This window comes from Lactuca virosa, chromosome 3 (assembly GCF_052849685.1).
Source record: "Lactuca virosa cultivar CGN04683 chromosome 3, Lactuca_virosa_CGN04683_v6, whole genome shotgun sequence".
NCBI lineage: Eukaryota > Viridiplantae > Streptophyta > Magnoliopsida > Asterales > Asteraceae > Lactuca > Lactuca virosa.
In genome coordinates, this window is record NC_136428.1 from 212,341,748 (window position 1) to 212,413,836 (window position 72,089).

Sequence of the window (72,089 nt, forward strand, 5' to 3'; positions counted from 1 at the left end):
CCTTGATTAGTGGAGGGTCGTTAGCCGAACGGGTTTGATAGGACAATCAATTCTCATTAATAAGAATAATGAAATTAATAAAGTAACTAAATGTTTTCAATAAATTCCCAATCTTAGTTACTTTAGGAAAAATGTGAATTTGATGCTAATACATGAAATTGCACATTGCACTTTATATAAGTCGTTAGTGGAGCGTGTGTGGTTAACCAGCACACTAATATGGACTAATAAAGGGTGGCAATGGGTGTCTCATAAATTATCATTGATTAATGGAGCGTGTGTGGCTAACCGGCACATTGATTAAATGATAAATGAAATTGAGAGTACCAAGCTAATTTGCATGGTTATTCAAATCTTGTTTGTGATCCTCGGTATCCCAACCACAAATGGAAGAGCATAATCGAGATTAAACATGCCATTGAATAGTTCAATGAATCTCAAAAGATCTAGGAATTTCATTTAAAATCTAATTCGTTCAAATTTCTTTTTTCGTGGTGAAATTGGTAAATCGTCATTTACCTACCTTTAAATAATTTACAATTAGATTACGACATCGCTTTTTTGATTTGTGAATTATTTAGTTGGATCCTAGCCTTAATATTTCATTTGGGTGTTATATTAAGGATTATTTTTATCTAATCAAAACTTGCCCTTTTTTTCAGATGTCAACTTCCAACAATGCTTCTGGTTCCTCCTCCAACAACAACTCCTCCAACAACTTCTCACTCTTGAGCATCTGCTCGAAAGTCACCTTTGATGGAACCAATTATAATGATTGGATGCGAAACATCACGATGGATCTACGCTTCGAGGACAAGGAGTATGTGCTCGAAAAATAAATAGTCGAGATTGATGAAACAAAAGCTACTCCTGAACAACTAGTTGAGTATAGGAGACATTGCAATGATGCTACCAGAGTGGCATGCATCATGGTGGCTACTATGACTCCTGAGCTACAAAGGTTCTATGAGGATTACTGGCCATATGAGATGAACAAGGACTTGATGGAAAAGTACCATCAACGAGCTCATCAAGAAAAATATGAGGTAGTAAAGTCCCTCATTACCAACAAGATGAAGGACGGAGAGTCTGTTACGAGCCATTTGAAACGTATGCAACGATATGTGGAACGCTTGCTGAAGCTCAATGTGAACTTCGATGAGGAATTGGCTATTGACATAGTCTTGCACTCATTATCCAGTTGTTATGATCAGTTCATCATGGCTTATCATTTGAACAACCAAGAGACCACATTGGATCAAACTTGCTGAGAACTGCTGAAAATGGGATGAAGGGAAAGAGTGTTTCCTCCACTCCTGCTGCTGATCCTGTCTTGGCTATTGGGAAAGGAAAGGGGAAGAAGAGTAAAGCTCCTCCAAAACAAAATTGGAAGGGAAAGTCCCAAGCAGTGTCCTCAAGCAATAGACCCAAAGGAAAGACCAGATCTGATGCTCCTCCTGCCTCTGATCCTAAGGAGGCTACTTGCTTTTACTGCCATGATATGGGGCATTAGAAACGAAGCTTCCCCAAATACTTTCAAGACATAAAGGATGGCAAAGTGAAGCCAACCTCGACAAGTATTTACACTATCTTATCCAAAAATTCATCATATTCTCATTCTTGGGTCCTTGATACAGGATGTGGTTTTCACATTTGTTCTGACTTGTAGGGGCTAAGAAGAAGTAAGGATGTGGAGCATAGGAGAATGAACTTGATCATGGGCAATAGGAGATTGTCACATGTTACCAAGATTGGTGTTTATAATTTAGTGCTTAGTAGTGGGTTATGTTTGGATTTAAACAATTGTTGCTATTCATCATAAATGACGAGAAACATCATTTCATTTCATGGTTTATATAGACAAGGTTGTAGATATTCTTTTAATATTGATAATGGTTCTATTTATGCTTATAAAAATGGTGTATTTTATTTTGAAGCATTACCTTGTGATGGCGTGTATGAAACTGTGATCGTTGTAGAAAAATTATGTATTAGTGTTTTGCAAATTGATTTACTCTAATGGTTTAGACAAAGCATGCTTGTGGCATTTTCGTCTTGGACATGTCAACAAGAAACGCATTGCCCAACTTCAAAAGGATGGAGTGTTGGAATCATTTAAATTAAGGTTGGATGATACATGCGAGTATTGTTTACTTGGAAAGATGACGAAATCACGTTTCACGGGTTCTTGTGAGAGAGGTGAAGGATTATTGGATCTCATACACACAGATGTGTGTGGGCCCTTCAGATCCACCACATGGGATGCAAATCGATTCTATGTGACTTTTACTGATGATTATAGCAGATATGGCTATATCTACTTAATCAAGCATAAGTCAGAAACCTTTGAAAAGTTCAAAGAGTTTAAACAAGAAGTCGAGAATCAATTGGAAGATAAAGATGCTCAGATCTGATAGAGGTGGTGAGTATCTTAGTATCGAGTTCCATGACTACCTAAAGGAATGTGGAATTGTTTTACAATTAACACCTCCTAGGACACCACAACTTAGTGGTGTGGCTGAGAGGCGTAATCGAACCTTGTTGGACATGGTTCGTTCCATGATGAGTTGAGCTTCACTCCCAATCTCATTCTGGGGGTATGCCTTAGAGACTTTCTCCCACATTCTTAATCTTGTCCCAACAAAGAAGGTTACCAAAACACCTCACGAGATGTGGACAGGGAAGGTTCCCTTATTGGCACATATCAAGGTTTGGGGTTGTGAAGCTTTCGTTAGACGAGAGACTCACGACAAGCTTAAACCTCAAAGTGAGATATGTGTTTTCATCAGCTACCCACAAAAGTCCTTTGGATATTTGTTCTACAGACCTAGTGAAAACGTGGTCTTTGTAGCACGAAAGGGAGTCTTTCGCGAGAGAGAGCTCATATGCAAAGAGGACAGTGGGAGTACTATTGATCTTGAAGAAATTCAAGAGTCAAACGATGAAGGAACCTCTAACACTAGCACTCAACCCGAGGAAGAAATTTTGATTGAACCTATTGACGAGTCGTTACCTCTTAAACGTTCCAGCAAATTTAGAATGGCACCAAAGTTTTATGGTTTCCATATTACTACAGATGGTGATACGTCTATCAGTGATAATACACTGATAAATTTGGATGAGCCTTCTAACTACAAGGAATACATGGTGGGCCCTGAGTCTAACAAGTGGAAAGAGGCAATGGACAACGAGATCAAGTCCATGTATGACAACCAAGTTTGGAATTTGGTTGACAATGTACCAGGTTGTACGACAGTTGGGTGCAAATGGATCTTCAACAAGAAGACCGACATGGATGGAAAGGTAGACACTTTTAAAGCTCGACTGGTTGCGAAGGGCTTTACTCAAACCCCAGGGGTTGACTATGATGAGACCTTCTCACCAGTAGCTAAGATTAAATCTATTAGGGTAATGATGGACATAGCTACGTTTCATGACTATGAAATTTTGAAAATGGATGTCAAAACTGCTTTCCTTAATGAGAAGTTGGCTGAGGATGTAAAGCCATGAGTCAGCCATAGGTTTTTGTGGATGCTAAGTACCCCAATAGAGTTTGTAAGCTTGAGAAATCAATTGATGGATTGAAACAAGCTTCTCACAGATGGAATCTTTTCTTTGACAAGAAAGTTAAAGAGTTTGGCTTCTCTAGAAGCGAAGATGAATCTTGTATATATGTCAAAGCTAGTGGGAGTATAGTCACCTTCCTGGTATTCTATGTTGATGACATACTTCTTATAGGAAACAACATTCCAACTTTGCAAGAGGTTAAGTCTTGGCTTGGAAAGTGTTTCGCTATAAAGCATCTGGGAGAGGCTGCTTATATTATGGGAATAAGGATTTTGAGACACAAGAGTAAAACTCTAATTGGACTTATCAAAGTACGTAGTTGGATAAGGTGCTAAAGAGTTTTAGCATGGAAGACTCCAAGAAAGGAGATTTTCCTATCTAGAGTAATACCAAACTGAGCTAGACTCATAGTCCGAGTACTGATGCAGAGATAGAAGAAATGAGTCGAGTTCCATATGCTTCCGCCATAGGATCGATCATGTATGCTATGACATGTATCGCCTGACGTGGCTTTTGCTTTGAGCATTGTTAGTCGATATCAGGGAAATCCAAGTAGAGCTCATTGGACAGCGGTCAAAAATATTCTTAAGTATTTGCGAAGAACTAAGAACTGGGTCCTTGTGCTTGGTGGAAATGATGACTTAAGAGTTACTGGGTATAGTGACGCCTACTTTCAGACAGATAGAGACAACTTCCGTTCTTAATCTGGATGGGTGTTTACCCTTAATGGAGGAGCGGTAACTTGGAAAAGTTCCAAGTAGGAAACGGTGGTTGATTCTACCTATGAATCAGAGTACATTGCAGCAAGCGAAGCATCAAAGGAGGCTATATGGTTGAAGAACTTCATCGGAGACCTTGGAGTTGTGCCAACCATAAAGGAGCCAATGGAGATTTTTTGCAATAAAGAAGGAGTGGTTTCCTTGACAAAGGAACCAAGAGATCATGGTAGATCTAGACATATCGAGAAAAATACCACTTTATCATACATAAAGTAGAAGAAGGACACCTACTCGTGAAGAGGGTATCATCTGAAGAGAATCCTGCAAATCCCCTCACAAAGGGTCTGAGTAGGGTTAAGCACGTTCAAAATGCAAGGAGCATTGGTCTGAAGGATGATGATGTGTGTAAAATGTTCTAGTTTTAATCCTACTACTTCAACACAAATAAACACACGAAAGGCAGTGTACCTATCGATTAGCAATATAGTTCAAGCAAGCAGGGTATCGAACACAGGGAACGGTAATAATTAAACTAACTACTAGAATTATCTAAATAAAAACAAGTAATAAAAAGAAGGGTTTTCTCTAGTTTTGCAAGACTAGAAACTTAAGCAATTAACTAACACTCAAACTAAGACAATTAACAAGTAAAGCAAATAAGAAGTAACTAGATTCAATAATGAAAGAGACTTCTGTTCAGGTTCGACTCACTTGTTCCTATGGTTGATTTTATGGAAAGTGCAATGGATTAATTTATCATTGGCTACCGATTAATGTGATTAGATTCATGTTCACTATTACTAATCCTTAGAAAACAAATTAATTCAAACAGTGGTCAATTGATTAAACCAACAAGTTTCCTAGTATTTTGGTTTGGGTTAAGTAAGACTTGTAATATTAGCTAATTAAATTTATCAATTCAATCAACATCTTGTATGGCTGTTCATCACACAAGCTTACACATTAACTTACTTATTTTCTAGTTAATCCTAGGTTCATATTCTCTAATACTAGGCATATAATATCGTTTTCATAAAAATCATATGAAACAAGTAATTAAGAAGATGTTCATGCAACTTAATAGACTTGATAATTAATAGAAAACAATTATTGTAAATACATAAGGATCTTTAACAAGCTTAACAAAACAATTTCACCAAATCAATTAATCCATACCATAAAATCAAACCATATTTGCAAGTTAATCTCCCCTAAACAGAAGTGATGAGTTTTTAGCTCATATCTATAGCAACTAACATCTCAAAAACAAAATCCAATGAAAAAAACATAATGTAAGCAATAGATTAAGAAAAGAGAATGTGTTTTGCCTTTCGATCTCTTCCAAATTGGTCTCTAGGATGAAATCTCAAATTCCAGAGCTCCAACAATACTTCAAATCGCAAATTAGTCGCAATTAATCCTCCAAAAAACTTCTGGTCTCGGGAAATAATTTCCTTTATTTAGTTTTCTAAAAACAGGGGCAACTCGTCGAGTCCATAGACCGACTCGACGAGTCCATCACTTAAATCCCGTGTGCGGTAAGGCACGTGATGGTTCACGAATCTTCTCATCAACTCGTCGAGTTGAGGACCTACTCGCCGAGTTCTTCACCTTTTTAGCTTAATTTCTTCTAACTTTAATTCCCGAACTTCCGATCACTAGTCCCACTTCCGTTTTAACTCGAGCACGTCTTTTAGGCTGAAATTATAATTTTAAGATAATTAAGTATCGTTTGTTAAATATTTGAGACAAAATAGCCAAAAATTATTAAGATATTAGACAAAATATTTGACGAAGTATGCACATATCAAAATATCCCACACTTGACTTTTGCTTGACCCCCAAGCAAAACTAAATTTTAGTACACCAGCATCACATAAGGCAATCCTAATCAAACCCAACCATTATGCCAAGACCGCAATGCATGCATTTGTGTTTAACATTTTTCCTAAAGACCCCCCTCATCCTAAATACTTACAGTCCTCATAAACACCCGCCCACTTCTTTTGAATAATACTCATTTTATGCATCCCTCCGAATCCATCCATGGAAAAATTTCTTAACCTCAAGTCATTTTTAGTTAAACAACCAAGCATACATAAATTCTAGAAAAATTACATCCTTGATTCCACAATGGAGCTCTTGAATTCTTCACTTATTTGATCTTTGATCTTTTTGAATTCACCACCTTCTTTGTTTGTTTTTTGGTATCTTCAACTTTTGAATTTTGATCTTTGTATTTTATACTTTAACTGCTCCAAAATTCTTTAACTTTTTGGTAATTTCTCTCTTTTTTTACATGTTCCTCATTTTTTTTTCACTCAAACCCTACATGCTTAATCAAGGAGCTTAACTTCATCCTTTATTGGTTAAGGTATTAGTCTTATGTGCAATGACTACTTAAGTTTTCCTGGATACATTTCTGGTACACGATGCTAAACATATTGCATGCCTCAAGCTAAGCGAGGTTATGTTTTTGTCCCATGATTTCACTAGGATAAAGGAGGCCACAAATGCATTAGAACGTGTATAGACTCAACTAAACATTTAGGTCTTCAAAGAATCATCAAACACAATACTAGCATGAATCCTAATTGCTTTTACCAAAATTTCCTAAATTAAGTCCTAGCAATTTTATGATTGTTTTAAAAAAAAATAACTAAAATTATGATTCTAATTTCACTAATATAACCAACCCCTACTCCAAACTTAATTCATACAATGTCCCCATTGCATGTTATGCATGATAAAGAAAACATAAAAGTAAAGAAGGAATTGGAACAAACTCCCCTGGGATAGTAGTTGCGAGGTTGTTATTCTTCATTTAAAGCTCCATCTTCAATTGACTTTTAGGCATGGGAACAACTCATCCATGCCTTGGGTGTCAAATCTTGTGTGGTACAGCTCCAAATATTTAGGAAAAAGCTCTCGGAAATGCTCGAAAAATAATCTTCAAAAATACAGCCAATTGCCCGCATTAAATGAAATCAAATCATCAATTTGAAGGTAAGAGAAACATCAAATCGTCGAGTTCATGTGGGGACTCGCCGAGTTGAAGCGTGATGCTGGCAAAATGTCGCGATTTTTCTTCGTCGAGTTGTATGTATGCACTCGACGAGTCATCGCTGTATGGACAAAAATGATTTCTGCTTCAAGTCCGTTTCTGGTGTTTAAGGAGAGTATTAAAGCAATATTCCTCCTTGTTTTTCTTTAGTAAAATACACTCTTTAACCGCTCTAATTGTCGAACTCGATACCGGACTCAATTCTCCTATCTTCTTGTTTAGACTTGACTTCTCTCATTATTCCCTTACGCTCTATTCTTGCACTTATTTCCTCACCTCTAAACTGAAAAAGATCAAAAACACAAAACACGTAATAAACGGAAAACAAATAAAAAGTTCTAAATATTCCATAATTAACTACAAGTTTCAAAACACCAACCAACCAACAAGAAAAATATAAACAAACAAAAAAAATGTCTCAAACAACCACACAAATTAAAAATGAAACAAAAAGGATAATCATTCTTCATCCTCTCCATCATCTCCTCCAAGTCCGCTCCCTCCGGCTCCACTTCTCCTTGAACTCAACCTTTCATCCCAACTTCTAACATATGGATATTCGTGCCCATCCATCCTTGGTATGTGCAAATGGCTCATCATGTGCGTGAGTGCCATGTTGTTGTAGTTCATACTCCGCCCAAGATCATCTTGGTATGCCCTTGATTCTACACTATACCAGTCCATTGGAAGCTCTTCATTCACCGGGATTACCGGTGGGTCTTCATGTGCATGATCGTGCCTCGGCCTCACCCTCCTACCTGGTTGTTCGGGTGCCACCACTTCATCATCTTCCGGAATGGAAAAGATACCACCACCATAATCCTCCACTATTTTCGCCCTCCTAAAAAGAATATGATTGAATGGAGGTGTGGGAATCATGGTTAGAACACTCGCAGACCCCCTTTCAAGAAAACCATATGACCTTGCTAACCTTGTTACAAACATTCCCCCATTAATTTTTGAAGTTTTTCTCTACTTCACCGCCCCTTCACCCAAATACTTCGCCAAACAGTAGGGAATATTGTTGAAAGTGTTTGGCATAATTATGCACCATAAATAGAAAACATCAAGGCATGGAACCTTGTCGTCATCTTTCCTCATGTTAATTGTGCTTGCAATGAGGCGGTGAATTGGGGACCGGATGATCCCTTCGTGGGCCGCGGAAGTTATGTAAACGTTGTTTGCTATCGTGTTCCACCAATTTCCCAAATTTTTCCCTTCTGGAAAAACTCTATGTCAACAATCCAAGAATGTATCAAATGCCTCCGACATGACCAAAGATTGGTCATATAGACTCATTCTCCATCCCAAGTCCGCCATACTACATTCCCGGTATTCACCACCGAGGCAAAAGGTCAAGGCCTGCGGGTTATAATAATCGTCTCCTCTGCGGAATGTCACACTAGAAAAGAACTCTAAACAAAGCTCCCTGTATACCGGTTCTTACATCCAGAATAATTTCTCCCACCTATTACACGTAATTTAAACTCTACCTTGCATGAAGACTTTAGTTAAGTACGACCTTAAAGAATCCGCCAAACCCACTTGCTCAATCCATGTCCAATTGAGTTCATTTGTGTGACAACCGTCAAAAATTCGAGTCGGTTCTAGATTTGACAAGACTTAGTTGCACATATAGGCACTACACATACTAGACTTAGTAACTAGAAGCTACGTTATAACCTACTAGAAACTTGGAAACAATTAGAATCAATGGATAGTGTACTTAGATTTCACATTGATATGTGAATTCTACATCTACTGAGCTGTAGTGACTATCCATATTTCGGTCACTCTTTGACTCGAACAACATTTCATAAATCATATACACACATCATGCAATTGACCTAGAAGTAGAAGTTAGGTCAAAGTCTCATAGAAACTTAAGTCAAATTTGAAGACTGGGACTAGTATACTTGATTCCTCAATTTCGCTTGAATCTCGGAATCACTACATAGAATGCCAATAAACCGATAAAAATAAATTACAAACATTATTTATAACTATAAAAGAGTTATAATACCATAAGATAATTTAAAGTCTCAATATTCTATTTATTTTGATATTCAAAGTTTATTAAACTCCAAAACCCTAAAAGCCCTAAAAACTCATATTTATAAACTTTAACCTTAAAAATCCTATAAAAACAATTATGAACCTTATAATATTATCTTATCATAATAATTATTATGAAATAAAATTCAATGAAAAATAAAGATTTAGTTATTAACATTTACCCTTGATTTATAAGTCAAAAATCAAGAGTTTTATGCATAAAAACTAGGTTAAGGTGCACATTTTATTAAAAGTTGGATATTTTTATAAAAGATTTGAATTTTTATAAAAGAAACAAGAGAGAGAGAGCCTCTCCTCCCCTAAAATCGGATCCCTCTCTCCCCATATCTCTCTCACACTCTCATTCTCCAACACACACACATCTCTCTTCTTTCTCTCTCTAGAAAACTCTCTCTACCTTCTCTCTACTTTTTCTCTCCAAACACCACTCCATTCTCTCTTCCTCCCTCTAAGAACCAAGAAATTTTCCAGAAAACAAACCCAAGAACACTCCTCAAACTCGAAATCTTCATCATCTTGTGGTATTCTTGAAGGTAAAATCGATTTCTACTTCACTTTTCCTTCAAGATTTGCTCTTTTTCTTACACTTTCTCCTTCTTCATCTTCTTCAAACTTGTTTTATTTTTGTTAAAATGGTTTTTACAACATGATGGATGTGTTTTAACACCATGCATGTATGATAAACAAGGTTGCATGTTCATGATCTTAGTGCAAAAATCGATTTTAAGGATTAAAATCATCAAACTCAAGTTAAGAGTTTTTGAGAAACAAAATTTTGTTCATAAATGCATGTATACATTTTGATAAGTTTTAATCTTTTGATCTCTGGAAACATGACTAAAATATGAGTTTATCATGATATATTTAAAATACTTGAAAAGATTTACTCAAGGAAATGATGAAAACCCACTTTTCTAACCAATCACCATGCATGCAATCTGCCAGATTTCTTTACCTGACTTTAAACTGTCATATCTCACTCATTTCTTAGCCAAAATTCGTGATTCTTTTTCTGAAATATAATATTTTGAGTTAGCTTTCAAACCCATCTGACCTCACTGGAAAATTCCAATATTTCGATTTTTACCAATTTTTACAAAACTGTTGCTCAAACAGCATTTTCCTTATGAACATTTGTTTTGTGTTGCATGTTCAAAGGACTTATTCATCACTAAAAATCATTCAAAAATTATTTTATACTCTTAATATCATGTATTAATAGGAACAAAAAGATCTTGATTCAAAAGTCTTTGTAACATGTTGCAAAAATTGTCAAAGTAACATCAATAATCTTTACATAAATCACAAGAACCAAGTTTTCTCTATACATTTTATTGAGCCTTTAGGCATGGTTTTCAACATCAAAAATAAGGAAACAATTTTTCATTGTTGTTAAATTTTATGAAGATGCATTCTGGAAATTTTTAGCTCAATATATATTTTCTTTATATTTATATGAAAATAATAAGAAAATAGAGTGTTAAATCATATAAAATACTTACACTTGTAAATAAATTCTGGAAAAATTCTTGGATGATTCTTTAAGTTAATAAACATCTCCCATGAAGTTTCAATGACTTTTGTTACTGTTTAATATGGTTTTGAATTTTCTTTTTGTTTAGCCCCAATAAATCATAAAAGCACTTTAGACAATTTGAAAAGGATGTATAACAATTTTCGCAGCTTCTACCAGAGGTATAAGACTTAGAAAACTATTTTCAGAATTTGTCATAATGTATTCCTATTTTTCTCCGATTTTTGTATTTATAATGGACTAAAAATAGAAAAAATAGTTCTGCTCATCCAAAATTCATGCAAATTTACCAGAACACCTTGTAGTACATTAGGAGGTTACATAAAAATTTTGATGATTTTTCTCTTCTGTATACTATTTTTCTCCTATTTTCTAAGATTAAATACACTTAAATACACAAAATCGGATTTCAGTATATAAAAACCACATTTGGTATTTTTCCCAGATTATTTACTTTGAAAATGAAGCGTACAAAAATTTTGGTAATTTACTTTAACTGTTTAATAATTATTCTCCAATTAATGATTATTTAAGAGGATAAAACAAAGAAAAATCGAAAGACTAATTGAAAAATAACTTTTATATTTTTCACAGCTTCTAAATGTATAATAAAAGTGTTACAAAAATTTTGGGCAATTTTGGAAACTGTTTTCTATTTATTTCACTTTTTATTAGAATAAATGCTCAAAAATCATAAAATTGGGTTAAACAGTTTAGAAATCAATTTTTATATTTTTCCCAGCTTAATAATGTTTAATAACAGTAATACAAAAAGTTTGGGTAATTTTGGAAACTGATTTCTATTTTTCATGAATTTGTATCTATTTAGAGAATTAAACATATGAAAAATGGTTATACATATTCATACTCCATGAAAATTTATCTAGAAGTCTTTTAGTACATTTAGAACCAAAATCTGAAGTTTGGTAATTTTTATTAACAATTTAGTATTTTTCAAGATTTTATGGTTATTCAAGCAACTAAAATCGTGAAAAATAGTCAGACAAATCAAAAATTCAAGAAAATTTATCTTGAGGTCTTTCACTTCAATTAAAACTGAAATGCAAACTTTGGGAAATTTTAGAACTAAATTAATTTAGTTTTTGAATATTTAATCATTGGAACACGTCTTAAATTGTTAAATATTAGCATTTCAATAATGGGAAATTTCCACTTAAATTGTTATATAACAATTGATTCATTGAAATTTAATTTTCACAGAAAAATGTTTGTAACTTATCAATATTAAATTTTGACACAATATTGGCATAATTCTATTGTAGTAGTAAGTATACTAGTGTTAGATTTCGATTAGAGACTCACTAGCGAATACCATTATTGTAGGAATCGATAGTGGTACAAGTGGAACTTAGCTCAAGGCATCATTTGCATCATCTCAATGCATATTGTGAGTATTCACGCACTCCCCTATTTTCAGTTTTTATGTTTTGGGGTGGAAAAGCATGTCCCGAAAAACTATTATTTGAATGTTGTATTTAAATTGATTTGTATCAAACATGATTGCTATTTTATTGCTATGTCTCTCTATGTATGTCTATGCAACACGGAACATGAGAACTTATCGTACTAAGGCCCTTCCCTTATCTCTAACCATTAACTCTTTGAGCCAATGGTCATTATGGATAGCGCTATTAGGAATTGACAACTCCTCACTCGCCCTATTGCTGGAGTGCATGATACCATATTCATCTATGGAACGATAAGCATAGATCTTGATAGGGCTTCAGTCATAGGTTTGGTTGAGACTCATTGTTTGCTCATACACATACAAACTCGTTTCTCGTTATAGCAATAAACTTGTTATTAATTATAGCAATGAACTTTGTTTCTCATTACAACAACGAACTTTTATTACTGAAAACTTATATACATGTTTTAGCAATGAAATTGTTTGCTCCTTGTAGCAACGAAATTGATTGCTCATTTTAGCAATGAAACTTGTTTACTCGTTTGAGTAACGAACTTATTCTTCTATGAGAATATGAATGTTGCATCTTATTTGGGCAACATACCTTATCTCTCATGATGACAAAGAACTTTGTTTTTACAAACTTATTTACTCATTTTAACAATATACTTTTATTATTGGAAACTTTTATCAAAACTTTGATTTCAATTCATGGAACCAGTATTATTTTGTTTATCTGTGAGTACTCACCAACTATTTTTATAGTTGACGCTCGTTTTACATGCTTTTTCAGGAATCATCGAGTAAGTGGCACTTAGGGACACTTCACTTTTAGGAGCATTCGCATGTGTTGTATTTCAATTTACATTGTAATTTCTTTTAAAAGTTGTTCAAACCCATTGTGAATTTGTAATGATTTTTAATACTATGGTTGGTGTTGTCTTTTAACTTTTGCGATGAAACCCTTTGTACTGCCACGCCCTGTGTTTCCGCTTTAGCGGGGTGTGACAATTTGGTACATAGAATTCCTTTTTCTTGAGTGTTTCAAGTTTCTTTTTCCATCTAGTCAAAGTAGCTTTGGATCCAACTTCTGGAAAGTTAAACCAAGGAAAGTACCCTTGGTCTATTCTTAAGCTCTGACCCCTGCTTCTGAACATTTTCTGCAAATCAAACACAAGGCAAACAAACAAACAAACCACAAAACTTGTTAAAAGAACAAAAGTCTGGAAACTGAAACATGGACTCGTCGAGTCCAATGAACAAGTCGCGTGCATGCTTCTGATTCGAACCAAATCTGTCATGTAAATCCAAAATTCGTTCTAGGGGTTTGTTCAGGGTGAAAATCCAAGTACTAATTCACCAAAAATTTCAGTCCAAACACTCTAATCTAACCAAAATCAAAACCCTAAAATTTATGCAAAACCAAAAATCGGGTTTTTAACAAATTCCAACTCCTAAACTACTAAAGATCAAAACTTTAACAAGATTATGGCAGAAAAATGTTACCTTTTGAGCAAATTGGAAGGAGAAGTCACGAAAATTGGAAATCTTTGCTTAAGAGAATTGCTTGGTTGAATGGGGGAGGGTGACGGCTGTGAAATTGAATGTTTTACTTTTTAGGGTAAAAACCCTAATTTACATAGTAATTTTTTTTAGTTAACAAAACCTACTCGTCGTGTCGGGGGTCCCCGAATCGTTGAGTAGAGATGTACATTATGTCGTGTATTTCTAGATGGACTCGTCGAGTCATGTCGACTGGACTCGACGAGTTGTATCCTCTGTTCGAAAAAATTTTGTTCTCTTAAAAAATTAAGTTTCACCACACCCCACACTCAAACTTTGCTTGTCCTCAAGCAAACATTTTAAGTTTAAAAGAAGATTTAGACTAAAAATCCTTTAGAACACACAAAATAAAGAAAATGAAACTAAAAACCAAAACGAAAAGAAAAAGGTAAAAAGAAAGCAAACTCAAATAGCGGGTTGCTTCCCGTAAGCGCTTCTTTTTGAGGAGTCTTTAGCTGGACTCCTTCCTGCTCTACGTTGCAGCGGCTTTCTCCAAGTCCATTCCTTCGTCAAGTAATTCTTCATTTAGTATGCCTTCTTCATATTTCGTGACGCTATGCCCATTCACTTTAAATCTTGACCCATCTTTGATCCACAACTCAATTACCCCATACGGATACACATGTTTGATTGTAAAAGGCCCGGACCAACTAGTGCGTATTTTTCCTGGAAATAATTTGAGTCTTGAATTATACAAGAGAACCTTTTGATTAGCTTCAAAGTCCTTATTACCCTTCAACCTTGCATCATGCCATCTTTTGGTCTTGTCTTTGTAGATCAATGAGTTAATGTAGGACTCGTTCCTCAATTCTTCCAAAACAGTCATTTGCAAAAGTCGATTGACACGCAACTCATTTGGCTCAAAATTGCATGTTTTTAAAGCCCAATAGGCTTTATGTTCAAGCTCCACGGGTAAATGACAATTTTTACCATAAACCAATCTATAGGGAGTGGTTCCAATGGGTGTTATGAATGCGGTCCTAAATGCCCAAAGTGCATCATCCAATTTGTCCGCCCAATCTTTTCTATTGCTACCCACCGATCTTTCCAATATTCTTTTGAGTGCCCTATTTGTGACCTCGGTTTTCCCATTTGTTTGTGGATGGTACGGTGTTGAAAATCTATGGCGTACACCATATTTTTGCAAAACTTTTGCTAGTTGGTCATTAGAAAAGTGGGTTCCTCTATCAATAATTAACGCCTTGGGTACTCCAATTCTAGAAAATAGTTTTTTTAGGAACTTCACCACAACCCTTGCATCATTGGTTGGCAGTGCTTGCGCTTCTGCCCATTTTGACACATAATCCACCGCCACAAGTATGTATTTATTGCGTTTGGATGAAGGAAATGGTCCCATGAAATCCACACCCCATACATCAAATATTTCGCACACTTGGATGTTCCTTTGAGGCATTTCATTTCTTGCAGAAATATTACTCGTTCTTTGGCAAGCATCGCACTCTCTCACATAGGTGGCAACATTTTTGAAAATTGTAGCCCAATAGAACCCCGCATCAAATACTTTCTTAGCAGTGAATTGTACCCCATGATGTCCTCCTGCCGGTCGATTGTGACAATGCTCTAATATGTCTCGGATTTCCTTGCCAAAACGCATCTTCTTATTATCCCATCCGCACAACTCCTAAAAAGATATGGCTCATCCCAGAAATAATATTTAATTTTTGAAAAGAGCTTCTTCTTTTGTTGATGAGTGAGTCCTTTGGGAAGAAATTCGCCAACCAAGGAATTTGCAATATCTACATACCATGGTGCTTCCCCAATAATCACCATCAAGTACTCTTTCGGGAAGCTATCTTCAATGCCGTTGTCATCCGTCTCGTCCCTTGCTGGATTTTCTAATCTAGAAAGATGGTCAACAGCTACATTTTCCATTCCTTTCTTGTCCTTGATCTCGATATCAAATTCTTGAAGTAAAAGCACCCATCGGATCAACCTTGGCTTTGCATCCTGCTTGGCAAACAAATACTTAATAGCAGAGTGGTCAATAAAAATAGTAGTTTTGGACAAAATTAAGTAGGGACAAAATTTGTTAAAGGCATACACCACAGCTAATAACTCTTTTTCCGTTGTGGTGTAGTTTTCTTGGGTTAGATTTAGGGTCTTTCTTTCATAGTAAATGGGTTGAAAGTGCTTGTCAACCCTTTGGCCAAGTACAGCTCCAAAAGTATAATCGCTTGCATCGCACATTATCTCAAATGGTAAGTTCCAATTCGGGGCTATAATGATCGGGGCGTTAGTTAATTTTTCTTTCAAAATTTCGAAAGAGGCTAAACATCCTTTAGAAAAATTAAAAGGTGCATCTTTCAAAAGTAATTGAGTTAAAGGTCTAGTTATTTTGGAAAAATCTTTAATAAAGCGGCGGTAAAAACCCGCGTGACCTAGGAAACTCCTAACGTCCTTCACATTAGTTGGTGGGGATAATTTAGCAATGGTGTCAATTTTTGCCCGATCCACCTCTATCCCCGCTTTGGATACTTTATGGCCTAAAACAATGCCCTCCTTGACCATGAAATGACATTTTCCCAATTAAGAACTAAATTAGTCTTCTCACACCTAGCAAGCATCAAATCAAGGTTAGCAAGACGATCATGAAAAGAAGAGCCAAAAAAAGAAAAATCATCCATGAATACTTCCATGAATTTTTCCACCATGTCGTGGAATATCGCCGTCATGCATCGTTGAAAGGTTGCCAGTGCATTGCATAACCCAAAAGGCATGAGTCCATAGGCAAATGTTTGCAAGTGGCATCAATTGGGTCAATAGGTATTTGAAAATAACCTGAAAACCCATCTAAAAAACAATAATAGCTATGGCCTGATAATCTCTCAAGCATTTGATCAATAAAAGGGAGAGGGAAGTGGTCTTTGCAAGTGACATCGTTTAGCTTTCGGTAATCGATGCACACCCGCTAACCAGTTACCGTTCGTGTGGGTATGAGCTCGTTCTTCTCGTTCGCTACGGCGGTCATTCCTCCTTTACTGGGCACTACTTGGACGGGACTAACCCATGGACTCTCGAAAATTGGATATATAATCCCGACATCTAAGAGCTTGACAAACTCCTTCTTGACCACCTCTTGCATGTTCGGGTTGAACCGCCTTTGGTGTTGCACTACCGACTTTGCGCCTTCTTCAAGGTTGATATTGTGAGAGCAGTAAGAAGGGCTTATTCCTTTAATATCGGTAATTTTCCACGCGATGGAATTTTTCCTTTTCTTCAAAACTTGGACTAACTCTTCTTTTTCAGATTTGGTGAGGTTAGAAGATATAATTATAGGTTTTTGGTTACCCTCTTCCAAAAATGCATATTCTAGATGTGTTGGCAAAGTTTTCTGCTCTAAATCTGAGTTCTGAACACTGAACACGTCGAGTCCAGAGAGGGGACTCATCGAATTGTGCCTAGTTTTAACCTCTGATCGCAAATTTTCAAGCGGACTCGTCGAGTTGAATTTTCTGAACTTTTTATGATTTCTTCGTATTCACTTTCTTCAAGCATTCTTTCAATCTCCTTCAGGTCACTTTCAGCATCAAAATCATCTTCAAGGGTATAAGTGAATTCGCTTGACTTGTCTTCTTTCCATCTTTCCATTAGCTCTTCCAAGACGTCTACCTAAAAGGCCGTGTAATCACTATACTTAGAATGCTTCATGGCCTTATCAAATCCAAAAGTGACTGACTCGTCTCCCACTCGAAGGGTATGTTTGGATTCTCTCATGTCTACTATGGCACTCGCGGTGTTTAGGGAAGGTCTTCCAAGAATGATTGGCACTTGGTGGTCCTCTTCCATGTCTAGCACTATGAAATCCGCAGGGAATACAAATTTATCAACTTTTACCAATAAGTCCTCACATATCCCTCTTAGAAATGTCACCATCTTATTTGCTAGATGAATTGCCATACAAATCGGTTTCGGTTCTGGAACGTTCAACTTTTTAAAGAAAGAGTATGGCATGAGATTAACACTCGCCGCTGAATCCGCCAATGCATAACTAGTGGCTAGGTTCCCGAATTGGCATGGTAAAGTAAACATCCCTGGGTCACCCATTTTATTTGGCAATTTTTTCAACATTGCGGCTGAATAATTTTCATTAAGCACCACCTTGGACACCTCTTCTAGCTTCTTCCTAGTTGTGAGTAGTTCCTTCAAGAATTTTGCGTACTTAGGCATTTGTGCAACCGCTTCTATGAAAGGAATGTTGATTTGGAGGGCTTTGATGTGTTCCAGGAACTTTTGATAATCTTCATTCTGCTTCTCTTGTCTAGCTCGACCTTGAAATGGCAAGGGAGGTTGATACAGTTTTAAAGGAGGGGTAATTTTTTGTTCAGTATGTTGACTCGTCGAGTCCAAGTCTGGGACTCGACGAGTTGCATCGACTATTTGTGAATTCGGGTCTTTTTGTTGTTCCTCTTGCACCTCTTTTGGATCTTCATTCATGATAGGGATCAGAGGGGTAATTATATTTCCACTTCTAGTCGTCACGATGTTGATTTGAGCGCCTCTCGGATTTTTCTCGGTATTACTTGGAAGTTCACCCGGTGATCTTTGATTGATTTGTAGTGCAAGTTGGCCTAGCTGTTTTTCTATGTTAAGGATAGAGGCTTGATGATTTCTCATCAATGCTTGTTGCTCTTTCATCATGGGTTGTTGTTGTCTTATTGCAACATCGGTTTCGTTGTGCCTTTTCTCGGATGCGGCTGTAAATCTTGTGAGCATATCTTCAAATTTTCTTGCACCGACTCCTCCTTTTGATAGAACCCTCTTGTCTTCATCCTATATTCTCCTCCTTTGCCTTCTTGTACTCGTCGTATGGTAGCCACTCTTTTTTCGGTTTTCGCCAATCTTCATCATATCTATCGCCACTAGAGTAACATACTTGCACTTTCCGGTTCCCATGCTCGTCTAGATCACAATCTTTTGTAAGGTGAGGCCCGCTACAATTCTCACATCCCACCCGGATGGCATGGATGGATTGATCCATCTTTGTCTTTCTTCGGTCCAAACTATCTAATTTAGCCATTACTGCCGCCATATTATCGGAAACTGAGTTCACTGCCCCTCGAGTCAAGTCATTCCTTGAGTTATGATAAAAAATGGAGACTTCTTGCTGAATGTTTAAATCTTTGTGGGGGCAGTTCCTCAACAAGCCTTTGTATCTCTCCCACGCCTTATAGAGGGACTCTCCTGGTTGTTGCTCGAAATTGGCAATGGCTTTCTTCAACTTTGCTATTTTTGAGGGAGGGCAAAATTGATCAATAAATACTTCATGCATTTTAGCCCATGTGGTGATGGAACATGGAGGGAGTGATTTCAGCCAATCTTTCGCAGCCCCCTTAAATGTAACTGGTAGCATACGAAGCAAAACAGTCTCGCGAGGCACATTAGGGATGTTGAAGTAGTCGGCTATGTCGTTGACCTCGTCGATATGCTTGTATGCGTCTTCGTGATCTTTCCTGTAGAATGGGATGTCCTTGAGTTGGGAGAGTATGTGACATTTTAGCTCGAAGGTAGCAGTTGCTGGAATCACGGGTTGCACGAGTCCCGGCCCGGTATCGTCACACATCCTTTTCTTGTAGTTGCCCATGGTGATATTTGCAATGTTAGCCATGGTGTTATCGGGTTCGCTTCCTAGATCGCTTTCTTCTTCGGATTCTGTGTCGTAGTCGGTCTCTTTTGGATTAGGATTGTGTTCAAAACTCTCTATCTTACTTTCTGCACTCTTTCAACTACTAGACTCACCCACGTTCTTTCCTTTCTTCTTTCCAAAGACCGATATAAGGTCCTTGAAAGGTTACTTCTTTGGCGGGTTAGTTTCTTCGACGGTTTTATCCTTGTTCTTCCTTAAAGCTGATTCCGGGTCTTCAAGAGGTGGGACCAAAGATGTATTTGATCCACGGGTCATAAAGTACCTGAAAGAAAACAGAAAAACACGTGTAAAAAGAACAAAACAAAGTAAAAAATGAAAATAAAAACGCGATGGACTCGTCGAGTTGCTTCGACTGGACTCGACGAGTTCACGGCTAAAACAGAAAGCTAAAAACGAAATTTTTTTAAAACAAACTAGAACTTAAACTAGATAACTAATTAACGAAATTGGTAACTTTGTGCAAGATAAATCCTATACAAAGGATCGATAACACTAGCAATTAAAATAACTATTTAAAACCGTTCCCCGACAACGGCACCAAAAACTTGATGTGTTTAAAATGCACTAGTTTTAATCCTACTACTTCAAACACAAATAAACACACCAAAGGCAGTGTACTTATCGATTAGCAATATAGTTCAAGCAAGCAGGGTATCGAACATAGGGAACGGTAATAATGAAACTAACTACTAGAATTATCTAAAGAAAAACAAGTAATAAAAAGAAGAGTTTTCTCTAGTTTTGCAAGAGTAGAAACTTAAGTAATTAACTAACACTCAAACTAAGATAATTAACAATGAAAGCAAATAAGAAGTAACTAGATTCAAGAATGAAAGACAATTCTGTTCAGGTTCGACTCACTTGTTCCTGTGGTTGTTTTTATGGCAAGTGCAATGGATTAATTTATCATTGGCTACCGATTAATGTGATTAGATTCATCTTCACTATTACTAATCCTTAGAAAACAAATTAATTCAAACAGTGGCCAATTGATTAAACTAACAAGTTTCCTCGTATTTTGGTTCGGGTTAAGTAAGACTTGTAATATTAGCTAATTAAATTTATCAATTCAATCAACATCTTGTATGGTTGTTCATCACACAAGCTTACACATTAACTTACTTATTTTCTAGTTAATCCTAGGTTCATATTCTCTAATACTAGGCATATAATATCGTTTTCATAAAAATCATATTAAACAAGCAATTAAGAAGATGTTCATGTAACTTAATAGACTTGATAATTAATAGAAAACAATTATTGTGAACACATAAGGATCTTTAACAAGCTTAACAAAACAATTTCACCAAATCAATTAATCCATACCAACAAATCAAACCATATTTGCAAGTTAATCTCCCCTAAACAGAAGTGATGAGTTTTTAGCTCATATCTATAGCAACTAACATCTCAAAAATAAAATCCAATGAAAAAAACATAATATAAGCAATAGATTAAGAAAAGAGAATGCGTTTTGCCTTTCGATCTCTTCCAAATTGGTCTCTAGGATGAAATCTCGAATTCCAGAGCTCCAACAATACTTCAAATCGCAAATTAGTCGCAATTAATCCTCCAAAAAACTTGTGGTCTCGGGCAATAATGTCCTTTATATAGTTTTCTAAAAACAAGGGCAACTCGTCGAGTCCATAGACCGACTCGACGAGTCCATCACTTAAATCTCGTGTGCGGTAAGGCACGTGATGGTTCGCGAATCTTCTCATCAACTCGTCGAGTTGAGGATCTACTCACCAAGTTCTTCAACTTTTTAGCTTAATTTCTTCTAACTTTAATTCCCGAACTTCGGATCACTAGTCCTGCTTCCTTTTTAACTCGAGCACGTCTTTTAGGCTGAAAATATAATTTTAAGATAATTAAGTATCTTTTGTTCAATATTTGAGACAAAATAGCCAAAAAGTATTAAGATATTAAACAAAATATATGACTAAGTATGCACATATCAAATGATATTAGAGTTAGTGATTAGATAAATATTTAGAAACTTGTAACAATGTAAATGTAATTGACATTTGATGATTGAATAATGAAGATTTATTTATGAGTATTGTTTACTATCTTTTGTCAATTGTTTATTATTGTGTTTCATTTTGCATCGTTTACTTCCTGAATAATTAGATTATTCAAATATCCACAGTGGATCATAGTTTGGAAGTAAGTAGTAAATTAAGACTGTCATGAATTGGGTTGTAGATTGTCTAATGCTTTAGACATAGCAATGGTTTGCTGCAACATTAATGAGTACTTTTAAAATGGGGAATTTGAGTATTGGATTAACCCACGCTTAGAGAATTACTTCATAGAATTTATCACGAGTAATTCTGAGACGATAATATCGTATGATCTTTAAACAGAGATATATGAGTTGTTGTTTACGAGTTGGTTGTGCATTGATAATGCGTAAACGCATCAGTAACCTGATGTTATAAAACGTATTGTTGTGTATGATTTGATGAGTAAACAGTTCAAGCATATAAGTTAAAGTTTATATGTTCCTTTTTCCCTAACGGGGAAAGAGATATCTTGGGCCCCTCGATGATTTGGAGTTGATATATAGTGCCGGGCCCGACCAGGACTAAATTGATGTGTTCGATTAGTAGTTCTTTGTCATTACAAATCGGAAATCGGGAAACAAAGTATTGGACAATCAGATTGATTCTGTTCCATGTCGTTTGTCCACATGATATCTTGCAGAACGAAGGATTATTTGATCACTTATCTTAGGACACATAACTGATTAGGTTAGAGTTCGACAACAACTTTGAGAGCTATAATTTGCTAGTAAAATTTTGAAGTTATACTTGCAAGTATAGTTATTTGACTTATCCAAGTGGGAGACTGTTGGATTAGGTGTCTAAGCCCATAACTATAATTGGTATGTACTTGAATTAATAGTAGCACAGTCCTTTTGTGTTGCCTTCATACTGGCAACTAGACAGGATGACCTATTGATAAAGAGGAAAAATTTATTATTTGATTAATAAATTATAATGAATAATTTATTAATATATTATGGAAATAATATATTAATTAGAAGTCATATTATTTAATTAATATTTAATCAGAAATTAATTTGGAATTAATTTTGGGATTAAATGAATTAATTAAAAGTGCATGGCTATTTAGCAATTTATTGATAGTTGTGGATTTGGGTTCTTGGACCACCCTAGAAGGGTTGGACGAAAACTTCTAGGGAGGCCCTAGAATTTTCGTTCAAAGCCTTGGATGGGGAGTCCATGGGTTGCTTAGGCCCTAAGCTAAGGAATTAGGGTTTCCTCCAGCAAACCCTAGCTTTGGCTCTAAGCTACCTTTGCTATATAAGGAGCTACAACCCCTCTTGATTTCGGCCACTCCAACTCTAAGAAGAATAACCAAAATTTGAAGCTTCATCCTCCTCTCTTATATATCATCTTGCTAAGTGTGTTTGTGAGCCATTAGAGGTGTTACACTTGTGACACTAGTTATCAAACTTCTACAACAACAGGGAATTGTTTGTTATTACTACATAACATTCAAAGGTTAGTTTACTATCTCTTGTTATGAATTTCGAAATTACTAGATACCTCCTAGGGTTTTTCCTTTTGTATTAAATACTTGTATGTTCAATTAGAGAAAATATAGATCTAATAATTAGGGTTGCATGCACACATAGGGATTGTTTATTATACTCAAAACCCATCAGTTTCATCATTATCTTCGTTGTCAGTGAAATTTGCCTCTTGTAATTTTTGGATTCGTTCGGGACATTGAGATGCAAAATGTCCTAGTTTGTCACATCTATAACAAATGATTTTGGAACGATCTTTATTTTGTTTATGTTTTCTCATCGTGTCATTAGAAGAACGAGAATCTTTGACATTAGAAGACCTTCCGTTTTGATTGCCCTTTCCTTCACCATTTGTTCCCTTTCATCTTCCCTTACTGTTATCTTGATTCTTCCGATTTTGTTGATCCTTTTTAGTGAACAACAATTTTGATTGATTGTTATCTTCGGAATCATCATCATTCACTCGTTCTTCATAGGCTTTTAGTCTTCCAACCACATCTTCAAATTCCGTGGCATTGAGATCTAACACTTGTTCAAGTGATGCGACAATATGTATGAACTTGGATTGAGGTAAGGTTTTAAGAAATTTCTTTACAAGCTTGGATTCTTCAATCGTTTCTCATAGTTCTGCTGCTTTTGATGCTATTCCGGACAATTTTCCAGCATAATCATCTATCGATTCGGTCTCTAAAATTTGGAACCAATCGAAATCTGACATGAGAGTTTGCAAGCGGGTTTCTTGGTTGTATCTTGATCACCTATTTGGATGATCAAGCTCTCAGGAATTGATTGGTATAGCAAACCCATGGAAAAGTCGTTTTTCTCAACGTTTGCGGTGGTTCCCAGGTCCATTACTTCCCAAGCTTTGTGAATCCTTAGCACTACCTTTATCCTCATAGCCCAAACTGTGTAGTTTGTAGCTGTCAACATTGGGCAGTGAACGGAGGTTGCTCCGATTTCATTTGATGGTGCTGAATTCGAGGACTCACCCGACATGGTGATCACTCAAATTGTAAAAGAAGAATGCGTAATCAGAGAAGGTTAATAGAAACCAAGATTAATTTTTATATTAATTAAGGTAAAAGTAAAACAACCAGGAAGCAATTGTTTTCTGTTTAATTAAACAAAAAAGAAACAATGAAACATATTGATCCCTTGTTTGGTTACTGTTAACGTTTTGAACACTGTTCACGATTGAGGCTAAAAGAAATACGAAAACGATCAAATGCCTTTTTTTGACAGAACCAACCTCCAAGCAATCGATGAATTCAAGGATTCACTTCAATCGATTACCCCTTTAATCAGAAACGTGAATACATAATCAATCAAACAGTGATTGATCGATTAAGAAATCAATGATCGATCAAACTTGAATTCAATTCAATCGATTCTCAATATATCGATTTGAACTACCAATTGAAATCAGATACGATGATTGACAGAAACCAAAAGCAATTCAAATCAGAATCGATCAATCAGTGAGATTGGAAACTTGAATTGATCGATAATGATTGATCAAATCGATAAAGGATTTTTGTCGATCCCTTCCTTCCTTGTTTCTGTCGCATGATTTCTTTCTATTAAGCTCTGATACCAATTGTTAGGATCGCTACTAGTCCAACCATGCAACATAGAAGAACAATGAGGTTCCATTTTCTAAAACTAATTGGTGATAGAAGGGATTACCCATTGCCTTATATGCTAGCATATAGTTTCTCTTTTACCAATGTGAGATTAGGTTTGCATCCCAACAATATATATATATATATATATATATATATATATATATATATATATATATATATATATGATTTTGATATTTTTGGGGTAGGAGTGTTACCATTTTTAATCTTTCCAATTCTTTTATGATGTCTCACATGATTAGATTTTCATCATCTTTTAAACTTTGGGTCTTCCAACATCATTTCTTTAACTTTACAGTATTGTATATCATAAAAAATAACTAAGTCATTATTCAAATAAAAGTATGCTAATAAAAGGGTATTTGTTTATCCTCACAAATTCATTATCTTAAGAACTACTTGGATGTAAAGTCTTGCATCGTTGATGCATATGCATGCAGTTTTCATTTTTTCTTTTTTCAATAATACTTTGCATTGGAGATTGGAGACACCACCTATGAGACCAAAGCAGCTTAAATGTTTGATATAGACCCTTGATATAGGATCTTTAGCAATTTCAATATACACTAGACATGAAAACTTATCTTCTTCTTGACTATATCCAACCGATCAGATAGACATTTTTGTTAAATAATTTAGATATTAAAAGTATGATTCTATAATTGTCTCACCTCTCTAGAAAAAAATGGGTTCGGGTTGCTTTCATACAACCAATATATGTTACAAATGAATATGTTAAGATAAATAAATCATCAGTTTGAAAATATTTTGTAGACCAATAGTGGAACTTTTTTCAAATCGATATTTGAGATCACCAACTACAAATGATATTGCAAGGCTTCTAATTGTTAATGATCAAAATTCAAAATAGGTTAGGGAAATCTTCAAAAAAGTCCCAAACTTTTGGGAAAAGTTACACTTTTGTCCCAACGTTTTTTTTGAACAAAAAAACCCAGGAAACCGGGTAAATCAAACATTTTGACCCTATTTTACCGGCAACCCTCATTTATCCGGTTAAAATTGCTTATGTGGCCAGGAGTGATTACGTAGGTTTAATCGATCTCAATTACACAAACACATACACAATACAACTTACTTCTCTCATTTCACATTCTCCCTCCCCCTCAGTAAACTAGGGTTTTTACCCCCGTGCAGTTGAAATCATGGACGACATTCATGATTTTGATACAATAGATGTGGAGTTGGATGCGTACTTCATAAAGAAACAAGCTTCCCGATGCAAAGACGAATTTCTCAATATTCTATGTGAAGAAGACGATTACGAGGCAGTAGATGATGCTTAAACTGAAAATCATGCTCAAACTGAAAACGATGCTCAAACTAGAAACGATGCTCAAAATGGAATCACTAAAGAAGAATCAGATGAAGATTATCTAGAACGTAGTAACGAGGAAGATAGTGATGAGGAATTTGAGTATTCCACCCACAATCCAATTGTGAAATGGAACAAAATGAGACCAACGATTGGTGAAAGGTATGAATCCCCACATGAACTGAAATTGTGTTTAACCAACTATGTTGTTAGTAAGGGTTTTCAAATCCGTTTCAAAAAATGTGATAGTATTAGACTAGTGGCAATATGTGGAAGTGATCCAGAGAAGTGTCCATTTGTGGTTAGGGCTTCTTGGATGAGTACTGAAAGGTCTTTCCAAGTCAAAAAGATGATAGACATTCATAAATGTGTTAGGAATTTTAATAATTCAAGGCTTATTGATCCTACCTGGTTAGCTAGGAAATTTATGAAGGAGTCGATTAGGAAACCTAATTTAAAATGCAAAGAGATGCAGCTAATTATACAAAGTAAATTTCATTGCAAAATTTCATGGTCAAAGTGTTATAGATTAAGGATGAGGGCACTGTCATTAATTCATGGGAAATTAAGTGACCACTATGCAAGAGTTTGGGATTATGGGCATGAGCTACTGAGATCCAATCCAGACAGCACAGTTAGGATTACAGTTACTGTAAACCCTGATAATATTACAACATTTCATAGATTCTACATTTGCTTTAAAGCAATAAGAGAGGGGTGGAAAAGGGGATGTCGTAGGGTAATAGGATTGGATGGTTCTTTTTTGAAGGGACAGTGTAAGGGTGAACTGTTAACTGCAATAGGTAGGGATGCCAATAATCAGGTGTATCCTATAGCCTGGGCAGTTGTTGATGTAGAGAACAAGAACAACTGGAAATGGTTCCTGGATTTGGTTGATGATGATCTTGGATTGCAGGGTGGAAAGGGTGTATGTGTAATCAGTGACCAACACAAGGTAAAGTAACTATCTATTTATTTTTCATTATTTACAATAGTGTATGGTGTTGCTAATTAACTTTTTTTTTTCATTTTATAGGGTCTTGTTGAAGCTAGTAAGGATATTCTACCGTATTTTGAGCAGATGCAATGTGCAAGGCATATCTATGCCAATTTCAAAAAAGTGTATAGTGGAGTGCAGTTCAGAAACATGTTTTGGGCAGCTGCAAAATCTACCACAGAAGGAGATTTCAATTTTAATATGGAAAGGATTAGGGCAATAAGTTCTGCTGCTTATGATCATCTCATGGCAAGGGAACCAACTTCATGGTGCATGGATTATTTCTCTACTGGCTTGGCTTGTGAGGCTGTAGAGAATGGGATTGCTGAGTGTTTTAATGCAATCATTGTAGACGCAAGAAAGAAACCTTTACTGACTATGCTTGAAGATATTAGGCTTTACATGATGGAAAGGGCTTTCAATCTGAAACAAGAGGCTAGAAAATGGGTTGGTGAAGTTTGTCCTTCCGCGATAACAAAGATGGAAGAATTTGGAGAAGACATTAAGTAAGTATTCTCAATTGTTTTGTTTTTACATGTTCTATCTTATGTGTTTGCATCTTATGTTCTATCTTATATGTTTGCAGAAGTTGGTATGCAGTTCCAAGTGGAGTGAATGAATATGAAGTAAGGAATGGGTTTCAAAACTATGGAGTTAACTTGAAGGAAAAACGTTGTGCTTGTAGATTATGGGAATTTTCAGGAATACCTTGTGTGCATGCACAAGTGGCAATATTGTACACCAATCAAGATCCAGTTAACTTTATAAGTAGTTGGTTCAGCAAGAATAATTACAAGGCAACTTATGATCAGAATATACACCCAGTTAATGGAAGTATCTTATGGGAAGAAACAAGTTACACTAAGCCCCTTCCACCTATTGAAAGGAGGATGCCAGGAAGGCCTAATGTTAAAAGAAGAAGACATGTTTTAGAAAATCAAGACAAGTACTCTCAAGTGTCAAGCAAGGGTAGAACTGTCCAGTGTAAAAATTATCTACAAAGGGGACACAATAAAACATCATGCAAGAATCCTACAGTGGTTCCATAATCTCAACAAAAAAAATGGGCAGGCCTAGGTTGGAACCTGATTTGCTTAATTGGTCAGGAACTAAAAGAGGATCTAGAGGTGGTGGAAGGGCTGGTGGAGGAAGGAGTAGAGGTGGTGGTAGGGGATCTAGTGGAAGAGGCAATAGAGGTGGTGGTAGGGGATCTAGTGAAGGAATCCAAACAGAATATGGGGAGGGTACTTCTGAGTTTCCTAAATGTGAGCCTGAACATGTTGCCATTCCAAATGTTGAGACTGAAAATGATGCAAGTCCAGATTTTCACAATCATATAAGTTTAACAATTGACAACCTAAGGAAATCTTTATACACTTCAGAAGAGATCATGGACTGTCTTGGACTCAGTGAAGCATAATTACAACAAATTGAAGGTCTTGGATTGAGTGAAGCAGAAGTACAACAAATTGAAGATGTGGATGTTGCTATGTCACAAGTATCCTTTCTCATTATTCATTTTGTGATGTTAAATCTTGCTAACTGGCCTTTTTGTTATGCTTGTTACAGGATGTTGGAATTGCTAGCCAAATAACAGTTGAAGAACTCCCTACAACTCAAGCACTTGGAGATGAGGAAAGGATGAATGAGGAGGATGACATAGATGAGCCAGGGATGGGTGAGGTAATGATGAATGAGGAAAGGATGGATGGTGAGAGAGAAATACCTATCACACAAGAATTGAATCAAGTCAGAAGGAGGACTACAAAGAGGAGCAAAGTGCATCAAGTCAGAAGAAGGAAGCCTTCGGAAAGGATAACAGAGATCAAGTTGCAAAAGGTGGTAGCTGTCAAGAATGGAAAGGGGATGAGTTCATCCAACCCCCTTAGTCTAGATTAGGGTGTTTCTAATCCCCACTTTTGTTAAGAACATGTATAAAACTTTTGGGTTTGGGAAAATGTTGATAGCCGTTTTTGTTGATAGCCCCTTTTTTTTACATCCATATAAACTATAGGCTTTGGGGCCCTTGATCATGTTTTTGGGCATTTACACAACTTGCCATAAAACATGTTTGGCTTTGGTTAATATTACTACATGTTCTATAATTAACAATGTTTATGTTCCCTTTGGTTATATTGATTCCTTGTTTTATAGATTCCAGTCATGCATACATTACTTGTGCTTACAATGTTTGCTTATATAGATACTAGTTATGCATGATTCCGGTCATGCATGATTCCGGTCATGCATGATTCCAGTTACGCATGATTCCGGTCATGCATGATTGACTCCATTATGTATTGATTCGTTTTATTTAATGACTCATTATGTATTGAGTCCTTTGTGTATCAAGTCCATTATTAACTTATTACAGTCATATTTTGATTCCATTCATTGATTAAAATCAACACATTTAAAGTTCATACATAAACTAGTTACTTCATTCATAATCAGATGAGTCACAAGATACTACATTCATAGTAAACTAACAACCCTTAGTTATAACCAAAACAAACACAACCAAAATACATTAAAACAACTTTCTATCTTACCAATCCATCAACATAACCAACAAAAACACAAAAGAAACCACAGAGACATAAAGCAATGATTTCCATCTTCCTCCTTCCACTGTTTGTTGTGCAACTGGTTGTTGTGCCATTGGTTGTTCCACAACGTCTCCAAAAAAGTTCCCAGCTGGTTGTTCTTGCCCAAACTCCCCAAATATTCGATGGTTCTCCAAATTGACATTGTTGTGTAATACTAATAACATATCTGCATACCACTGGCTTGGTAGAGGAGGATCCACCCAACGAAAGTACTTGCAATCTTTGAGTCCATTATGGTAATTTGGGCATCCTATAAACCTTCTTCCTGGGTTTAATGGAGTCCATGAAGTCCATCTTCCTACAAGATCACCACAGTAGCACCTCTTTCTGAGACGATTCATTGAAGATGAAGAAGACGAAGAAGACATTTGTCTTGGTCCTCCACTGCTCCTGCTTCAATCGTTGTCTGCTAGGACACGAATGAAGTTTTCCACTATATTTAGACTTTAATACAAGGTCATTAAATGACTCACCAACCACCTCAGCATGTCCTTGCCATATAAGCCAATTTAACCGGCTAAATCAAGGTCCCCGGTAACATAGGGCCGAAATGTTCAATTTATTCGGTTTTCTGGGTTTTTTTGTTCAAAAAAAATATTGGGACAAAAGTGTAACTTTTCCCAAAAGTTTGGGACTTTTTTCCAAGAATGTTGGAATTTTTTTACTTCATGCACTAGAATAGAAAATTGTCCTACTGAATGTGTTGGACAGTATAATGCTGATAGTGGGTTAGCAAATATTATTCTTTCGTAATTGAAGGGTGAAAGCGGGGAAAAAAACGACGAAAACCTTGAAGTTGTCGTAGATTACAATATTTTGATATGACATCCAAAATGGCCCACTATAGTACAAATGGACAAATTGTCCATGAACCAAGAGGTCAAAAACAACGTATTTTGTTACGTAACAAGAAACACACCGAAAGGGTGTTGAGCGTGCTTTCAAAGTTCTCTAATCGTGTTTTTGAATTGCTGAATGATCATCTAATTTATTTTTCTATTATTTTTATGTGTGGAAAAAGAGGTACTACATGACCTAGTGACTACACGTATTATTTTACATAACCTGATATCGATGATGAACGTGATCGTAATGCATCTATTGTAAACTTGCTAAAAAAGTGTCACTGATAATAAAAACTGAAACGACAATGTATGTATACAGTCGATTTCAACAATTTCTTGTTAGGTATAAACGTATCAAAGATAAACGAACTCATTTCAGTCAATTTCTTTTTTTGAAAGGACATATCTAATCTACTATTAAATTAATCATAATTTCATCTATGTCTCGTTAGTCGATCGTTTACAGAAAGTATATTCCAACCCATAATGTGTATTAGTTTTCAAATTTATATATATAACATTTGTATAAATATATGTGTAATAATTATTTAAAAGTATGTTATGAATATAACTTTTTTATTTTAATGCACATTGTTTTAATAAAATAATAATTAATTTGAGTTAATAATATAAAAATAAATTATTTTGTTATTATTTTATGATAATATAATATTATAAAGTTATTATCATAAAAAATATATAATACATCTTTATAAAAATATAATCAGTAGAACTAGTAGTTTTAAGAATCTATATAAATTAAAAAGAAAAATTCTTTGATCTACAAAAATTATTTGATAGATTAGAGATTAATTTTATTTCCATATTCATTACATAAGTTGTCTATAGAATAAAAAGCAATGGCCCACTTAATAGTATATTTTTGGAATTTTGTATTTTTATCAATTTTAATAAATTTAGTTGTTGCAATAAAATTTTTATATTTTGATAGATTTAGTCTCTGTAATTTTTTAATTTTTCCACAAATTTTTTATGTTTTGGTAGATTTAATAATTGCAAAAAAGTTTTTATATTTAGTCTTTGCAAAACTTTTTATAGATTTAGTCATACAACAAAGGTTTTACAGTTTCATAGATTTAGTCTCTATAATTTTTAAATTTAAAGAAAAGATCCTGTAAAGTTTCTTTTTTTTTTTTTTTTAATTTTTTTTACAAAAACAGTCCATATGTCTAAGTTTTTGTATGTTGGCAGGTTTGACAAAATTTGTTCCTATAATTTTTAGAAAATGTCCTTGTGTATTTTTTTTACAGAAATAGTTCATATGTTTAAAAAAATTACAAAAATTGTTCCCGTAATTTACAGAAAATGTCATTGTGAAATTTTTTTATGTACAATGCCTTTTGAACATCGTATGTTACGTTTTGAATATCGTATGTTACTTCATCTAAAAAAAAGGATGAACCTGCCTGCGTCCCCCGCAACGCGGGGACCGACAACTTCAAGTTTAAATATAAAAGTTATGTTATGAATCGGACCGTCAACTTTGTTTCCCATTCTTAATCCTTGTTATCATTTTGGACCCGCTTTATTTTTACTTGAACTTGGGGACAAACTTTTTTATCGAAAAACCGAACTGGACTAAACCAGAACCAGTTGGTAACGAATCCGAATTAGTTTACCTGACCCGGTTATTATTTCTTACTATTTCTCAAATTCGGTTTTTGGTTATACTGTTTTTCGAACTAACAGGTATAGGGTAAACCTGTTCCAAAAATTGGAATCGGAAGTATAAAAGACTTTTTCTTTTACCCATGATCACATACGACATGAACGGTTTCATTAAACAAAAAAAGAACAACACCCTCGATTGCATATTGTGTTAGATCACTTTTCGTGATATTTTGTGTTGCATTCCACTCGGATTCTTGTTCCAAATCCATTTTGATTCCCACCTACAAAACAAACCATCGTGACCATGACCAGGTAGCATATGAATTTGACTAACAAAAAGCTTGAATATGGACTGAACTAAATATGAAGATATATAATTCTCCCCTAAGTAACAAACACCAAAAGAAACAATGATCTTTGATTAGGATGATTCCGAGTTACATTAACTATATTTCTAATACTTAGGATGAAATTTTGAAAAGAATGATATAAAAACAACGTTAAATAGAACAAGGATGAGTTATTAATAAAACTGTCTTATAGTTACTAATTAATGCAAAAAGTGTTACTCAGATATTATTAAAGCATTATCGAGCTGATTTGTACATAAAAAAATTTCTCCGTATACAACAAATTGTGTTTTAAAATATTGTATTGTACAAATCAATAAAACACAAATTTTTATGTATGGAAAAAATTGTTGTGTACGAATCATTCAAATGAAAAGTAGAATAATTATTAAAAATTAAACCAAAACATTAGATATTAGAGCGGTAAGTGTCGTACCACACATTATCATATTTTTAAAATGTCATGTAAGCACTACATTATTTTTCCATCAATCTCCTCTCATGCTACAAAACTAATAGAAAATGGTACCATACTTTATCATATATTTTTATTTTTATATTAAATAAAATCTAATCATACATATTAATAAAAAAAAACTATTTCATTAATTAAAAAAAATACATACTAAAAAAGACATAAATAAAAAAAACATATTAGAAACATAGTAGAATAGTACGTCATGCACTCACGCCTAATCATCGTCGGTCATAACGCTATCGTAATCCTCGTCCGAATCCTGTACAAAAATATCTGATTCGTCATCTGTATCGTCAAATATATATATATATATATATATATATATATATATATATATATATATATATATATATATATATATATATATATATATTAATTTCTTTTTTCACGATTCATATTTGACGATTATGTAAACACCACCATGGTTGATTTTGTGAGTGTTTTATCCCTCTTTTTGTACATGTGGGTAGGGTTTGTATTTTTCTTATTAAAGAATTGTACTTTAAAAGTATAATGCTGTAACATGGTATACTTTGAAAATAAACACCCACATATAGCATTCTACTTTCGAAGTACAATTGTTTAACAACAAAAAATTTAAATTAAGTTATAGAAATTAAAATTAAAGTAAAATTAAAAATAAAATAAAATTGTAGCATTTTCTTTCGAAGTACTATGGTTTAATAAGAAAAGACTAAAATAAAATAAACTAAATTAGGAAAAAGAAAATGAAAGAAAGATGATATATCATTCCAACAGAACAATGCTACTATGATTCCAATGCTATAATACGCATACACACATACACTATTTCTTACATTATAACACTATACTTTCAAATTACAATGTTCAAATAAGAAAAACGTTAAGCTATTTCATAGTTCTACATTATTTTTTGAATTGCAAGAATTGCAAATACTTCCTTGATTTGTTTATCATAGCATTTTACTTTTATTAATTTGTTTATTCTGGATTCTATACCATATTATAGGAATGTCATTCAAAGTTAAAGAAATTTTTGTTGCTATAATTGAAAAGTGAAACTAATGTGGTTCTAAAGTTAATTGCTCTACCTCACAATTTGTATGTTGAGGTGGCAACATGTTAAAAGCTCAAAGGTTAATTATAAATTGAAGTTTCAATTACAGTGATGGCTACAAAAACAGGGCGATTTCACTGAGGTCACCTGCAACAAGATCTGTCATTGCTGAATTTTGTAAAGCACTTGCCAAAAAGAACATAATTTATAGAATTTTAGTTGTAAACAATGGAATGACAGCTATGAAATTTATAACAAGTGTAAGAACACAGAGTTATGGAACATTTAGTTTAGAACAAACAATTCTATTGGTAAGACATAATAATAAAGACAAAGCATATTAGAATTCCAGATCAATTTGTTGAAGTCCATGGTGGTACAACTAATGAAAATCATGCTAATGCGAAACTTATTGTAGAGGTATGTAGTTTTTATATAATATTTTGTCATCAATAACAATTTCAAATGGTGAATTAATGTTTGACATGGGTGGGGATCATGTAATGCATATGAACTATTGGATTCTTTAGAGGCAATGTTATAGCATCCTACTTTCATTTATTACTACTACATGGTTGTGCTTTTAAACATCAACTCAACCTAATTACAACAATTTCAATTCCAATCCAAAGCATATATATATATATATATATATATATATATATATATATATATATATATATATATACCATCTTATGAAGGGTATATAATTGAAGGTCCCACCATTTTTAAGAAAATGTCTTAAAAAACAAGGGGATAAGATATTGACCCTCCATTATCAATCCAATGGTTTAAATTACATCCCACACACTCACACAGATTGACCTCATGACTCTAATTAGGCGATCAATTCAAATTTTTTTGAAATCAGAATGAAACCAAAAGGCGTCTCTCAGTCTCTCTTCATTCAACACTAGTTCTCCTCCCAATAAGAAATCTTTAATCGTTCTCAAGAAACTCATCTCGAGATGTTAGGAAAAGGCATCCCACTCCCATGAACTTCCAGATCCTTCACCTCCAAATGCTCTCCAAATCTACGTGATCTTTTTGTTGTTAAAATTTCAATCTTATATCTTTAGTTAATTCTTCGATGTTGAGTTTTTGTTGTAACAGCAGATGAGTTTTTGAGGAAGAAACAAACATTAGCTTTATTTTTCCTTTCTTAAACTAATTTTTTACTTCAAAAAATTTGATGAGATGAAGACGTTGTATAAAATTTACATTACAGGTTTGCGTGAGATGGAAGATGAAGATAGAGGTATAGATCGACTTTTTGATTTTTGTTTTTTTTCTGGTTATTTTGTTAGTTGATTTTAAACCTTTCTTTTCTCTCCCAAACCCTAATCTCAGCACCAACAACCGCATCTAAGAGATACTGCTATGGAATGTCTGTACAAACACATACGCAACAAGGGGGATCAAACTCGAAAGGAGAAAAAAGATAGAAAGTTTAAGCAGAGGCCAAATTGGGTGATTTTGAATTTGATGAGAAGTTCTAGGAAGAAGATTTTCCCTCAAATGATACCTTCATCGATCTGTAAACCCCCAAACATCTTCAATCTGAAAAATCAAAATGAGTACCACCAAGGTCTCTCTCTGAACCTTCACTATCTATGCATCTGTTTTTAACTATGTATGTGTATCGATTTCATGGATTTGAATCTAAATCTGGACACCAAAAACATCAATTTTATCTCTATTTGATTTAGTTTTTATTTGGATTTATAGGTACGGTTTGGACAACTTAGGGATGGCCGTTTTGGTCAACAAAGGAATTACGAGTAAGTTGTAGAAGGAGGAGGAAAAACCATTGATGCAGTAAAAGTAGGGATTTTTTTTGTTTTGCATAATTCTCTGTTTTACGGGTATGGGTGTCTGTTTTTCGTTTTTGTATGTTTCTTAAGAGAAAAAGGCCTTAATCATGTGTATTTTTTTTATTCTAGCACAACGGGTGTTTGTTGAAATGCCTACGTGAATCTATATGTCAAGAATGAAGATGCTGCAGCTAACCCATTGTAAAATCTTTGATGTCGATTCAGGTTGTCCCATTCTACCTGATGTTTTTTATTTGTCAATTTCCAGGGTCAGAGAAGTGTTTTTCGGTTTTCAGGGGTGAAGAAGTGTTTGTTGTTTAAGAATCATGAACCTATGGTTTTTGTTTAGGCATTATAAGGTAAATGTTTTTATAAGCAACATCAATTCCATGTTCTTTTTTTTTCAGATTTGTTTTAGGATTGAAATCAGTAGAGTATGTATATTGTAATATTGTCGATAAGTGAAGTTGTTTGAGTGTTTGAAGGTTAACAAGTTACAAAGGGTTAGTGATGTTTTTTTATTCCATTGCTTCATTTCAATTCGGTTTCACTTATTTTTTTTTCTGAATCATTTTTCCTTCATGAGTTTTTATTATTTCTAATTTTTCCAGGTCAGTGTGGTGAACAAGTGACATAAAAATTTATGTTGACTGAAAGTAGACGGGAAGATCATCTGATTAATGTTGCCAATCAACAGGACTAAAGTGATTTTCAGGATACACAGGGTACCTGAAGATTTTTGCATCGATGATGATGATTAGCACGTTTTTGGAAGAAAGTCGTCGACTGTTTTGTATTTTGTGTTATAAATTTATGTGATGTTATTGTTGAACATTTGCTAGCTTTCTTTGTTTTCTAATTTTGAATCCATGAAATTTTTGTTTATGTTTTGTATATTTATTACTTGTAAATAATGGTTTTCCTAAGCTGTAATTTCTTAATTTTGAGATGATAAATTGGTCTTGATATCATTTTTAAATTAATCAGGGTTGGTCTGTTAAATGAGGGAAGAGTTGTAGACTTTGTTGGATGACTTGGGAAGAGTTGTAGACTTTGTTGGATGACTTATTTTCGGCAGTATGAAATGTGTAAGGAAGTATCGTAAAGAAATGGAAGGAATGGGAAACAAGTATCTGATCGAATATTATTCTGGTTTTCTTTTTAAATTGAGGGCATCTGTTGATGTTTAGTTTGTTGCCAAAGTGAAAGGAGGAGATAAATTGTATGAGATTGTTTATAGAAAACTAATAAATTTGAAAGATGACTTAAAGGTTGAAAAGAATCAAATGGCATAATGAATTAAATGACCTTGAGTTCCTCGAAGATGACATTTTAAATAGATTGGTGATTCAAAAGTTATGTATGGGTTACAGGGAGTTATAAATCTAAATAACACATCAAAAGATAAGGTTTACTTATTTTAAGGCCATATAGAGTGATTTATTTCAAAGTATAATTATCAAAAGATCAGTAATAGGTAAAATACTAAGTTTTATTTTGTTTTCATTTTTTTGGCTTATATTTATATGTATCGTTTTATTTGATGTTTTGATGTGCTTAGTCATTATTGTAAAAAGTATCTTATTAAAATAAATTATTCATCAAAATAAAATAATTTGTTACTAGCCTAAAGGACAGAATGAAATGTGTTTTGAGGGTTGAGAACGACTAACACATGCATTATTTTTTTTCTTAGTCGAATGAAATTGATAGCTTTCATTTGGTGAAAACATAGATGATCGTTTAATGGGTTGGAGAGTTTGGAATCTAGGTCATTTTCTTTGTTTATAATTTTTCTTGCGTTTTCTTTTACTGTTTTGTACTTCTTCACTTGCATCGTCTTCATGTGAGGTTTTTTTTAAATATATTTGTCGTTTAAAAAAAATGACCTTATTAATCTCAGTTGTACATAGATGAGCATCAACTTTAGAAATTAATACTTAAATCTGTAGGTGAGATAGAATGGTATCACCAACAAACATAAAATAGAATGGTATCACCAACAAACATAAAATAGAATGGTATCACTAACAAACATGCATTTAACTTAAGTTTAAATATATATTTTTGCTAGAAAACATATTACCTCAAAGAGAAATTAAATATCCTCTTATATTTTGTTCCTACTGATCTTCCTACCATATCAAATGTTGACAAGTGGATTAAATTAGTATTAATTTTATTAAACATGTCATTAAATATGACACATGTCAACAATTGATATGATAGGAGGATAAGTAGGAACAAAACGTAGGAGGATATTTAATTTCTCTACCTCAAATGATGTCGTATGAGATGAGTATTTTTTTCTTTATATTTATCTATTAATATTGGATATTAAATTCTATCATAATAATTATTATTAGTATTTAATTAATATATTTTTAAACCATACATTTTGTTTCAAACATGCCTTGAACAGTAAACTTTTAGTTAAGATATTTTTCCGTCAACAACTAATATCATAGATACTACAGTTGGATACAACCCCTTTGATAGAAATTAATTAACTTAAACAAAAAAGATATCATTCCAATTAGGGATACTCGGTCCGGAACCAATCTGATTCGAACCAAAACTGGATAAACCGAAAACGAATAAGCCTCAAACTAAGAAGCGAATACAGTGGTATTCGACAGACACGTTTAATAAGTTCCTCAATTAACCCATAACATACATCAATCATATTGACGTTGATGGTGATTTAGATCATTTGTTAAAATAAGCACAAAAGAGTCTCGTTGTAGGTCATACAAAACAAAGAACGAAAAACTATTCGCTGACTATCATATTGACGTTGATGGTGATTTATATATATTACTTAAACTTCTGCCGCAACGTGCGGGCTTAAAACTCTCGTTAATAATATGATTGAAACAATCATTTAGTAAATGAAAAAGTATTTAAAACGAAAATATAACTATAAAATGAAATATGATTAAAGGACCAGAGGTTAAATGTATAAGACATAAAATAAGCACAAAAGAGTCTCGTTGTAGGTCATACAAAACAAAGAACGAAAAACTATTCGCTGACTATCATATTGACGTTGATGGTGATTTATATATATTACTTAAACTTCTGCCGCAACGTGCGGGCTTAAAACTCTCGTTAATAATATGATTGAAACAATAATTTAGTAAATGAAAAAGTATTTAAAACGAAAATATAACTATAAAATGAAATATGATTAAAGGACCAGAGGTTAAATGTATAAGACATAAAAAAATATATTGACCACTCAATATATATTGATATATTGAGTGGTCAATAAAAAAATCAAGTTACGTGCTCTAATGAGATTGAATGGTCAATAAAAAAAATTAATAGTAAAAAGCTTTTAAAAAATCTAGAATGGAGATGCTCTTAATGACCACCCAAATCGCTAAACAAAGCTCGCCAATTCGTGATGTTACATTTTTTTGACACAAAATTGTGAATTTTATCTATAAATTAGCGAATACACCCGAATTCGCAAACCTTGATTAATATATATTCTCCAAGTAAAAATGAAAATACGGATTTTAGAAAAAATCGCGAGTAAATTAGAAACTCGAAATTTTAAATTATGGTGGAGATACATTTCAGAAAACATAAACACATACAAGCTCTAGTTGAAATGGGCTATCTATTGTGCATGTCTTGCAAAATGGAGGTCATGATTTAAAATTTTATTGAAAACATAAGCAAGAGAGTAAGGCAATGAGACCTTTATCAATTTTTTTTATAGTTGCTATGGATGATTTAGGCTATGTTTGACGTACTAGCTGAAAAGTTAGTTGCCAGCTGAAAGACTAGCTGTTAAATAAATAGCTAGCTGATGGCTAAAAGGCTAGCTGATAAAAAATAGCGTTTGGTAAAACTAGCTGAAATATATAAAATTACATAAAAAGACATGTAAGAGTATGTGTTTCTATTGGGGCACAAACTGAGATTCCTAGGCAAAATCCAAATCATGTTTATTTGTAATTGTCATATTTACATATGCAATGTAAATAAAACCAAGGAAAGTGTATACCCGTTTCAATTTTGTCCTCAAAAGTTGAATTTTGAACCTGAAACCTGCTCACTTGCACCCCAAGCTTAATGGTTGTTCATAGGTGCCAAAATGCAAGATTATTTCAATAACAGAGAGTTCCCGACTTAATTCTTGCTAAAACTCGGCGGTGGCTCATGGTGGGTCAAAAATTCCGGCGAATTTTTCGGTGAGATTTTTCAGTTTCAGTCGCTAGGATTTAAATCTTGTAACAAAAGAAACACTTCAGTGGTGTTAGAATCGCGATAAGTGGCCGGAGTTGGCCATAAAATAGCCGAAAAGTGGCGAAAAAGGGGTGGCGGCATCCACAGCTCCGATCACGGATCTGAGAAAATTTTTAGTGGGGTTTATAGAAAAGTAGTTGAGGCATTACACAATGCAAATGACATTCTACAGTATGCAAAAGTTTTGTATGGACATGTACATTTTATCTTTTATTGGTCTTCCAGTGCTACCGAGATTTGGTGAAAACTGGAATACCCGTCTAGACAACAATAATGAGATTTCCCAGCCAACCTTTCTAACATTAGATTAATGAAAGGCAATGGGAAATGGTCTTTTCTCATGCTTGCATTAAGCTTTCAGTAGTCAATACATACTCTCCACCCGTTTTGCATACAGGTGAGGACCATAATACCTTGGTTGTTGTCGACCACCTTGATTCCCGTCTTCTTTGGTACCACTTGCACCGGGCTCACCCACTTGCTATCCGATATTTGATAGATCATTCCCGCATCAAGAAGCTTTAATATCTCTTTCTTCACAACTTCCATCATTGGCAGATTCATCTTTCTTTGCGCATCTCAACTTGGCTTGCACTCATCCTCTATCAAAATATTATGCATACAAGTGGAGGGGCTTAACCCTTTTAATATCCGTAGTCTTCCAAGCCATGGATTACTTGTTCTCTTTCATCATCTTGATGAGTTCTCTTCTTCAAAATGCGTTCAAGTGAGTAGATATGATAACTAGAAGATTCTCATTCTTTCCCAAGTACGCGTACTTCAAGTGTTGAGGTAAAACCTTTAGCTCCATTTCTTGTGGTTGAACAATAGAAGGTGGTAACTTTGTGTGAGTTGGAGGTAACTCAACTTACTTTACATCAACCCTTGTGGATTTCTTCACATTTAAATTATTAACCAATCTTTTGACCTCCATGTCCAAATTATACAACTTCAACTTCTAAGAGAGCTTTTCACAATCAAACCCCTTGCTTAAGATCATCTTTAGCATGTCACCATTTGTCAACTTTAACAACTCTTGGGTTAGTGGTTCACTAACACCAACAACATACAAATATGTAACGCTTGTTCCAGGTAAAATTTATTTTTCAAGTTTTTAGGGTTTTGCATTGGGACTCGACGTGTTGGGGAGCCCAACTCAACGGCTAGAGATCTATTTGGACGCGGGACTTAGGCTCTACTCGACGAGTTGGAAGGCCCCAACTGGATGAGTAGACACTGTAAGGAAAACCCTAATTTTCAGGGGTTTGTACCCTATTTAAGGAACTTATGGGTTATTTGTGGCCTCCCTCATCGTCCTAGCTGTCCAAAAAGAAACCCTAGTCGTGCTTTAGTGCCTTCTTGAGTGTGTGTGAGCTTTGGAGAGTGAATCTTGTGCTTTTTGGAAGGAAACTTACAGATAGAATAGATTGAAATAAGGAGGGGGATTTAGATCTGACAGCTACCTGGTGTTAGCATTCATTTGGAGGTAAAAAGTTGCTACCTTGATCTCTATTTCCTTAGATCTAATCTTATGGAAGCATATGGTCACTTTTGGTGCAAAATGGTGTCATACTCGGATTTGGACTTGCAATGAGGATATGGTTCTAGATCTAGACACCTCTAGGTCTTCATGGACATAAAGTTGCTCACTTTATCTAGTCTAGGCCATTCTTTATGCCCTAAACCTTGTATGAACCTTAGTTTTGAGTGTTTCAGCCTCTTAAGGCCTTGCATGCACGTAAATTTGGCAACTTTACGTGGTAACTACACCCTAGGGGGCTGGATCTGTAGTTTGGAGCCTTGGATTCAACTAGAAAGGATTGAACTTAAAAAGAGCTGAAGGAACTCGACGAGTTTCTTAGCCAACTCGACGAGTCGGGCAGGGTTTACCCGTTTTTGGGATTATGAGTGATCTCGGTGAGCTGATTAGAGTTTTCGGTCTCCTAAACACTAGAGAACTTGATGAGTTACTCAGGTAACTCGGCGAGTTGACTTGAGATTTTGGTTTTATGGACTCTGAAGGGACTCGACGAGTTGCTAGATGCACTCGACGAGTTGGGGTCAACATGGACTGTTGACCTTGACTGTTGACTTTGAATCTGACCAGGGTGGACTAAGTTTGACTTTTAGGGTATTTTTGGTATTTTGGGATTTTGACAAGTTAATCACATGGTGGTTGTAGACAGTTGAGTTGGAGCTACGAGTTGGGACTTATCTTACCAGTTCAGCATTTCTTGAGAGGTGAGTCTCCTCACCATACCAATGGGTCGAAGGCACCAAGGCCGGCCCATTAATTGTTATGAGACATGCTAGTTGGTTAAGAGATATGTGGTATGATAGTGGTAATTGTGGTACTTGCATGAAAGACCTACGGGGGTTCCCGAGGCACTTGGGTGTAAGACCTTGGAGGGTTTCCATGGCATCCTTAGTAAAGACCTCGGGGGGTTCCCGAGGCACTTGGGTGTAAGACCTTGGAGGGTTTCCATGGAATCCATAGTAAAGACCTCGGCAGGGTTCCCGATGCACTTGGATGTAAGACCTTGGAGGGTTTCCATGGCATCCTTGGGCTAAGACCATGTGGGGGTTCCCATGACACCCGGAGTAAGACCGTGGAGGGTTTCCAGGGCATCCCTATATGTTGTATGCATAGCTTATGTGGTTTATGTAGCTATATTTTAGCTAATCTGGATTATGTGATTATGTGGATTGTGTGGGGTAGGCTCTGGGGAACTCACTAAGCATTAACTTACAGTTTGTTGATTGTTTGAGGTACTTTTGAGACTAAGGGTAAGGGCAAGGCTTGATGGCGCGACACACACTCTCTCACACATTTTAATGGGGACACTCTAATATTTGAAATAAAATGTTGATGTTATGAATTTAAAAACAATTGTCATTGAGATTTTATGGTTTATGGAAATGCTTTGATTGTTTTAAAAATGAAAATTTTATTTGGAATAATTGGGTCGTTACAAGTTGGTATCAGAGCCTTGGTTTGAGGGATTCGGGCACACTCTCAGGTGTCTCAGACACAAACTAAGGAAATGGTAAAATTGTTTTCAAAAATCAAAAATCAAAAACTTCTTCAAATGAGAGTGCAATGCGCGTGATCGGCCGAGCTCAAGTAAGTTGTTCCCTTATATGTTAGCCATGTTATACTGATATTTGGATTATGATAGTCGGGTGGATTTTGCTATGTGTATTGTAACACCCATAAAATTCAAGCCAATTTAAAATTTTTCAAAACCTTTAAAACCAATAGTTATTACAAATTTGTTTTCAAAATAGTCTAATATCAGAGTTCATCCTAGGAACATAAATAAAACATGAGGAGCTGTACGATCACGCCTTCACCTTGCCGCGATCCCTCGATGTACCTGAAACGATAAACTGAAACTGTAAGCCCGAGGCTTAGTGAGTTACCCCCAAAATACCAACCTCATAACCATAATCATATCATATAAACAAACAGAGGAGAACTTGCATGATGAGCCTTCAGTCTGACTAGACCACCTCGCAGGCCTTCAATCTATCTGGACCGCTCTCCAAGCCTTCGGCAAGTCTGGACCGCCTCGTAGGGCCTTCAGCCTGTCCGGACCGCTCACCGGGCCTTCAGTGTGGCTATCATACCCTCCTGGGTCTGTAGTCTATCCGGACCGCCCTGGGTATGTTGGCCTTCAGCACAAAGCAGGACAACCTCAACCCAAACCCCAAATCAAACAAACATGTGCACATACATATCATACGCTAACATATATAACAGTCAACCGATCTAATAGATCAAAAAGCATAATCATACGGATATATAGATAATCATACAGATCTAACAGATCACATAGCATAGCAACATCATATAACCAGGATGCAATCATAAAGGGTCGGCCTTGGTGCCGTAGACTGTGTCGATATAGTGAGGAGAACTCTCCTCGTTCTGTCGACTCGAAGATAAACTCAAGCTCTTGGATTGCCGGTACTACTCCACCACCTAAATGCACCATAGAACCATGCTTGTAAATTTCCAATTTCACAAAATGTATCAGAAGTCCAAAAGTCAATCCTTGGTCAAGGTCCAAGTCAACTGTCAAAGTCAACAGTCCATGCTGACCTCAACTCGTCAAGTACAACTAGTCACTCGCTGAGTTCCTTTCATGCTTACAAACTCGCCGAGTCACTTGAATGACTCGTCGAGTTCCTAGTGTCAGTGGCCGTAACTCCTCGGCCAACTTGGCGAGTTTTCCCCTTACAACTCGCCGCGTTCATACGAGTCCAAAGGTTGGGAAAACCCTAGCCGACTCGCCGAGTCTCTCATCTGACTCGCCGAGCCCACGACAATCTTCATCGGACTCGCCGATTTGTTTTTCCAACTCGTCGAGTTCGATGACCATCTTCATATGACTCGCCGAGTCGACCTTGCGACTTGCCGAGTCCCTTCAGTCCTTCATCCATGCAGATGCTTTTTAAGCCATGCAAAACCTCCAAACTGCACATCTAAGCTCCCAGGGCATGTTTATCACGTAAAGTTGCAAACTTTACGTGCATGCAAGATGATAATGGCCCAAAACAAGATAAAGGAGCGGCTTAGCGCAAGGGAAAGGCCATAGCTCAACAAAGACTGGAACTTTATGATAAAGAGGGGCTGAAGGAGTTCAGATATGAGGTTGCAACCTCAGATCTTGACCCAAATCGGAGTACCACTACAAAAGCCCTAAAATCCCAACCCAAAAATGAAGAGATCTAACTAAGAGAAAAACCAAGGTAACAACTTGTTACCTCCAAAATGATGCAAAGACAAAGAAGAATCCGGATCGACAACATCCCCTTGCTCTAAAATTCTTGAACTCCAAGCTTTTACTCCAAGGATCCCTCTTCCAAGCTAAAGAGCACACAATTTATAGAGAGCAACCACTAATTAGGGTTTCTGAACTCAAGGGAGTCAGTAAGAGAGGCTAAGGGAAATAAGTGGTCCTTAAATAGGGTGCAAATCCCCGAAATTTAGGGTTTCATCTGCCAGCTCCTACTCGTCGAGTCCCTTCTTGGACTCGGCGAGAAGGTCACTAAAACACGCGAGTCCCTTCTTGGACTCGGCGAGTAGGGTAACCAAATCGTCGAGTAAGCCTTAAAAAAAGAAAATTCTTATAAAATCGGTACATGAGAGTAGGGGCGTTACAATTCCCCCCACTTGAACTAGACTTCGTCCTCGAACTCTGTCGCGGTGAAAAGCTCCGGATAGTGCTCCCGCATCTCTATCTCTGGCTCCCATGTCCACTCGGACCCCCTCCGATGCTCCCACTGTACCTTCACCAAAGGTATCTCCTTATTTTGCAGAAATTTCATCTTCCTTTCCAGTATGGCCACATGCCTCTCCACATAATTCAGGCGCTCATCGACCTGAATATCGTCCAATGACACCACTGCCTCCTGATCCATAATGCACTTCCGCAACTGCAACACGTGGAAAGTGCTGTGGATCCGACTAAGCTCTTCCGGTAGTTCTAGCGTGTAAGCCACCTTGCCGACTCTGGCAATGATCTTGAATGAACCGATGTAACGGGGACCCAATTTCCCCCTCTTCCTGAAGCGAATCACACCCTTCCAGGGTGAGACCTTCAGGAGTACCATATCACCCACCTGAAATTCTAACTCAGATCGTCGTCTGTCGACATAACTCTTCTGCCGACTCTGAGCGGTCTGCAATCGCTGCCTAATCTGCTGAATTTTCTCGGTAGTCTGCAAGACTACTTCCGTCCGCCCCATCACCCTGTGTCCGACCTCACCCCAACAAACCGAGGTGCGACATCTCCGCCCATACAACATTTCGAAGGGCGGGGTGCCAATGCTGGAATGATGGCTATTGTTGTAGGCGAACTCCGAAAGTGGTAGGTGGGAATCCCAAATCCCACCGAAGTCAATGACACACGCCCTCAACATATCCTCGAGGGTCTGAATGGTCCGCTCGCTCTGACCGTCGGTCTGCAGGTGGAATGTTGTGCTAAAATGAAATCGTGTGCCCAGTTCCTCCTGGAACTTTTACCAGAAACGGGAGGTAAACCTAACATCTCGGTCGGAGACAATTGAGATCGGAACCCCATAGCGAGAGATGATCTCGCAGACGAACATGTCGGCCAACCTCTCGGCCGACGAACTCTCTCGAATCGCCAAGAAATGGACACTCTTGGTCAATCGATCTACGATGACCCATACAACATCAAATCCCTTCGTCGTCCTCGGAAACTTGGTAATGAAGTCGATCGTGATCTGTTCCCATTTCCACTCCATCATGATCTGTTCCCATTTCCACATGGGAATCTCCAGGGGCTGCAGCTTGCCATGCGGCCTCTGATGCTCGGCCTTGACCATCCTACTGGTCAAGCACCTCTCGACGTACCAAGCGATTTCTTGCTTCATGCACGGCCACCAGTAGCTTAAACTCAAATCTCGGTACATCTTGGTGGCCCCCGGGTGAATAGAGAAGTGAGACTTATGAGCCTCCTCCAAGACTGTCTGTCTGACCCAACCAGACATCGGAACCCAAACCCGACCGCACCGGGTCAATAGTCCTCGGCTATCCTGCACAAACCGGGTGTTCTCACCCTTGATCCTCTCCAACTTCCAGTTCTCCGGTCGCATGCCCTCAACCTGGACATCTCTGATCAAACTCACAAGCGGAGAATCCACCTCTATCCTCATACATACCACCGAGGTAGAAGACCCAGATGACTTGCGGCTCAAAGCGTCCGCAACCACATTCTCTTTACCGTGGTGGTAAAGGATCTCGCAGTCGTAGTCTTTGACTACATCCAGCCACCTGCGCTACCTCATGTTCAGGTTTGGCTGATCCATGATGTGTCTCAAACTCTTGTGATCCATATATATGGTACAACGAACCCCATATAAGTAATGTCTCCATATCTTGAGAGCGAACACCACCGCTCTCAGATATAGATCATGAGTAGGATATCTCGTCTCATGTGGCTTTAGCTGCAGCGACGCGTAGGCGATCACCCGACCTCTCTGCATAAGGACCGCTCCCAAACATGTGATGGATGCATCACAGAATACCAAAAAATCCTCAACTCCCTCCGGGAGTGTTAGGACTGGAGCCTCGCATAAGCGCTGACGGAGGGTCTCGAACGCCCTTTGCTACTAAGGGCCCCACCAGAAATCTACCCCCTTCCTCGTCAGATGAGTGAGGGGTACTGTAATCTTGGAGAAATCTCGAATAAATCTCCGGTAATACCCGGCTAAACCTAGAAATCTCCTGATATCCGAAGGAGATCTCGGTACCTCCCACTGCATGACTGCCTCGATCTTGGCCGGGTCGACCAAAATCCCCTCCTGATTAACGAGATGTCCCAAAAACTGGACCTCTCGTAACCAAAACTCGCACTTCGAGAACTTAGCATACAACCGTTCTCTTCTCAGAACTTCCAACAACTCCCTGAGGTGCTCCTCATGCTGCTCACGGGTCTTGGAATACACCAAGATATCATCTATGAACACAATGATCGAGCGATCAAGCATCGGTCTGCAGACCCGATTCATCAGGTCCATGAATACGGCTGGCGCGTTGGTGAGCCCAAATGGCATCACCACGAACTCGTAATGACCATAACGAGTCCGAAACGTGGTATTCTCCACGTCCTCCTCTCTGACCCGGACCTGATGATACCCCGACCTCAAATCAATCTTGGAGAACCAAGATGCACCCTGCAACTGATCGAAAAGATCATGTATCCTTTCGGAGTGGATAACGGTTCTTCACCGTCAACTTGTTCAACTCCCTATAATCGATGTACATCCGGTGCGAACCGTCCTTTTTCCTGACGAAAAGGATCGGTGCTCCCCATGGAGAATTGCTAGGTCGAATGAACTGCTTACCCATCAGTTCTTGTAGCTGTGATGACAGCTCCTGCATCTCGGGTGGTGCCAATCGGTACGACGCCTTGGCGATAGGGGCCGCACCAGGCACCAGGTCGATCCGAAACTCGACCTGCCTCTCTGGAGGTATCCCTGACAACTCCTCCGGAAACACGTCAGCAAACTCTCTAACCACTGGAACCTGCGAAACTGGAGTCTGATCCCTGACTCGCGTATCCGCCACATACGCTAGATAACCCGCACACCCGTGCTGAATATACTGTCGAGCCCTGGCAGCTGAACAAAACCCTGATCCCACCCTGGTGCCTTCGCCATATACAATCAGTTCTCCCCCACTTGGGGTTCGAACTACTACTCGCTGACCCTCGCAATCAATCAGGGCACTGAATCGACTAAGCCAGTCCATTCCCATAATCACGCATACATCCCTCATGGGAATCAGAATCAAGTCTATCAGGAAGGACACCCCGAAGATCTCTAACTCACATCCTCGATAAACCAAAGAAGCGGAAATCCCGTGTTCGTTGGCGATAGAAACTCGCAACGGACACTCTAGCTCGCCTACTGGCATACTGAACTCCCTACTATAAGTCTGTGATACAAATGAATGACTCGCCCTAGAGTAAAAAAAAACCAATGAAGGAAAGGAGTTCACTAAAAACATACCTAATCATAGGTACAACAGATAAGTATAACACAAATAATAAATGAGGTAACGAATAGAAACATACCAGCAACCACATCTGGCGCCGCCTTGGCCTCCTCGGCCATAAGCTGAAAGGCACGTCCCTGAGCCTTCGGAGGCTCCGCCCTAACTGGCCTCCCATCTGTAATCCTCAATGTAGCCGGTGCTGGAGCCTGCGCCGGCTTGGCCGCGAGCTGTGGACAGTTGCTCTTCACGTGACCAACCTGATGACAATGATAGCATATCCTCATATCCGAGGCAGGGGCGGACTGACGACAGTCCCTAGAAAAATGCCCCTCCTTGCCACACCTGTGGCACCCGCTACTAGCTCGACAAGCCCCAGTATGACCCTTGCCGCACTTTCCACAAGTGCGGCTCTGCTGACCCCCGATCCTAGAATCAGCGGCCTTAGACCGCTTCGGCGCCGACTGCGACTGTCCCGGGGCCGGCCGCTGCTCCCTTAATTGCAGCTCAATCTCCAACTCACGCCTCCTAGCGGCCTTCTGTAACTCCAGCAGAGAATCTCAGTCTTGAGCATGCTTAGATAACGTGTCATCTGGGCTTGCTCAGACGCAAACTCCGGGCAGAACATCGCCCTCTCAGTGAACATACGGGTGATCTCCGTCACCGACTCCCCATCCTGTCTCAGACTCAAAAACTCATGTGCCAAGTGTTACCGCTCGAACCGCGGAATGTAACGCGCGCGGAGCATGTTCCGGAACTGCTCCCAAGTAACAGCAGCTCTCTGCTCATCAGTGTGTGACCCCGTCGTCAGCCTCCACCAGTCTTTGGCCCCGAGCCTCAGCATGTTCAGGGCGCATCTGACCTTCAGGTTAGTAAGACATGAACATGTGAAGAAACAACCCTCTAAGTCAGATAACCACCTCATGGCTCGAATAGCATCCTGAGTACCATCACATGTCGGGGGCTTCGTGTTATCGAAGTCCCGGTACTGGAAGCCCCTACTGACTCCTCCCCATGCTGCGGTTACAGCTGATGTAGCTGCTGCGGCAGCTCACTCTGCAAGAGCTGTGTAGCGCTCATCAAAGTACTCAACCGTGGAAGTCATAATCGATCCAAACATCTACGACAGCTATGCCCGGAACATAGCGGCAACCTCATCATGCAGGATCTCTCGAATCCTGGCATCCAACTCGTCCGTACCCATCTGCACTACAGTCTCAGGTGTTGTTGGCCCCTCCCGGCCTCCGTCTCCTGATCTTGATCCTGAACTAGATCCAGTCGCAAAGCGTCTCGTGACCAACATTCTGGAAACATACCAAGAAGATATTAGATAACCACATAATAACAGGGAACCAACTCCCAACTAAACCCTAGGGGTTGTGACTTCCTTGCTACGCGTATGGGTCCTGTGCTTTCAGTAGTACGTGCCCATACTACCTTCCACACCTACCCATATTTGTCTCAAGTATCATCACAACGCCCTAACAATATACATAATCATAGCGAGCGCTCAATCCTTACTCCTAGAGGAATGCTAAATATCACATAACTGACCTCCCGACCTCACACAACCCACCCCTCCATGAAACTTCCACCAACCCTGGACCACTAGTGTATGCTAGCCATACATAACGCTGGACCCTATAGACTTTCGAATATCCAATTCTACCCTAAGCTCCCAATCAAACAAGAACAGAACATAAGGCCAAATCAAACAATCTCAGGCTATAAGATCTTAATTATGTATAACCGTGATGCATACACTAAGCAACTACAGTAATGATGTCAATATTATATAAAGGAAACCATAGGCTAGCAGACATCATGTAATCAGGCAATTCTATCATGCAATTCCTGAAGATCCCTAGCCTAGCACTAGCATGCTGCTCTAACATATCACATAATCAAATACTGTATGGTATTTTGGGGTCTACTTACTGGCTCCGACTGATCGTACACCCTGCATCCTCCTTTACTTATTTTGAAAACCATTTAAAAACCATTTTGAAAATCTTTCCTTGATTTGAGACTGGATTCACACGAATGTTCCTCCAATTCACTCAAACCAAGGCTCTGATACCAACTTGTAACACCCATAAAATTCAAGCCAATTTAAAATTTTTCAAAACCTTTAAAACCAATAGTTATTACACATTTGTTTTCAAAATAGTCTAATATCAGATTTCATCCCAGGAACATAAATAAAACATGAGGAGCTGTACGATCACGCCTTCGCCGTGCCGCGATCCCCCGATGTACCTGAAACGATAAATTGAAACTGTAAGCCCGAGGCTTAGTGAGTTACCCCCAAAATACCAACCTCATAACCACAATCATATCATATAAACAAACACAGGACAACTTGCATGATGAGCCTTCAGTCTGACTGGACCGCCTCGCAGGCCTTCAGTCTATCTGGACCGCTCTCCGAGCCTTCGTCACGTGTGGACTGTCACACCCCCAAACCAAGGATGGCGGAAACGTCCGGGGGTGGATGACTTCATGTATAGTATCATAACAACAATTGTAATAGTAATTGAAGCAAACACAACCAACATATATATAATTGAAAAAGTGACATCATTGTATGAATTACATGTTTACGAATCAATTACAATATGTTGACAAAATATGAAATAGTAGACGCCTTAGCGCCCCATCCTCAAAAACACTTGGTTACCTGTTTAATGATTTCCTGAGAATACAAGTTGTTTGAAAAAGTGTCAACACAAAGTTTGGTGAGTTCATAAGCTTTTGTTTGGTATTATTAAAAGCCTTTCGTTTGTAAAAGTAGTATTTGTGTTAGAAAATCCAATATTTTCCTTAATGTGTAAATGTAGTCTTAAAACCCAAAGACCGAAATGTACAAGTAATTTGTCATATTTATAGTAAAACAATGCAAGTTTAAATCGACATAAACTCGTTAAATTTTAATGAAGTTCCCGTAAATTCCAATGTTTATTAATACTTTATGTGAGTTTATTATAACCATACTATGACCAAGGTTGCCTAAAACGACGTTCTTCAGGTGTCGGAAATGTTATGACATTTGTCACCCCAGACCTATCGGTCTAACTGTTGCATGCAGTTTAGGTGTGGGTTTGTCAAACCCAATATAGATCTATACACAACTATCACGCTCTCCCTCAAGGAGACTCTGGTTACAATACAGGACTTAATGGTAATTTGAAGTAAATGTCTCACAAAGTCATTAACGGAATTACGTGTTATGAAAACTTGGTACCGTATGGCCGTACCTTGCTTAATGAAAATATCCTTTGTATAAATTTACCCTTTTTAAATGTATGTGTTATGTAATGTATCATAAACTATACCTATTATAGTTTATTAACCAAGGGTAGTACGTAGTAATGTATGCAAACTATATTCAAAATAGTTTATTAAATGTTTGAATGTATCGGTTGTACTTTGATTATAATCACTTGTTATTCTTTATATTTTATATGTCCAAATCCATTTGTAAACTGATGTATGTCTAAATATTAAGATAAAATGTCATATATTGAAATAACATATAATCACATAAAGATATACACCTTGCTCAACATGTTACAAGGTGAAATGAAATTGACAGCAACTTTTCGTTGAATACAGTTTCTGTTACTGTTCTTAGAAAATTTATAGAAAAATCATCAAAGCTCTAAATCCAAATCTGCAAATTCTGAGAGTTTGGAATATGAGTCTAGTTTGTTCTTAAATTTTATCATGATTTTTAGTGATCTATAACAGAGGTGAAAATGTTCATAATCACAGACTGGTCCGGGTTTGCCTCTGAAATGACAGGCAGTTTTGTAAAAATCACCATAAATTGTAGAAACATAATATGGAGATGTGCAAGTAGCCATTTTAAAGCTAAGAGTTTGAACTACTTGCACCTGGAACATTTTTGAAAACTAAAATATTTAAGTTGACCAAAACAGTCCGTGATCGAAGTTCATCTTTTCTGATGTAATCTGATAGAAAAAGTTTAATTGTGTTCTTGATGATTTTACTTGTATTCCCCCCTTAAAACTTAAGAAAAACATGTAAATGTAGGGGTATGAACTCACCTTATGTGGTTTCAGTAGATGAAAGTGAGAGAGAGGAAGTATTCAACCCAAGAACACTAAGAAGATGTCTTGATGATTCGAGAATCTAACACCGAATAAGATGGAATTTGTGTAAGATATCAATGATTTGAGTAGAATGGAGTGTAATAATTATATGAATGATGAAGATACTTACTAATTGAAGAAAGAAATCCCTGAAGAAAGCCTTGAAGTTCTTGAAGTTGAGAGAAAAGATGAGAGAATTTTGGAGAGTGTCCTTTGGTTGCTAAGTGTAGAATGAAAGAACTTTATGGAGAATGAGGATAGAGGATCAATCCTCCAGCTCTTAGAACGCGGGAAGAGCTGGAGATTGGGTGTAAAGGTCCACTAAGGTGACAAGGAGTAGTGGAAAGAGTGGCTAATCATAGAGTGAGGTGGTGGTGGTTTGCTTTTGCCATAAATTAAGGAAAAGCAAATATTCCCTCAATAATTAGTTCAACCACTAATTCTTTTAATATATTTTTATAAAAACCCTGGAGATTTATATATTTTGGGGCCTTAGTTTATAAAATAAAGTTTTGGGTGAAAATCCCGCGTTAAAATAATGAAAAACGGAGTTAAAATGAAGTCGTAGTCGAAAAACCGGTAAAAAGGGGCCGTCTGCGAGACCCCTCGCATGGAGGCCGGATTCGGACCCTCGCATGCGAGGCTGCTGTCTGATGGCTTCGGATTCGGTCTCCTGAGAGGCTTCAGCTTCGGTCCTGATGAGGGGCTTCGGATCCGAGGCCTCGGATGAGAGGCTTCGGTCCTGAAGCTTCAGTTCCAGGTCCTTAAGGCTATTTTACCCGTTTTTACCCCGTTTCAAGCGATTTTTGACCCGGTTAAGGGTCGATATGACCCAAATGATTACAAAAAGTTAAAGTAACTTTTGAGAGAGATTTGGGAGAGATTTCAAATAGAAAGAGATAGAGTGAAAACGATTTAGAGAGGTTTCATTTGTGATTAATTTGAGTGTCCGGCTTCACAACGCAAGGTTCGTAAACCCCGTTAAACCGTGTTTTAGTGTCGTACACAATCCCGATGATTGTACAATAGTGTTTTATCGCTTTGGTTCGTTGTCTAGCACTGTTAAGGCTAAGGAAAATCAAACATATGAACTTTCCAAATGATGATTTCTCATTAAAATAGCGAATTGTATAGTGATTACATAACGTAAACCCTAACATACAAGGGTTATTGGAGTTGACCGGTTTGACTTGTTGACTTTGTTTGACTTTGACTTGACCAAAATTTGACGGTTGTCACATGGACCGCCTCGTAGGGCCTTCAGCCTATCCGGACCGCTTGCCGGGCCTTCGGTCTGGCTATCATACCCTCCTGGGTCTGTAGTCTATCCGGACCGCCCTGGGTATGTTGGCCTTCAGCACAAAGCAAGACCGCCTCAACCCAAACCCCAAATCAAACAAACATGTGCACATACATATCATACGCTAGCATATATAATGGTCAACCGATCTAACAGATCAAAAAGCATAGCAATATCCTATAACCAGGATACCGATCTAACCAGGTCACTAACCTATATACAGATAATCATACGGATCTAACATATCACTTAACATAACAACATCCTATAACCAGGATGCAATCATAAAGGGTTGGCGTTGGTGCCGTAGACCCTTTCGATATATTGAGGAGAACTCACCTCGTTCTGTCGACTCGAAGATAAACTAAAGCTCTTGGATTGCCGGTACTACTCCAATTTCCCAAAATGTCCCAGAAGTCCAAAAGTCAATCCTTGGTCAAGGTCCAAGTTAACTGTCAAAGTCAACAGTCCATGCTGACCTCAACTCGTCGAGTACAACCAGTCACTCGGCGAGTCACTTGAATGACTCATCGAGTTCCAAGTATCAGTGGCTGTAACTCCTCGGCCAATTTGGCGAGTTTTCGCCTTACAACTCGTCGCGTTCATACGAGTCCAAAGGTTGGGAAAACCCTAGCGGACTCGCCGAGTCTCTCATCTGACTCGCCGAGCCCACGGCAATCTTCATCGGACTCGCCGAGTTGTTCTTCCAACTCGTCGAGTTCGATGACCATCTTCATATGACTCGCAGAGTCGACCTTGCGACTCGCCGAGTCCCTTCAGTCCTTCATCCATACAGATGCTTTTTAAGCCATGCAAAACCTCCAAACTGCACATCTAAGCTCCGAGGGCATGTTTATCACGTAAAGTTGCAAACTTTACGTGCATGCAAGATGATATTGGCCCAAAACAAGATAAAGGAGCGGCTTAGGGCAAGGGAAAGGCCATAGCTCAACAAAGACTGGAACTTTTTGATAAAGAGGGGCTGAAGGAGTTCAGATCTGAGGTTGCAACCTCAGATCTTGACCCAAATCGGAGTACCAGTACAAAAGCCCTAAAATCCCAAACTAAAAATGAAGAGATCTAACTGAGAGAAAATCAAGGTAACAACTTGTTACCTCCAAAATGATGCCAAGACAAAGAAGAATCCGGATCTACAACAGCCCCTTGCTCCAAACTTCTTGAACTCCAAGCTTTTACTCCAAGGATCCCTCTTCCAAGCTAAAGAGCACACAATTTATAGAGAGCAACCACTAATTAGGGTTTCTGAACTCAAGGGAGGCAGTAAGAGAGGCTAAGGGAAATAAGTGGTCCTTAAATAGGGTGCAAATCCCCGAAATTTAGGGTTTCATCTGTCAGCTCCTACTCGTCGAGTCCCTTCTTGGACTCGGCGAGTAGGTCACTAAAACACGCGGATCACCCCGCTGCTACTCGACGAGTAGGGCAACCAACTCGTCGAGTAAGCCTTAAAAACAAGAAAATTCTTATAAAATCGGTACCTGAGAGTAGGGGCGTTACATGTATGCTTTAAAACTTGTATACGGTTAGGATCTTATAGCCCTAGAATGATTGATTTGGCCTTATTTCATCTTCCTCGTCTGGTTGTGGTCCTAGGGTAGAGTCTGTTATTCGAAAGTCTATTTGATCCTGTTCTGTGTATAATTTGCATGCATATGGCAATCTGTTATGATTGATTTGAGATCTGATTTGATGGGATTGAGAAAATCTTAGGATAGCCTAGGATTTGAGTTATGATGTAGCCCGTGTGATATGTTTTGTTCTGGGATAAATTAGAGTTGTTAGGTAGAGCTTTGGGGAATGTACAGGTAGGTGTGGAAGGTAGTCTTGGGCCCGTACCACTGAAAGCACACGACTTGTACCCAAAATGATGTTAGATCTGGAAGCTCTTAGGAGAACCGGTGTGGGAGGATCCCCATTTTCATTATCTTGATCATTCTGTCTTATCAGGATGGTGGTGACACGATTTGGAGCATGGGGATCAAGATCAGGATCCGGATCTGGGTCGAGCGACGCTACTGAGCCCATTGATGAGAGGCTTCGCGAGCTTATCACAGCCGAGGTTATGAGAGGCATCCTTGACGCTACCCCAGTGATTTTGGACAGTCAAGGAAGGGATGATGTAGATCATGAAGGAGTGGCTCATGTCTTTCCGAGCCGAGATTCATGTGGGTTAGGTTGGGGCCTGAACTCCGTCGTTCAGAGAGTTTAAGGCGTGCGGAGCGTCGAAGTTCTTCGGGGTCAGGGACCCTATAGTTAGCTAACGCTAGGTGACAGCTTGGAGAACGCCTAGCACACGAGCTTTTGCCCCGATGCGGCAAAGGTGGGGTTTGCCTCGTGCATGTTGAGGGACCGAGCCAGGATTTGGTAGGAGGAGGTGACTAGCCAGGTGGGAGCAGCCGGTGTGGCTGAGATGACATGGGCAGAGTTTGTAAGACACTTTGATCTGGATTGTGCACCACCTATTGAGGTGCAGCGGTTGGTGAGGGAGTTTCAAGAGCTCCAGCAAACCACCGAGACTGTAGCGGAGATCACCGCCAAGTTTTGGGAACGAGCATTTGATCCCACAGTATGCTACAGATGAGGACGAGGTATCATTCCATGCTGAGGGATGATATCCGTGAGTTTGGGAGCTTTACAGCATGCAAAACCCTGAATGAGATGGTGAAGAAGGCCCGTGAGCGGGAGATGGAGTTGGAGTTCCGCACCAAGTGGAAACCAAAGTAGGCTCAGACAACTGTAGGTCATGCTAAAAAGCCTAAGACCTCGGAGTCTTCTGGTAGGGGACATCAGGGTCGTGGCCGGTGTGCCAAATGTGGGAGATCGCAAGGTGGAGTGTGTCGGGTGACGGGCACAATATGTTCTACCTGTGGACAGCCGGGCCACATGAGCAGGGAGTGCCCCAAGAAGGGCTTGATTTGTTTCCACTGCAGCCAGACCGACCATAAGCAGGCCGATTGTCCGAGGTTACAGGGAGGGGGAGGAGCAATGACGGCGCCTACGCCTGCCACTATGAGGATCATTGATGGCCATCCTGCTAAGGCAGATGCTCCAGCGGTGAAGAGCCGCACATTTCAGTTGACTACCGAGGAGGCTCGGGCAGCGTCAGACGTTGTGGCTGGTACGTATTTTATTTTGCTGCTTGATATTGAGTTGTATTGTTTATGTATATATATGTGCTCATGTATAGGGACCTTTTTGGTCAATGGTATGTCGGATCACGTTGTATTCGACTCGGGTGCTACCCGATCATTTGTATCTCTTGCTCTTAGCAAGAAGTTCCGGGATGCGTCGGGGACTTTGGATTCCTTGCTTAAGGTTGAGATTGCGGATGACCGCACTGTGAGTGCTACGAGGGTGTATCGGGACTGTGTCCTGAATGTGCTTGGGGAGAGGTTCTGTGTTTATCTAGTCTCGATACCGTTGCGAGGGCTAAAGGTGATCGTTGGGATGGACTGTTTGGGGGCCAATGAGGCCATGATTGATTGCGAGTGCCAACTGGTGAGGGTTCGAACCCCAAGTGGGGGAGAATTGGTTATTCATGGAGAGAGGGCCTCGTAGGGGCCAACCCTCTGTTCAGCTGCGAGAGTTAGGAGACTTCTTCAGCAGGGTGGTGCAGGATTCTTGGCGTATATCTCAGATACGAGGGTTGAGGCCCTGATGGATTTGGGCAGTGTACCGGTTGTGCAGGAGTTCCAAGATGTCTTTCCCGAGGAGCTACCTGGAGTGCGTCTGGAGAGGCAAGTAGAGTTTCACATTAATCTGGTGCCGGGTGCCGCTCCGATAGCTAAGGCACCGTCATGGCTAGCTCCGCCCGAGATGCATGAGCTGTCTATGCAGCTTCAGGAGCTGCTAGAACGAGGGTTTATACGCCCGAGCAGTTCCCCGTGGGGAGCGCCGATCCTATTCATGAAAAAGAAGGACGGGTCACACAAGATGTGTATTGACTATCGAGAGCTGAAAAAGTTAACGGTGAAAAACCGTTATCCGCTCCCAAGGATCGATCATTTGTTCGATCAGCTACAGGGTGCATCTTTGTTTTCCAAGATTGATCTTCGGTCAGGGTACCATCAGATGAGGATTCAGAATGAGGATATAACGAAGACAACTTTCAGGACTCAGTACGGGCACTACGAGTTTGTGGTGATTCCATTCGGGCTCACCTATGCCCCAACAGCGTTCATGGATCTCATGAACATGGTGTGTAGACCGATGTTAGATAGGTCAGTGATCGTTTTCATTGATGATATCCTGGTCTATTCTAAGACCAAGGAGCAGCACATGCAGTATCTAAGGGAGGTATTGGAGACACTGAGAACGGAAAGTATTTATGCCAAGTTCTCAAAGTGTGATTTTTTCTTGCGAGAGGTGCAGTTTTTGGGGCACATCATCAACCAAGAGGGTATTTCGGTTAATCCATCCAAGGTTGAGGCAGTGATGCGGTGGGAAGTACTGAGGAACGCATCTGAGATTTGTAGCTTCTTGGGTCTAGCGGGGTACTATCGGAGATTCATCTAGGATTTGTCCAAGATCGTCGTGCCTTTGACCCGTTTGACAAAGAAGAATGTGACATTTCAGTGGGGCCCAGATCAGCAGTTGGCATTCCAGACCTTGAGGCAGAGGTCATGTGAGGCCCCGATACTAGTACTACCTGAGGTGTTGGATGATTTGGTGGGGTATTGTGATGCATCAATCTTGGGATTAGGGGCGGTTATGATGCAGAGAGGACATGTGATCGCGTACGCCTCGAGGCAGTTGAAGCCTCATGAGGCGAACTACCCCACTTACGACCTGGAATTGGGGGCGGTTGTGTTTGCCCTTAAGATCTGGAGGCATTACTTGTATGGAGTTCGACGCACCATCTTTACTGATCAAAAGAGTTTGAAGTATCTGATTGATCAGCAAAACCTGAACATGGAGTAGAGGAGGTGGTTCGATGTATTGAAAGATTATGACTGCGGGATCTTATTGTTGGATTAGATGTCTAAGCCCATAACTATTATTGGTATGTACTTGACCCAAGAGTAGCATGGTCCATTTGGGTTGCATATTATCAGGACAATTTGTTAGGATGGACTTTTGAGAGAAGGTTATTTATGGTTTATTAATATATTATAAGTTATAATATATTAATATGAAATCATATGTTTTAATTAGTATCGATCAAGAATTAATTTGGAATTAATTTAGTGATCAAAAGAGACTAATTAAATCTATGGGGTCTAATTATGATAATTAGTTATATTTATATGTGTTGGGCTTATGATCCATGTTGGACCAAGTTTATGTATGGATACATAAAGAGTTGGGCCACATGAACCATGGATCATAAAACCCATGGGTATGGATTATGGGTTATACCCATGACCCTTGGAATCCTACATATAAATAGGTTACTCCATAGCCAAAATCACCACTTTTTTTCTTAGAGAAATATGGAGGTGTTTTGGTGCATGGAATTCTCTCTCGAGAGCCACCTTTGTCCTAGGTGTGTTGTGATTCCATTTGAGGCATTTCATACTATTAGTGCTAAGCTCTTAAGGCCAAATACATCAAGACTTCAAGCCACATAAAAGGTATGTTTCCCTAACTAGTATATTATATGGTTTATGTCAAATGCATGCTAGTTATAAGTTTAATGCCTTGGAAACCATTTGCATGTATAATAGAGAAAACATAGATCCAAGGTATTTAGGGTTGTATGTGCACCATAGGATGTTGTAGTATACCAAAACCCAACAGTGGTATCAGATCCAAGGTATTTTATGAAAAACTAATTATTTATAAAATTTGAGTCACTTTACTACAAGAGTTGAATTAGGTCAATTTATTAAAAGACAGAATGATATGATTATTTTTATTTGTTTTAAAAGTTTGATCTAAATGGTTTTAAGGAGTTACAAATTTTGTCATAAAATTTTGGAACTCAAAAGCTTTTTTAAAGTTATGATCTTAAGAGTTTTGAAACTTCCATAAGTTATGGATGTGACATGTCTCATTTATTAACTCTTAAGGTTATGAATTCCAAGAGTCTTCAAAGGATAATTGTCAAAGTTTCAAGATTTGCATTAGTTTATATGATTATCTAATTTCTTGAAAATTGTTGATGTGAATTATCTTTACTTATGAGTTTAATCTAGATCATAGAAAAATTATTTGATTATTGTGTTAATTGGAATATTTGATCTTAATGGTTTTTATGAACTCCATAACTTGTCCTCAAGTTATGGAAAGTGAAGAGTTTTTCTTTTTAAAGTGTCATTAAGTCTCATAGGTTATGAAAAAAGAAGAGTCACTATTTTTAATGTCATCATTAAATGATTTAATGTCTTCCATAACTTGTCCTCAAGTTATGGAACTTGAATTTTTTTTTCATTAAACCTTAATTAAAGTCATAAGTTATGAAAAATCCAAGAGTTTTGAAAGGTTTCAAAACTTGTCCTCAAGTTTTGGAATTTGTAAAGTTACCTCCCATGTATACTTTAATTCCAAACTAGACCTTAGAACTTTAAAAGTTTAAAATTCAACCCTTATACTATTATTATAATTTTAATTATATAGATATGTATAAGATAAAGTCGTCTTACCATTGGTAGGCCTCATTCACGAAGCCGGTCTATAAGGGGGGTATAAGGTTACTGCCTATAAAATGGCAGTTTAATGGGTGTCCACTCTCACTCACCGCTTCCTTGACCAGTGGAGGGTAGTTAGCCGAACAAGTAGGACAAGGACTATAATTCTCCCTTCATTATAAGTATAATGATAAATACTAAGTAACTAAACACTTATAAATTCCCAATCTTAGTTACTTAGGAAAATGTGAATAAGGTGCTAATCTATGAAATTACACTTTGCACTTTGTTTAAACCGTTAGTGGAGCGTGTGTGGTTAACCGGCACAATAACCTGGATTTAACAAAGTAGGCAAAGGGTAACTTAATATTTATCATAGTATTGGTGGAGCTCGTGTGGTTAACCGGCACATCGATTGAGGGGTAAATATTAAGGGTACCAAGTATATTTGCATGGTTACTTCACACCTTGTTTTGTGATCCTCGGCATCACAGTCACAAAACCTGAAGGGCACACTCGAGATTGAAACATGCCATTGAAAAGTTCAATGAATCTCAAAAGAATCTAGGAGTTTCAAAAACCAATTAAAACCTAATAATACATTTCGTTTATCTTGGTGGAAATTGGTGAATCGTCATTCACCTACCTTCAAATATTTTATAGCTTGGATTACGGCATCCCTCTTCCAAGTTATAAAATAGTTTGTTGGGTCCTAGCCTTAATATATCATATTGGGTGTTATATTAAGGACTTAAATCAACTTTACGTGAATTTTTCCCATTGTTGATGTCTGGTTTAGACAACAATGATCTTCCCAAACCAAGCTTTCCTAATGAATATGACTTCCCGAGTTTGGCTCATGGAAGTCATACTTCTCTTCCTCCACCTCCTCCAATTATTCTCCCTAACCCACAAGTTCAAGGTCACTCAAGCCCTAATGGCAAGCAAGGTCTATGTGTGATCACATCTTAGAGATGAAGTCACATATTGACAAGCCGAGAGAGTTGGGTGTCAAAGTCTTGAGAAAGTTGGATGTTCAATCACTTTTTAAGTCACATAGTGAGTTCCTTTGGGACTACTATGAAACAGACTATGACATGAACCTTAATGATCATATCTATTTGCTTGGTGCTGCTGAATCAGCAATGATTTGGAACGATAGTAAAGCAAATTTGATTAGAAGATCAACTTCCAAAAAAATTTATGGACAGTGACAATGGTGACACTGGAAATCCAGAAAAAGCATTCTCTTCCCAATGGAAAGGGATTGGCCATAGTCAACCTAGTTGACCAAATGGTAAAGAGAAAGGCTAAGTCTGAGATAGTCCCATTACCAAAGGGTCATATGTTTATTTTGCCAAAGGAAGGGGCGTTGATTGCAAAGCTGCCAAATTTACCTAAGGATGTTAAAGTCAATAAGTTTGACTCTACATCAGGTAGAGCCCATTATCTAACTCTGTTAAGTTCTATTCTGAGATCCTCATTACATGATGTGACTGGGTCACATGTTGATGTTTTAAGAATCAAAGAATAGAGAGAAATCTTAAAGGAAGTATATGTTGATTCTGATCGCGAAGGTGGATTTCGATCGCATCAGAATTTTGAGCAGTTGCTTAAGAAGTTATGATATATTGCTAAGGAATAGATAACAACAATTTTCCATGTGGATTGTAAGGATAAGTTTTTCCGCAAAGTTTTAAAATAAAAGAAAATTGTTTAATTTTATTTATTTGAAGTATCCTTACAATGGCATTTGTGGAAAATTGTTGCTTATATGATTCCACTGACAACAATATTGGAAAATGGATTTGATTCTTTCATTTGTGGTAGTGTCTAAATTTACCAAATCAGGAAAGTTCCTCATCACCCAAGTTTCAATTGGACCGAAACTTGGAATCATGCAAGTTGAATAGTATGATGAATGAGAACTTTCAAGCATTGGAAAATCAAGACTAATTACTTGTTCACATGGATGTGTGAGTCAAGTGAAGGACTAAAGGGATCGAGTACATATTCTTGTGCACTGGTCATGTCCACCACAAAGCTCGTTAAGACTATTTGATTTACTAAAGTTTAGTAAATATGGTTATACTTACAAGTTTAAGTATAATTCTGAAACATTGGAAAAGTGTCAATGTATGGCAGAACGAATGGGAAGAATCAAATTAGGCAGAAAGATAAAAGTTTCTCAAATCTGAAAAGATGGGAGAGTACTTTAGTATCATGTTTGTGATCATCTTAATGATTTAGAAATCATATCACAATTAGTCCTCTAAAGGTCATCTTAGTGCATTCTTATGACTAAGAAGAGGAGTCATGAATTGTTGAAATGGTTAGATCAGGAAGATGAGTCATACTTCGTTCCAAAACAATTCTTAGAGTCATACTCCAAGATTGTAACTTGAGTGACATATCTTAAAGAAAGGTTTAAAACACTTGTCAAATGTAAGAGTAAAAGTGTCCTACTCTTGTACATTTGAAATTGGTAAGTTGTGATGTTTTGGATAAAACAAAGACCAACTAAGGCCAATTGTGTGAAGTGTTTGTCTTGATAAAGAATCCGTACTATCTCTTGAATATTTGGCAAGATAGTCTTATATGTCAAGAGGATAGTGGGAGTCTTAAAGATCCTAAAAAGAATTTCAAGAACTAATCAAGAATAAAACCTGAGGTTCTTCACTAGCACACGACTTGAGGTTTATAACCTATCGTGTTGACATATTCTGTGCCCATTCCAGTTAAAGTTGGCTTTGCATAGGAGTTCTGAAAGTTCTCAATTGGTTGCATAACAACTTGGAAGCAATGGCAGGCCCTGTACTGCCAGGTGGCAAGAAGTTAAGATTGCATAAGTTCAGTCCATATGAGTTTGGATTTGTCATTATCCTTGTCTTGTGACTATGGTTTTGACGATTCACATGGATAAGAACACATACACCATAAAATCTAAGGGTCATAAGGTTTCTCTCCAATTCATGAAAATGATGGTGAGGAAACACTTCCACCAAGTAGATTTGAAGCAGATGGCAAAAGGTCTAAACAATTGAGACTATGATTACGACATCCCTTTTCATAGTTCTGAAATTGTTTAGACACACATGCATGCTATCTAATGAAAGGTGTATGATTTTGATAAAGTTTTATCAAAGCATCTCGTATCAGAAATCTGAACTTTGGTAAGAAAGTCAATAAAGTATTGATTTCTAGAAGTCCAGCTGATTTCTGAGTACATGTCAAAGCTAGTGGGAGCATAAGGGTTATGCTAATAATCATCATGTTAGTGGGAGCATGATAATTATTGTTAGTTTTCAAAGTTAGCAATGTTAATTATAGAAAAAAAAAGTTTCAATTCGTGAGGCTGCAGGGATTGAAAAAGTTGTTTTGCTATAATTAAGGGAGAGGATATACTTCATTTCAGTTTTAAAGGCTTAGATTGAGACCTTAATCATCTTTAGTCAAGAATATATATATGAATTTCATGTTGGATTGATTCAACTTAAGGAAATTCTATATATTGTGTTCTCAAAATTCGATTATGATTACGGCATCCCTCTTCATAGTCAAATTTTGAAAACATGGCAAATAAAAATATTGTAGCAAAAGACTGGTCTAGAATCATGTCTTTATGTGAGACATCATGAATCGTGTACCATTTGCTTTGGGTACAGGATCGATTGCATGTGCTATAATATTTGTCATTTCTAAATTTTTCCAAATGCCCAGAGGCATTAAGAAGGGAAAAGGTCTAGAATTGGATATGACTAAAATGATTAAGCAATTGTCGAGGACAATCTGAGGTTTACCAAAGATTGGTTGCTCATGGACAGTTGGAAGTATAGTGCTAATTTTGGAAGGACCATATTGACATATTCTGAAAAGAGGCATCTCTTATTCAGAAGTGATAGTCAAAATGAGAATATGGAGTTGTCTCCATAGGTGGAAGTTATCTGTGTAAGATTAGAAAACTTAATGCAAGAAGCATGTCCAAAGCAATGTACTTTGAATATGAGACTTAGTTTCCATGGAGTTAATCTCCATTGGAATACCTTATAATGACTGTTGACAAGTCTTTGTGACTTTGTACATATTTATTACAGGAGGGTCAGTGCATATAAGTTTAAAATCTAAACAGATTTCGATAAATGATAGGAATTTGAAATTCTCACATTTTTCGATAAGGATTTGGGAGTGTGAAATTAGAATCATTGAAATTATGTTCAATTGGTTTATTTCACAAAGTAAGGATCATAGACAAACAGAGAGTGCATACTTGGTGTATGGCAAAGCTATTGTTTAAGAAAAACATACTGTACATGCTTGGAGCATGGGACAACTAGTGTTTTTAATTCAAGTATAAAGTTGATAAAACCGAAACAATGAATAATGAGTAATCAGTATGGTGATAAATAAAAGTGTTTATTTATATTCATAGGGTTTGATACCATATTTGATTCATTTATTCTTGTGTTTCACTTTGCATGTTTTGACTTCCAGAATAACTAAGTCGCTCTTCCTGAATGATTAAGTTATTCAAACCATCCACAGTCGGTCATATGTTGGAAGTAGATATGAATCAAGACTGTCATGGGTTGGTTTGTAGAGGTCCAAGTTGGTGGACAAAGTGGTGCTACAACACTCATGAGTGCTCATAAGTTCTGAGTATTGGATTCAACCCGCGCTCATTTGAATCACTTCATGGATTTTATCACGAGTGATCATGAGACGATAATATCTTATATTCTTCAAACCTAGAGATATGAGTTGTTACTATGAGTTGGTTATACATTGATTGCACGAAAACGCGTTTGGTAACTCGATGTTATAAAACGTGCCTTTGTGTATGATTCAACAAGTAGTAGAACAAGCCATATGAGTCGAAGTTTATCCATTCCTTTTACCTTCGGGATAAAAGCGATATCTGTGGGCCCCTCGATGATTTAGCGAAGACACATGTGAGTGCTTGGCCAAGCCAGGACTGATTTGATTTGTTCAGTCAGTCAGTCATCATAAATCAAAAATCGGGAAACAACAAATGGACAGAGAGAATGATTATAATCCATGTCTCAGTCCATATGATATCTAGAATGGAGGAATATATGATCCCTTATCTAATGGACGCGTCATTGATTTGTTCAGAGTTCGACAGCGGCTTTAAGAGCTACGATTGCTAGTCGGGTTATGAAGTCGTACTTGCAATAATAGTTTTAGACTTATCCAAGTGGGAGACTGTTGGATTAGATGTCTAAGCCCATAACTATTATTGGTATGTACTTGACCCAAGAGTAGCATGGTCCATTTGGGTTGCATATTATCAGGACAATTTGTTAGGATGGACTTTTGAGAGAAGGTTATTTATGGTTTATTAATATATTATAAGTTATAATATATTAATATGAAATCATATGTTTTAATTAGTATCGATCAAGAATTAATTTAGTGATCAAAAGAGACTAATTAAATCTATGGGGACGAATTATGATAATTAGTTATATTTATATGTGTTGGGCTTATGCTCCATGTTGGACCAAGTTTATGGATGGATACATAAAGAGTTGGGCCACATGAACCATGGATCATAAAACCCATGGGTATGGATTATGGGTTATACCCATGACCCTTGGAATCCTACATATAAATAGGTTACTCCATAGCCAAAATCACCACTTTTTTTCTTAGAGAAATATGGAGGTGTTTTGGTGCATGGAATTCTCTCTCGAGAGCCACCTTTGTCCTAGGTGTGTTGTGATTCCATTTGAGGCATTTCATACTATTGGTGCTAAGCTCTTAAGGCCAAATACATCAAGACTTCAAGCCACATAAAAGGTATGTTTCCCTAACTAGTATATTATATGGTTTATGTCAAATGCATGTTAGTTATAGGTTTAATGCCTTGAAAACCATTTGCATGTATAATAGAGAAAACATAGATCCAAGGTATTTAGGGTTGTATGTGCACCATAGGATGTTGTAGTATACCAAAACCCAACACTTATACCACCCAGGGAAGGCCAATATAGTGGCCGATGCTTTGAGCCGCAAGGCGGAATGTGATCTGATTAAGGACGTTTGTTTAAGGATGACAGTGATCTCTCCATTGTTGTATATGATCAAGCAAGCTCCGGTGGAGGTTGTGAAGAAAGAGAATTGGAAGATAGATCGGATTCGGGGTCAGTATTTGTTCGGGATAGTCGAGGTCTTCTGACATAGTGTGGTCGGGTGTGGGTACTGGTGACTGGGGGAGTGAGACAAAAGATATTGGAGGAGGCACATAAGTCCAAGTTCTCTATACATCTGGGAGCTACAAAAATGTATAGAGATCTGAGGCTGAGCTACTTGTGGCCCTGCATGAAGCAGGAGGTCGCCTGGTTTGTGGAGCGGTGCTTGAACTGCAGGAAGGTCTAGGCCGAACATCATCGACCTCATGGCAAGGTTCAACTACTACCTATTTCTATGTGGATGTGGGAGGAGATCACCATTGACTTCATCACGAAGTTACCAAGGACGGCGATGGGTGTGGATGCCAAATGGGTTATTATGGATAGATTGACAAAGATTGCCCACTTTATTCTGATCTCAGAGAGCATTTCTGCTGAGAAATTAGCAGATAATTACGTGCGAGAGGTAGTGGCTAGGCACAGAGTGCCAGTGTCAGTAGTCTCTGACCGGGATGTCCGATTTACATCCAGATTCTGGAGGAAGTTCCATAAGGAACTGGGCACTCAGTTGCATTTCAACACGGCTTACCACCCCCAGACAGACGGCCAAAGTGAGAGGACTATTCCAACGCTCAAGGATATGCTGCGGGCATGCCTATTGGACTTTGGAGGGAGTTGGGATACATACCTCCCACTAGCAGAGTTTTCATATAACAATAATTATCATGCTAGTATTGACCGACCCCCGTCTGAGATGTTGTATGGTCGGAGGTGTAGGACCCCTGTTTACTGGGGTGAGGTAGGGCATTGAGTCATGGGGAGCACCGAGGTAGTGCTTAAGACTACCGAATTAATCCAGCTGGTACACGAGAGACTGCGGTCGCATAGAGCCGACAGAAGAGCTATGCTGAACGGTGTCGATCGGATCTCGAGTTCCAGGTGGGAGATTTCGTGTTGTTGAAAGTGTCACCATGGAAGGGTGTCATTAGGTTCCGGAAGAGGGGCAAGTTAGGGCCCCGATATATTGGTCCGTTCAGGATTACCGCCCGAGTAGGCAAGGTAGCTTACCGTTTGGATCTGCCGAACGAGCTTAGCCAGATTCACAACACTTTCCATGTGTCTCAGCTTCAGAAGTGTGTCACAGACGAGGCCGCGGTCGTATCTCTGGACGACATTCAGGTGGATGAGAGTCTGAACTACATTGAGAGGCCCGTTACGGTTCTGGATAGGAAGACTAAGGTCCTTCATAACAAAGAAGTGAATTTAGTGAAGGTGCAATGGCAGTACCGAAGAGGCTCCGAATGGACATGGGAGCCGGAGGAGGAGATGTGAGATCACTACCCGGATTTGTTTGCATCAGCGGACTTCGAGGACGAAGTCTAGTTCAAGTGGGGGAGATTTGTAATGCTTGTTCCATGTATCGTTTATTTTTCAAGTTTTTAGGGTTTTGCACTGGGACTCGACGAGTTGGGGAGCCCAACTCGACGAGTAGAGATCAATTTGGACGCGGGACTTAGGGTCTACTCCACGAGTTGGTAGGCCCCAACTCGACGAGTAGACACTGTAAAAGGAAAAACCTAATTTTCAGGGGTTTGTACCCTATTTAAGGAATTTATGGGTCATTTGTGGCCTCCCTCATCGTCCTAACTGTCCAGAGAGAAACCCTAGCCGTGCTTTAGTGCCTTCTTGAGTGTGTGTGAACTTTGGAGAGTGAATCTTGTGCTTTTTGGAAGGAAACTTGAAGATTGAAGAGATTGAAGTGAGGAGGAGGCTTTAGATCCAGCATCTACCTGGTGTTAGCATTCATTTGGAGGTAAAAAGTTGCTACCTTGATCTCTATTTGCTTAGATGTCATCTTATGGAAGTATATGGTCACTTTTGGTGTAAAGTGGTGTCATACTCGGATTCGGACTTGCCATAACGATATGGTTCCAGATCTAAACACCTCTAGGTCTTCATGGACATAAAGTTACTCACTTTATCTAGTCTAGGCTCTTCTCTATTCCCTAAACCTTGTATGAACCTTAGTTTTGAGTGTTTTAGCCTCTTAACGCCTTGCATGCATGTAAAGTTGGCAACTTTACGTGGTAACCACACCCTAGTAGGCTGGATCTATAGTTTGGAGCCTTAGATTCAACTGGAAAGGACTGAACTTGAAAAGGGCTGAAGGAACTCGACGATTTGCTTAGCCAACTCGATGAGTTGGGCAAGGTTTACCTGTTTTCAGGATTCTAAGTGGTCTCGGTGAGCTGATTAGAGTTTTCGGTCTCCTGAACAGTAGCGAACTCGACGAGTTACTCAGGTAACTCGACGAGTTGACTTGAGATTTCAGTTTTGTGGACTTGAGATTTCAGGTAACTTGACGAGTTGCTAGATGCACTCGACGAGTTGCTAGATGCACTCGACGAGTTGGGTTCAACATGGGCTGTTGACCTTGATTGTTGACTTTGATTCTGACCAGGGTGGACCAAATTTCACTTTGAGGGTATTTTTGGTATTTCGGGATTTTGACAAGTTAATCACATGGTGGTTGTAGACAGGTGAGTTGGAGCTGCGAGTTGGGACTTATCTTACCAGTTCAGCGTTTCTAGGGCATCCCTATATGTTGTATGCATGACTTATGTGGTTTATGTAGCTATATTATAGCTAATATGGATTATGTGATTATGTGGATTAGGTGGGGTATGCTCTGCGGAACTCACTAAACATTAGCTTATAGTTTGTTGATTGTTTAAGGTACTTCTGAGCCTAAGGGCAAGGGCAAGGCTTGATGGCGCGACATGCACTCTCTCACGCATTTTCATGGGGACACTTTGATATTTGAAATAAAATGTTGATGTTATGAATTTGAAAACAATTGTCATTGAGATTTTATGGTTTAGGGAAATGTTTTGATTTTTTTTAAAATGAAAAATTTATTTGGAAAAATTGGGTCGTTACAAAAGAGGATGCATCACTAGGATCTCTCATAGCATCATAAATGTTAAAAATTATTGTTTCACCATCAAATTCCATTGTTAAGTTACCCACATGCACATCAATTTTTGTCCTAGTTGTTTTCAAAAATGGTCTTCCAAGCAAGAGTAGAGTCGATTTGGAGGAAACTCGTTCCTCTAAATCAATTACATATAAATCCGCCAAGAAGACCAGTTGATTTACTTGCACTAAAACATCTTCTAAGACACCCTTAGGAAAAACACTTGATTTATCCGCATGTGAGATTATGACACCTGTTTAATTTGAATGACCAACATTTAGCGATTCATATACCGAATAGGGCATGGAATTAATTGAAGCACCATGATCAATCATGGCACTACTAAATGTAAAATCCCCTATCTTGCAAGGAATCGTAAACATTATGGGGTCTTTGCATTTAGGTGGGAATTTTATTTGTAAAACCACAGATATGTTTTCACTCACGAAAATATTTTCATTCCCTTTCAATTGGCTTTTATTTGTGCAAAGTTCTTTCAAAAAAATTTCATATTTAGGGATTTTCTTGATTGCATCAACCAAGGGAATATTTATCTCCACCTTTCAGAAGGTATCCAAGATCTATTTCTCCTCCACATTCTTCTTTGAAGTTGTAAGTCGGGAGGGGAAGTCTTATTTAGGGCACCGGGTTGTGCATTACCATTGGCTATAGGATCTTCAATGAGAGTGATCTCTATTTCTTCCTCATCTTCCCTTGAATTCTTTTTTGAGTGTTGGGGGTCAGAAATGGCATCGACCAACTCCTCGAACGATGGCCTGGAGTGCCGCAATAGAATGTCTGGTCCTGGAGGGCTGAATGCGCTGTATGGGTAAGGTTGCGCCATTTCTAACACCAATTGGTTTTAGATCAACGGGTAGCGCTGATGCTCAACAAGTGGTATCAGAGACAGTGGCGAGGGTTCTATTCTCTTAGGGAGAAATTTATGAGGGGGGGGGGGGATTGTTGGGGGTCAGAAATGGCATCGACCAAGTCCTCGCACGATGGCCTGGAGTGCCTCAATAGAATGTCTGGTTCTGGAGGGCTGAATGCGCTATATGGGTAAGGTTGCGCCCTTTCTAACACCAGTTGGTTTTAGATCAACCGGTAGCGCTGATGCTCAACATTGAGCTACTCTCTATGGTTTGCTTACCACTTCTCAAGGTCACCATATTGTCATTCGTATTCTTTTTAGTTTGAGAAGGTAATTTCCCATGGGACTACAACTTGCTTAAGGATGTGATTAAATCCCCACTTGTTCTTCACGGTTGGAGATACTAGTTATTGTCTTTTTTTGGAATTGTTCGGTGCTAGTGTTAAGAGACTTTAAAATATCTTTAAGAGACATTCTGGAGCTACTAGGTTGGGATTCATGAGGTTGTTGGTGATGATGTGAAGGGTGTGGTTTGGATTGATAATGGGATTGGTCTTGTGGATGTTGGTATTGAGGTTGTTGCGGTGGGTAAGAAGGTCTAACTAATGTATTTTGAGGCAATGGCCTTGGACTGTTGCTCATATTGGGATTTGGTTTCCAACTCAAATTGTAGGCGTTTTGATAACTGGATGGCTTGTGGTGGAAACTTTGAAATTCACCTGTGGTATTTACATGTTCCGCATCTTTTTGGAGAATAGGACACATATCCGTGGTATGTCCCATTGTTGAACAAATTCCATAAACCATCACTTGTGGATTACCTCCCAAGGCTAGATTTTGAGCAAAGGATGTCAAATCCATGAGCTTGGACTCTAAATTCGATGTCACCACTTCATTGAATTTTTTATGTGCTTCCCTCTTCATGTATTGGCGGGGGCCAAAATGTTGGGAATTAGTGGCTATCATGTTAAAGAGTTGTCTTGTTTGTTGAAGAGTTTTACTAAATACATTTCCACCACTTGAGGCATCAACACGTCTTCTCTCCATTGACCATAAACCCTCATAGAAGTGTTGGATGAGAAGTTGTTTCAATATTTGGTGTTGGGGGAAACTCAAGAATAAGCTATTGAACATCTCCCAAAAATCGTGGAATGTTTCGTTTTGAACTTGACGTACTCCAAAAATCTCATTTATAAGACTTGAGACTTTAGAAGCGGGATAGAACTTATCAAGGAAAGCTATTGCCATGTCGGTCCATGATTTGATCCACCCCAGTGGAAGATAAAATAGCTAATCTTTTGCTCTATCGGCCAAGGAAAAGGGGAATGACCTGAGTTTGATTTAGTCATCGGTTGACCCTTGTGGCTTCATACTAGTGAAA

The 72,089-nt window shown here is 37.9% G+C and overlaps 2 protein-coding genes across 2 annotated transcripts; one reads left to right on the plus strand and one right to left on the minus strand.

Annotated features, from left to right (window-relative positions):
* Positions 1-17,582: 17,582 nt before the first annotated feature.
* LOC145164385 (uncharacterized) lies at positions 17,583-18,686 on the minus strand. The gene has a single exon (XM_079083109.1). It carries the CDS (start codon positions 18,684-18,686, stop codon positions 17,583-17,585), a length of 1,104 nt encoding a protein of 367 aa, XP_078939235.1.
* Positions 18,687-25,985: 7,299 nt separating this feature from the next.
* LOC145164386 (uncharacterized) lies at positions 25,986-28,201 on the plus strand. Its single transcript, XM_079083110.1, has 4 exons — positions 25,986-26,032; positions 26,168-27,110; positions 27,192-27,658; positions 27,739-28,201. The coding sequence occupies exons 1-4, from the start codon at positions 25,986-25,988 to the stop codon at positions 28,199-28,201; spliced, it is 1,920 nt and encodes a 639-aa protein (XP_078939236.1).
* The last annotated feature ends 43,888 nt before the right edge of the window (positions 28,202-72,089 follow it).

What these genes read in the sequence shown, in the direction of transcription:
- LOC145164386 (XM_079083110.1), top strand. Translation starts at nt 25,986, where the DNA reads ATGGACGACATTCATGATTTTGATACAATAGATGTGGAGTTGGATGC. An exon ending in ATAGATGTGGAGTTGGATGC is followed by an intron (nt 26,033 to 26,167) that starts GTACTTCATAAA and finishes TGCTCAAACTAG; the next exon opens with AAACGATGCTCAAAATGGAA. An exon ending in TAATCAGTGACCAACACAAG is followed by an intron (nt 27,111 to 27,191) that starts GTAAAGTAACTA and finishes TTCATTTTATAG; the next exon opens with GGTCTTGTTGAAGCTAGTAA.
- LOC145164385 (XM_079083109.1), bottom strand. Translation starts at nt 18,686, where the DNA reads ATGCTCACAAGATTTACAGCCGCATCCGAGAAAAGGCACAACGAAACC.